Here is a 72,089-nt window from a genome sequence, read left to right as displayed (position 1 = left end):
TGATGCTGCCTTCGCTGAATGTTTTGCTATGGAGTCTGCTTTTTTTTTTGGTTATCAAATTTGAGGCTGACTTGGGTTAACATGTGGGATGTTAAGGCACTGCTTGTAAAGGTTGCTGTTAACTATGAGATTTGTTAGGAATTTCATGCAAAACAGAGATGTTAGAAAGTTAGAATAGGGATACTCTTCTTGCTGTGGAGTGTGGACCTGTGATGATGACTTGCCTCAATAGGTATGCAAATTATAGGATGTTATGTAGGTTGCTGCCCTATGCCCTTCAGGAGCGGAATATGCAAACAACAATAGAGGAATGAATTTAACGTTGTAGCCAAATTAATTGTAAAAATATATGGAAGGATCTTAGGGTTAAGGCACGTGAGAGGAGGAAAGTTCAAAATCCGTGCAATGACGTGGGTAATGGAAAGTAATTAATAGACCATTAGCTACACAAACAATTTACATGGAACATTAAATGCATTGTCAAGAGCCTTATAGCTCAACTAGTTGACATCTCCTAATGTTTCTAAGGGAGACATTCAGGGTTCAAATCCCCCCTCCCCCATTGTAACTATTGATTTATCCAATAAATAAATAAAATTGGAACATTACATTCATCATCCAATTTTACAAAAATTGGGAAGACCTGCATTCAGATGCTACCAAATCCTGATTATTTTTCCTCCCACTTCCTGGCCAAAATTTTTGCTGAAATTCAAAATGAAATTGTGCACATATACTTCTAAGCATTTTGGTGGTGCTGTTGAAATTACTTCAAAATATACTATTAAAGTGTGCAAAATATATTGCTTGATGGCATTTTGTCCATTTAGGGTTGTCCGTGAAGAAAAAGAACGTCGTAGGAAATGGGCCCAAAACTTAACACCAAGACCATCTCGAAAAGGTGAAAGTGCTAAAGATGCAAAGGAAGCTGAAACACAGGAGTCTATAGGCAATGATGGGATGCTTCCAAATGATATTGTTAATGTGCTTGCAGCTCGTGAAAAGTAAGATGTGTCTCTTCTCTCTGTGTTCATGCGTCTGTGAGTTTGTTTCAAGATTCTAACAAAAATGATGTAATCTCTCTGCAGAAAAGTTTTCTTATCAGACTCAGATGATGAGAAGGCCGAGGTGAAGCCCACTAAAAGAAAGAAAAAATCCAAAACCTCGGGGTGAGGGAGCTCTTCCTTTTGAATTGGTGGAAAAGATTTCCTTTTGAGGTCCACATTACTTTAAAAATAGAATAATCATTTTCTTGCATTGTGATTTGCAGGATAGAAACAGTTATTTTGAAGGACATAGGTCCTCCTCAATGCTTGCAGAGTTCCTTAGAGTTCTTGAAGCAAAGGAAAATGCAAGTTTCAAGGTCATCATCGGTTTTGAACAATTCCAACCAAGCTTTACGTCTTCTTTCTACTTCTGGTGTGATAAGTAAGAAATGACAAATTCTTATGTCAATTTGTTATTATTAGTCTTTTGTACACTTAGTACTGATGCTATAGTTGTGTCATCAATTGCTGAGCTTGAGTGCAAGGTTCTTAAAAACAATCCAGAGGCCATTGTGAACTAATATCAAATTGTGGCGAATTGCAATTCTGCCTTCTTATTTATACATCTTTTTCCTAATTGGAGTTTTGAGATAGAATGAAGAGTGACATGTCTATCAAAAGGTACTGTGTGTAGGCCTAATGCATTCCAATACTGTCTCCTACTCACCTAAATCTCATTGGTGATGTTATCTCAGACGCACATCTCTCTCTCTCTCTCTCTCTCTTCTTCTTCTTCTTTTCTTTTTTTTTTTTTCTTTTTTTTTTTCCTTCTAAATGGGGGATATAAATTTATAATTACATTAAAAAGTGGTGGCACTCAGCTATTCATTAAAAAAAAAGAAAAAGATATGAGTACACTTTGTTTTCTAAACGTGGGATATAATTGGATAATTAATCTCGTTGAAATCCCACTCAGCACTCACCTCTGGGCTTTAAAAAAGAAATGTGTGTGTTCTCTTCTACATTTTATATTGGCTTTACCTCTTAAGTCTTAACCACCAGAGTGTTATATAATTATACAATTGTAATGCTTAGTGGAAAGTTAACAAACCAGAGATTATTCAAGATCCGAAAACTTATTGTTTCAAACTACTCGATGTACACTTTTGATATAAAATGTTTACACTTTCACATAGGTGTTTATATTCTGGGTAAATTTCAATAAACTACTCTGAAATTTGGGCTAATACCAACTAAGTCCAAGACTTTTAAAAAATGATCAATATGGTCTTAGAACCTAATTTAGTCCTTAAATGCCCTTTATCCAATTACTTATTCTCACCTTCTCTCTCTCTCAGAAGTTAGACTCTTCTCTTCTCCCTCTCTTAGACCTCTTTGGCTTTCTCTTCTCACACTCCCTCTCTTATGGTTGAAACCCATGTTTTGCCACTACCATCTTGCACTCTCTCTTTGAATAAGTGCTATGGAGACAGTTATTGTTCCTTAGCCATGGAAGAGACTTTTTTTTTTTGTTTTTGGGTTTGGGTCTCTGTTTGTGTTTGGGTTTGTGTGCCAAATGTCAAGGGAACGTTTGGTGGAGACCCACGAGCTCCGCCACTATTGGTGGCCGGCAATGTTTCTCCTCTTTCTCTATTATTTTATTTTATATTTTCTTTATTTCTCTTTTGTTTTGGTTCTTCTTGGTTTTGGTCTTGGTCAATTTATGGATTGGGTTTTCTTATGGTGATAAGGATTTGGTGATTTTTTATTTGAGTTTGAAAGGTGGGGTTTATGTATGGTCATTTGTAGATTTGTGGGTATTTTTTGATTTGGGGTTTGTCTCAAAATGGGTCTAATATGGTGTTTTTGTTGGTTTATGCATATGAATCTATGTGCATGTTTGGTAAGTTGGGATGTTTGGGGGTTTCAAGTTTTAGAATTTGTATGGTTATATGTGTATGTTTGTGTTTCGTGATATGGTGCAGCTGTGTAGTGTGATTTGTGCTCAAAATGCACATATCAGTGTAATCACAGTGAATAGAATTCAAAGAAGAGAAAAGAAAATATGAGTGTGGTGGGCCTTTTGTGTTGTTGGCTTAGGTTTCTCCTGTTGCACCACGGCCCATGATTCTGGGGTAGGAGAGTTGAGACCGGCCTAAGTGAAACACACCTTAGGCTAGCTTGCACACAAGCTAGGCCATCCCAGTATAGATGCATCTTGGTAGAAGTCTTGAATGTACATTGTGCTCATGGCAGGAATAACTGTTATAGATATTATGGCAGGAATACACTACGGCAAGATAACTAAAACATTTTTACGAATATCACTAACGCCTAAATAACAACAAAGGAAGAATAACAAGGTTGTGGCAGAGTAATACAACCATGAATATCAAGATTACGGCAAACAATTCAGCAATAAGGTAACAAATTAATTATTCATCAACCAAAAAGTAGAGCTCGTTTGCCCAAAGATATGGGCTTAGCTTTTCAGCAAACACAAGTCCAAGAGGACTTAGATATTCGTGAGTAACCTTAGGGAAGGCTCCTGCTATAGAGATTACACACTTTGAAAAAAGGACCTAGATGGCTTAAACTCTAATTCTTAACTTCTCAAAGAGTGAGTCTGTTAAGAAGGAGAGAAATGAGTAATCTATTTATGCATGCCTCTATTCCTTTCACTCATGTTATTCTTGGATTTATATGTTTTTCTTTTCTCTCTTTCTTCTTTCTTGCTCTATCTCTATTTCTTGCCGTCGTTCTTCCCCCTTTCACTATTCACAACAATTCCCTTTTATACTGCCTGCTATGACAAAATTTACCATTTTTACCCCTCAATTGCTTTTGGCTTGTTGTGGGTGTCCTTTCAAGACTGCCTACTAGCTTGTCAGCTACCTAGCCACTACCCTTACACTGTGCTGGCTGTGCCACGCCTTATTCCCAGACAAGTGGCTTGTTTTGTCTCTTACCTCCCTTTTTTCTCACTAATCTCATTTGGATAAGGGCTAAACCTCTCCCTCACCTATCTCTATGGCATGCATCTAGTGGTTCTAGCTCATACTAACTTCTTTTGGGTGAGATGCCATCCCAGTAGGACATTTCTCCCCAAAGAAATTTGAGCAGAAACCCCAAAATAGACCCTCCCTTTCTTCCCACCGTCAGACCACACCTTTTCATACCTTTGACTTGTGGCCCACCTTCCATGTATTGGCTGGGTACAAGTACGTGGTGCCTGTGCCCTATGTGTATGCTCCACTTTCGCCAGAATCCATTACTCTTCTGGCCTTCATGCCTTTGCTATTGCTACCATGCTTGTCTAATTTTGACGTACGTTCTGGTAAGTGTTTAACTCTTGCGGCGTGAAATGTACATGGGCCTTTGGGTTCACGTTTTCTACTTTCCATCTCTTCTTTGGACTAGATATTGCTTAGGTGCAGGCCCTTTTCTTCCTGCCTAGCCTAGCTTCCTTTTTGTGTTCATGGGCCTCTCGGTTGGGGATTCTGCCATGATGCTGGATTGTTTTTGCCATACCATTACCTTTCTCTTATTCCTTTGTTACCTATGGGCTTTTGGGCAGATGCTCTTGCCAATCCACTTTCTACGCCTTTACCTCTTTTGGGCTTTTCTAGCCAGCATTCCTCCTGTGCTAGCCAATTTCTCACATCCTTACCTCTTTTGGGTTTTATTGGCCAACATTCTTGTTGTTATTAAGTACAAAAACCAAAGAGTTTAGAATAAATGGATCATAAAAAAAAAAGTTCTTCACAATATATATATTTTTTAAATGGACAATTTACATTTTATACCTAATAATATCCTTACAAATTTTTTTAAAGAGTTAACACAATATAAATATGACTATCAATAATATTTAAATTATATATATAGGAATTATGTTATGCATCTTATTGTATATCTTTAAGTGTATTCATGCATATGCACGGGAGTGCATGAGGTCCTGCCAAGTTGTGCTCAAATTTTACATATAAGTATAACATTTTTTTTACCTCTTTCATTAAGTTTTTTTTACTATTACCCAAAAATTTACATTAACTTATTTTACTGTTATCTCATTAATTGCCTAAACTTACATCACACCTCCCACTAATTTAGTATTTTAAAAAAAAGCAAAAAATAAAATAAAATAAGAAAGGACTAATAATAATAACTAACCAAATAAGGCATAGGAGAGAGATAGAGAGACACAAAAATGTTGTGGATTGTTAAATAAAACACACTATTTTACTATATATTACCAAAATAAAAGAACTGAGACTAACATAACATTTGAAAAAGAGAGAAAGAGGAATTTGAGAAGTCACCACCTCCATCATACTAGCCTCCCACCACCATTAAGACGGCAAAACCACTATAGGTAATTTTTTTATTTTTTATTTTTTAAATTAGGGGCTTAAATATGATTTAGGTTTAGGTAATTTGGTTGGATAGTTTTTGTTTTAAATATATAAGTAGAGAGAATATTTGGTGCTCAATGTAAAGCCATATTAATTCTACCATGTTTTAATTTTAATCATCTATAAGACACATGTATACACACTTGCCCATACCATGTCTTAATGTTGCATTATTGATGAGTGGAAGATGGTTAGAGAGTTGGATATACTTTCATTACATGGTATGAAATATGTGAACACAACACAAATTAGTTAATTTTCATGGTTTTGCTACTCTTTTGCATTTATTTTTGGTTTCATGGTTTAAAAAAAAAAATTAATCTTACCTTAAGAAAGTTACAAATATGTAGTAAAGTTACTAAACTAATTTTTAATATCTCAAAATGTATATGTTTATTTACTTTAATTTAGTTTACTTTTTTTTTTTTATAAATAATATATGTACAACATTATTCAAAAATGTATTTTATAAAATATCACAAAATTATCCATACATTACACAGGTAACTTACTAATATTGTTTTAACAAGTGAAGACATGTTTTGAAAACACAATTTTAACAAAAGTTGGATTCTCATATACCTTATGACATGTTTTAACTTACTAATATTGTTTTAACAAGTGAAGACATGTTTTGAAAACACTAATTTAAATAATAATTATTAAAATAGTGTTATTCTTTTCCAAATTTATCCCTTATGACACCCTCGATGTGGAATACCTTTAAGGGTAAAAAACGGTAAACATCTTTAAGGTTTGGGCTAATTAATGTCAATCTAGTTCAAGATTTTTAAAAATTGACCAATTTAGTTCTTAGTCATAGTAACATAGAGAAGAAAATGAGTAACAGTTTAAGGATCAAGTTAGGTTTAGGGATCAAATTGGTAAATTTTGAAATGTTTTAAATCTGGCTGTCATTAGCCTAAACCTTAGGAGTACTGACTATATTTTACCCTATCTTTAAGCCTAATCCTTAGGAGTGCTGACAGTGTTTTACCTTATCTTTAAAAAGACTGTCATTAGCCTAATCCTGAAGAGCGTTAACTGTACTTTACCCCATCTATAAAAAAGCTGGATTGATACGAGAACTAAGAAAACCATTTCCAGTTATGCATCTTCTTTTTGTAACAAAATCACTAACATTTCCATGAGTTGCGTATAGTAGACAATAAAATTAGGATAAAAGTTGTTATTTGCAGATGGTAGACAATAGATAAGGATAAAAGTTGTTATACATCCTTTTTATATGACAGAAATTGGGAGAGAAATTATGCCTTGTAACAGGCTAATAGCATATGTATAATATTGTGTGTAGCAAACGCTACCAATAAAATAATATCGGCTTTCTCAAAAAAAAAAAAAAAAAAAAAAAAAAAAAAAATATATATATATATATATATATATATATATATATATATATATATATATATATCGGTATTATACCAGAGGAGAATCAATAAAAATTTAACAACTCAATTTTGAGTTACAATTTACAAATGGTAGACAATAAATTAATATCATTGATGGACTAGATGAGAATAACAATTTGATAACTTTTAACTGTGAAAAATATAGCGTACGTAGATTGCTCTTTCTTTCAAGATGTTACAATGGATGCTGAATTGAAAGGATTGCTACTGCAAATATCTAGAATTGAAAGCAACACAACCAAGTAATCAATTATAATTGTGGTCTAATGCATGCTTCTCCTTCATGCTGGCAAAAGTGATGATATAGAAAGTTCTAATTTCAATAATCAAGAAACACTGTACATTAGATTAGCAAGGTAGACATAATTGAACCCGTTTAAACAAAGTAATTAAATAATAGTTGAAGCCCTATGCCTCTCAAAATCCTGCACCAGCTCCATTGCTCTTGGGCTATGTCTCACAAGATCTTTGATAATCAAAAAGAGTGATGATTCCTCCATTTCTTTTATGGGGCAGAGAAAGCATCTTCTGGGTCCTGCCACTTCTGCTCCAGCATTGAAGCTATGTTGGTCTGTTCTGAGCTGCCAGCAACTAGAGATTGTAAAGCACCTCGGACCTTGTTCAAGTTCTTATGGAGTCTGATACGTCTGAGAACAGCTTCTTTGTCTAAGGTCTTAGAGGGGGATTGAGTTGATGATTTTAGATAGAGTTGGCTTGAGATGGGACTAAGTATCTCGGAATCTTTCTCTTCTGAATGATTTATCTTTTCAGGCTGGACTTTGGAAATCATGAAAGCCATTTCTTTCTTTAATGTGGAAGAGTGCGTGTGGACCGGTCTTTTATTTATAGTGAGAGGCTTTGGTGGGACGTGGGAGTGGTATGTTCTTTCTATTTTTGTTTGTTTTCAAAGCGGTTTTGAGGCTTTTAAGGGTTGCCAAAGCCAATGGTTTTTCTATAAAGTTGTGGGTTTTGCTCCTAGTATATGTGGCAATATCCCAGCACGATGCGTTACAAGTAGACAGTTGCAACTATGAAGTGGCAGCTTCGGCTGCAATATGGACTCGTATTAATCTTCTTTGTAAAAACTTTTTTTATTTTTATTTTATTTTTTATGAGCACACAAATTTACCATGCCAATCCTAGTCTAGATCTGCAAAAGGCTCAAAAGGATTAAGACAGGAGCTCGTCAACTTTTCTGATGCATTCTCTCTTTCTAATAACATGTCAGTGACACAAGATATACATACGGGGTCAATTATAAATTCTCAACAGATTGATCTATTTGATCCAAAACCAAATTTTCATGATTTTGGGTCTTAACAGACAAAACAAATACTTATTAAATCAAAGGTTCGCTTTATAATCTTTGGCATCTGTATATGAATGTGTACTAAGCTAGCTGCCAAAATAAAGGCAAACACTAGTGTTATTTGCTGCAGCAGATATGCTTCACTTAATTAACCTAGTCCTTTTGATCCTAATTAACCTAGTCCTAATTGGGAAGATAAGGGAAAAAGATAAGCGACTACCATAATTAGAAAGCCCTCTTCCTTTACTCCACTCCACAAATTTTTTTTTTATTTTTTTTATTTTTTGAGAAACAAACCCACATACATATAAGGGAGAGAAAAAGAAATTTTAACACAAAAGTACACTACAAATGGTAAGCAAGAACTTGATTAATTTCATATAATTGAATTTGCTATATTTTACATAATTTCACCACATGGTTTATTTTACCACAAAAGATTTCTATTTAACTAAGGAGGTTTAAGTAGTAATAATATCATACACAAAAAATATGGTGGATATTTCAAAGTAATCCATAATTAATAATTTTTACTTGTTTAAAAGCTTTGGAGATCGAACCATTGAATTACTAGGCTAGGCCAAAACCAGGAGAAAATACATCATATATCATATGCATGTTTCTTCCCTCTCACATAAAAGTAGACCTCATATATGTGGGGTTTACTTCCATATAAGAGGGAGGCAAGAAACATGCATTTGATGCACGGTATACCATCTTCAAAACCAGGTACTTAATTAGGCGGCTATCTACTGGTACCTGATTTGATGGGACCAACATATATCTTTAAAAAAAAAAAAAAAAACAAATGTCCTTTCTGATCTTCTTTCTAGTATTTGATTCTTAAAAAAAAAAAAATTTCTAGTATTTTCTTTTTGGAGAAGTGATATTTTAAATTACATAAAGGATATAAGATGATTCAGATATAATAAATCTATAGAGGCATATTTTTTTTTAATTACCGTCAAATGTGCAAATTGTTAATAATAAATGATAAAATAATTTTTGTGATAGATTAAGATGAATATCAATAATTTATTATCTTAACCAGCTATGAAAAAATACTGAAAAAAAGAGATTATATAAGTGTAACATATAGAGGGATTGAAATTTATATCTCTCAAAGTCAACTTTTTATGAAAAAAAAAATGAACCTCCTAAATTTAAACCCTATCTGATTCCTGAAAAAAAAATGAACCTCCTAAATTAAAAAAAAAAAAAAAACAGTTAAAGTTTAAAAATTAAAAAGGATACACGAGATTCCTTATCTATTTGTAGTGACAAATACAAGCGTTTATTAATTAATATTTTAAGAAATGTGTATGGCATAAGCTAAGTGGCCACAAATTCCGACCATTTAGCAATAAAATAAAATTAAAGAACACAGTACACCACTTTATGGATAGGGCTTAAGGATTGCAACCAACCAGTATTGAGCTCTATCCATTGTGTACAATCCACTCCTGATGGAAGCCAGAGGTAGAGCGTACAGGACAACGTTAGAATATAAATAAAACAAAATTTAGGTATAATAACACTTACATGTAGTACATTAAATTATTGATAATTTGAAAGTTACAATGTAAATATGAGAATTTAAATATTAAATATATTCATTAAAAACATCAATTAAAAAGTGTTAATTGAGCTATTAAACTTTTGATATTCATAAATTAAATTTAAATGGATTGAGTTGGACCATGACTTCGAAGCATGATATTATATAATAATTAGTTTCTGAGCACCCGCTCATGAGTGTGTTCAGATGCTCTTCTATTTTTTTGAATAATAGTTAATATATAATAATTTGCATCTATTATAATTTAGAATTTTTTTTGAAACAAATAACAAGGAAAAAATTTAAAAAAAAACACTAACTATAATTTCTTTTTTGAATGTGAAAGGAAAAAAATCTTAAAATTTAAGTGTTCTCTTTTTAAATTCAAAATAAAATTTGTTATTTAACATTTATGACCTTATTTCTAAATTAAGTTACACAATAAAAATACTTTTAAACCACATAAAAATTTAATTGAAAGGAGAGAATCCTCTTTTATATATATTTAGTATAGATAATAATAATAATAATATTTGTTTTGAAGAAGAAGAAGAAGCGAGTCCATAGATTAAAAAAAGACTATACAACGTTGCAGATTTTCGAGTTTCCTAAAGGACAATGATATAGAATGTGGAAATAGAAGACTTTAGCAACAATATAAATATAAAACTTGATCGAGCCAACAATGAAATTCCAGTCTTTGAATCCAGCTCTCTGTTTAAAAAGCAAACAAAACAAGGACATGTTTGCGGTTTTGTTTAACTTGGGATAGTTTTTTATTTTTTCGTCTAATCAAGATTACTTAAAATGGAAGGAGCAGATGGCATCATCGAACCGACAAGGAAGTGAGGTAGCAGGTTTTGAAAGTGAAAAACAATGGGCAATGCGGTGTCAGCGTCAGTGTCAGTGTTAATTGTTTTCGATATAAACCGAGGGCGGCATATAACTCGATCGGGCCTTTCTTTCACCGCTACTACTGTACTACTTATTTTAATTTTATGTTATAACTAAATAGAAACTTGTCCCTAACGGAGCCCCTTATTTGGGCGTTTGCAATCAGAGTAGTTTAATTCACTTTCACTCGTAAACGTTTCAAAGTAGGTACAAAGATTTTATATTCATCCTCTAAAGTTGCGTTTGGATAGCTTATTTTTTGTCAATTTATTTTGTTATTCATCTTATTTTTGTTACTATTTATGAGTTCACTATACTTTTTGACATTATTCATAAGTTCTACTATAATATTTCAGCTAACTTTAACTTTTATATTTATTTATCATACTTTTAGCAAAAAATTTTTAATTTCAGCAAAATAAATAGATTTCAAACAAATCCTAAGTGTTCAGTTGTAAATAACAGATCTTCGACGACAAGGCAGCCAGAGAGGAGCCTCAAGAAAGAGTGTTCGTGTGAAAGATATAATAGTAATAAAAATAATTAAATAGTTACAATAATATTGGACGGTGAAGTTCAAACTCTACTTCTTCTAGTAAAGGATGGTAGGTTCTGCCACTAAATTTTAAGGCTTTTGACACTTGTTGATGCACAAAATTGCATGATTGATCCAAACTAACACTTCAAAAAATGAGAGGATGGATCAAAGGAACCACTAATGTGAGGCGGTGAGCTCTGATGAAAAAGTCTCTGATATCTTAGAGGGTGTTTGGATTGATAAAAATTGAATTATATAACTCAATTTTCATCACCCAAAACTCAAAAAATGTGAGGCCTATCAAAACTCAACTTATTTGGACTAATTTTTGAGTTGAGTTTTCACAAATTTTTGAGTTTGAGTCATGAAAATTGTAAACACATCGAGGGGTTGTTTGGATTTTGGGTTTTGGGGTTTGTTTCAAAATGGAATTTGATTTGGGTTTGGTGTTTCTAAAGAAAATATTTTTGTTTTGGGTTTTGGGGTTCATCCACAAATGTATAGAAATGAGTTTGTGATGTGGGGTTTATGTATGTTCTATACAGATTTCACAGTTCCCCCCACATATAGATTTCAATTTTAATTGCAAGACTGTTTTATAGATCAAGTAACAGTACTTAAAAGAGAGCTTGAAGGTTTTGGAAAAACTAGTACGATTATAGAGATGATTCCCACACTGCAAAACCAACAGTTGAAACCTCTTGCCAAGATTTGGGCTTGACAGAATGATATTAGGGCAACTTCTACGTGACAGGATGGTGGGTATGTCTCACGGTGACATGTGAGGCACTGGGGTTTATGTATGCTCTAAGCTTTTAGTGTTTGTGAGGAAGTGGGTTGGATGGAGTTGGTATAAATTGTGGGAGGAGGCTGGAGCTTTTTTTTTGGGTTTCTTTGATGGTGGTTATTTATTTATTTATTTCAAACATTGCTGGTAGGTTTCTTTCTTTTGATGGTGAGTTTGAGTTTCTCTAGAAAATCTGTATGAAAATGGAAAGAAAGAAAGTAAAAAAAAAAAAAAATGAAGAAATGAAAGAGGCGTGAAATGAAGAAATGAAAGTGACGGAAGAAAGAGAAAAGGGACGCGGGTAGGCAACTACCGTTTTGACCCAGCACAGTAAATGGGTCCCACCACTTTGTGCAAAATTTTGAGTTATAGAGACCAAGATATGAAGCCAAACAAGTTTTAGTTTGAGTGAGTGAAAAAATAGAGTTAGAGAAATGAGTTATGAAAATTGAGTTTGAGTTATGAGAATTGAATAATGAGTTATGAGTTATAGATGATGCTCAATCCAAACAAGCCCTAAATGTTTTTGAGTTTTGAGTTATTGGTTTCAATGACACTCTTGTATATAATTAGCCTTGGTGGGGCCCACGGTAGTGTATGGTCAATTCACTTTGTGTGAGTTATAGAGAAGAGATATAGGCCCCACCACTTTAAGTAAAAATTTGAGTTATAAAGAAGTGATATGCAACAAGATATGAAACCAAACAAGGTCACATTGGGATGGAGGAAAAACCAAGGATATCACAAAAAGATTCCCTGCTATCTCTATCCACATTAGGGGAAAAATAAACCTTGGACTTAGCTTCACTCACCGTCTGACCAGATAGGCTACAAAACTCATCAATGGTATTTCTTATGGCAATGCAGTTAGCAACATCTGCTTTGACAAAGAGGACAAGGTCATCCACATGTTTTTGTGGACGTGTTGGATTCCTTAAGGGAAAACATTAATGGCATGCATTTTAACAAGCTTTGTCCTGAATGAGTTGTTGTTGGTTAGTTTGTTTAATGAATCACTCTTTTAACAAAAAAAAAAAAAAAAAAAGAAACCAAACAAGTTATTTATGGCATAAGTGAAAAAATAGAGTTAGAGAAATGAGTTATGAGAATTGAGTTTGAGTTATAGGTGATGCTCAGTCTATAATCTTTTTCATGAAGACAATATTCTTTCTTAGGATTTTATTCCATGCTTGTTTATGGTATGGATCTCTATCTATATATAGGGCACAGACACACATAGTGTCGTAGTTATTTTCCTTAACTTATTATACACCCTTACGATACGAAACTTTTTATACATGATACGATACATATTGCTTATTGTGACAACTATGATTGTGACCATGATGGCCTATGATAAGGGGCATAATTGCCTCCTTCATGGGCATAATTTTAGATTCCCTCATTTGTGAGAGATATTAGGCAAATTCACCATTATCCCTAATGATGAGGAGTTGGGTTGGGTTTTCTAGTGTACATCAACACTCATTAAGCTATTATTAGAGTTACTTTTGTCACAGGTCATATGGTGGAAGCCACTTTAGACCTTGGTGACCTGACTCCTCTATGGCTTAGTTGGTGACGCGGAATAAATTAAAGCTTGAGATAGAAGAATCATATGCGGTTCAACCGGGGTCCGGGTATGATTGAAATTTTCTCTTATGGCTATGCAGAAATACTGAGCAAAACAAAAATAATCTATTTGATAAGTCGTGATACATATTGGTTGATCAAACTTTTATATTTTAGGGTATAGTTCAAAAAACAGCCTATAATTTTATCCTTGTGACAAATTAAATCTCATATTTTTAGATGTACCTCTTCAAACCTCATACTTTCATTATTGGGCCAAACACCCCACTTATGGTCACAAGTGTTTCATAATTTCAGGTGTTCGGCTCAATAATGCTAGTGTAAGGTTTGAAAAAACACGTTTGACGGTATGGGGTTGGATAAAATTAAACTATAGGTTTTTACCTAAAATAAATAAATTCCCCCATATTTTAAGTTGTTATTGCTAAATTTCATGTCTTTTTAGTGTTTTCTTAGTCAAATTAGAGTCCACATTGTAAGGTATGAGCTAGGATCTCTTTAAAATATTTTTTTACTTGATAATAACGTTATGGTGTCTTTATATAGATCTACAGCACCATAACGAAAATGATATTTTTTGTTGTTGAATTTTAATAAAATATTTGAGAGAAAGTTTCTATTTTCCCTTGCCCGGCTAGTAGCTGCTAGGCTAAAGTTCTTATATATCTTGGTAAGAGAGTTGTGATATTCATGTGTTTCAGATCCAGGTTTTACACACTTATACCGCACCAGTTGGTATCATAGCAAATCCAAGTTCTTAACAGACTACAAATGAGAGCACATGGAAGAAGGTATGCTATCGTAGACGGAAAATTCTTTGGTATTCTCGGAGTATAGAAAAATAGTATTCTCTCTTCTTGGATTCATGATGGACCCTACCATGAATTTAATGAGTGGATCTCACCATGAATATGAGAGGAGGGAGTATCATTCTTCTTGCTCCGAAAGTATCTAAGAATTATTCATTGCAGACTATATGTATGAATACATTCAATACAACGAGGTTGCATGTGAATGCAATGCCATCTAGAGGTGCACTTCGGAGAATTTATTCAATCACATAATTTAGGCTCCTAAAATATGGGGCCATTGGGGCTTTCGATTTGATTGTATCAAAATGCTTGATGAATTGAGATTTTCCTTTTGGGCTTAGTCATTTGGAGGCAAGCAAATCATTTTTGTTGAAGAATCAATGTAAGAAAATATTTTTATCTGATAACATAAGATCTAGTTTAATCAAAATGTAAATGTATTAGAATGAAAAGAACTATTCAGAATTCATCGAAGTTTAGTAGATGAAGGTAGCAGCTCCCTATCTTAGTTGTTGTCAATTAACCTTGATATTACCATATGAATCTGCATAATGTAGAGGAAGAGGAGAATTTGGGTGTCAATTAACCTTGAAATTACCATATGAATCTTCATTTGTTAATTTGGATTCACCATCAATCTACGATGAGTATTCCAACGATGATGAATATATGTTGTAGAAAAGTTCTTTGTATAATTTAGGAACCATACGTGAGGGTTATGTACAGTAAGTGTTTGATGGAAATCTTAAAGTGTTCTCATAGATGTGAAAAGTTCACATAAACATGTCAAGTTGAATAACCTCGTTTTTTTTAGTGAAGTTCCAAAGAGAACAATTTTGGTGAGGGTGGACGATTTCATTTGAACATATGTGATTTTAAATAGTTCCTCAATTGGCATAACATCGAATCATGAGGAATTTATTTTTGTAACAATGAAGGCAAGATTTGATCGTGTTTGGGAAGAATTTGTAGAGAAAGACTCAATTTGGAAAGATTCAAGAGATGAAAGGATGAGTGAGCTCTTTTCTAGAACAAAGTTGTATGAGTGGTCGTAATTATTCTCTGTGACATGTTCATATTAAGGATTGAAGAAGTAGTAATTCTTCTTTGTGACATTTTCATATTAAGAATTGAAGAAGAGTTATCAGCTCTGTTATGCAGAAGTTTTTATTGGCAAATTAAGGCTTAGGAGCTATTTCTTGGTGCACGTAAGGCAATAATGCAGGAACTGGTGGAGAAAATTAATTGAGGTCCCAATAGATTATGGAAGATTGCTACCAAAACTTAAAGACAAGTTTTTCCTGACCAGAGGAGAATGATGCAAATTAATTGATTGAGCAGATGATAATTTTTTATATTATGTAATTCTTCAGAATTTTAGATGGTAGGTTGTGGGTGTTTTTATTGCTTTCCTTGTCAAATCTGAGTCCACATATAATTGGCTAGGTATTGGAACAGATTAGAATGTAAACCTAAAATTCTTGTAGAACTAGATTTGTAGAAGAGTTGTGTTATCCATGTATTTCATATTTAGCTTCGACACTAAATTGCATTAGAGCGAATTGCTGGGATTCACAAGAAAAAGTTTAAGGATAAGGAAGCCGTGTACAAAGCATTGGAACAAATGCTACATTTCAGATTAATCCTTGGGAAGATTAGTGTACACGTTCAATAGGCTATTCCTCACAATATTCTGCTTTTAGCATGTGCTTATCTTAATTTAGTTTTGCTTTATTTTAGCATCAATTAATAAAAAAAAAAAAAAACAAAGAGAAGACCAAGGAAAACACAATATTGGGCAAAAGGAAGAGCATGTGCAGCAAGCTTTTGTGTGTCAGCCATATAAAAGCTTGAATATATACATTCAGGGTACAAAGATATACACAAATAGATCATTCTTTGCTATTGTTGTCAAGAAAACTCAACAAAAATCCACTCACAATCCGTCGTGCTACTGGATTAGGTATGCTACGACATAACCTTCCATCAACATATGCCACAATGCCTGACAATACAAACTTGCCAATCCCCCATTTCCAGATAAATTTTAACCTGTGTTTGTCCGCTTTGGGCTTTGCAAGGACAACTGCTTTTTGATTATCATCATCTGATTCTCTCTTCCACTTGATGTTGGCTATATACTTATTAGCTTGCTTTCTCAGTGCACGGATTGCAAAACTCACAAATAGGTGTTCACACAATGTCAGCACCGTTGGTCCAATTTTCCATTCCTGCGGTAAAAAATTCCATTGCTGAATTATTTCAAATTGATTTAGAGGTGAACTTGTGTGTACATTGATCACCAACATGTTGAATAATATTTCAGTTCTAATCACAAATTTAAAATCTACAGGCACACAAAAGAAGTAAGATATAAGGTGATCAACATATACATAGACACAGGTCACCAACAGAACAGTTGATGTCCAAAGTGCAATAACCATAATGGGTTACACTACATTTTCTCTTCTATGTCAGAAATTTAGCCACTAAAGAGACATTTGAAAAAATACCAACAAATCTAACTCAAAATGATTCATAATACAATGACTATTAAAAAAAAAAATTGTTTATATAAAAAAGTTTTTGCTACTAGACCCATCACATGACCTATACATTTAAAAAGGTATTGTCACACAACTTGATGCAGGATTTTTTTTTGGGATAATTCCATTGTTACAACAATTTGAGGAAATGGGATTCAAACCCTATTTCTCCCTATATCTCCTTATTAAGTGTTGGGAATTTAAATGAATTCCCAGATCTGTGAGAGGCGAGGCGAAAATGAATAGAAAAATAACACAACACACAAGGCAATCACACAACACAATAAATTACGTGGTTCAGCAATTTGCCTATGTTTACAGAGTTGCAGTGGTTTCACTATTTTTAGTAAAAAATACAATATGTAATAGTACAGTTTTTCTCTCTCAAATAAATCAACAAACCCTAATTTGAAACAATGGTATTAAGGAGTCTCCATGGGCTATGCCTTAGAAAATCTCCCATCAAAACCCACACTTTTATATTAGGTTGGGTCATAATCCAAATTAAGGCTCCACATAGCCCAACATTAAAGAGACCTCATGTGGGAGAGCATGAGTTTAGCTTAATCAAAGTTTAGCTTCTATAACATTCTTTTCTTTAGGCTTCCACTTCATCAAAGTTTAGCTTTTAAGTTAAAGTATTAATTAGCAAATACAATTATTTCAATGTATTCATAAGTTTCAAAGAATTTGTAGCCTCTCTCCATCACACACACACACACACACACATACATATATATGCAAAAATACAATTTACACCCTATAAGTTTGGTGAATTTTCATTTTAGTCCACTATGCTTAAAGATTGTTATCTTAATCCCTCTAATAAGGTTATACCATGTGATGCAGTCTTAGAGAATAAAACAAATTTTAAGATCCAACAAAAACAATTTAACACAATCAAGAATATAAAAAGAATAATTATGTTCTTCAGTTAGAAAAGTAATTAAATATTTGACAATTTGCGCAAACAATATTACAATATGTTCCTATTCTAAATTATATTAGTTTTGAAAATTTTCATTTTTCCATTTTCTAATGACATGTAAGTTATTTATTTATTCATTTTGATAATGGTTAGAAATACTATTACTAGCTATGATGCCCATAGGTTGAACCCTAGCCCCAAGAACTTTGTGCTAAGAGAGGTACCAACTCGTTTAAGAAGTGCGGTGGTATGACATGTAAATAATTGAAGCTTATTCCTCAAATATTATAATACTTAATGAGTATTATAAAATTGGTCATAAAAATATTTTTTTTTATCAAATCTTTCAAAATAAACTTATAGCATACACACGCATTGTGCGGAACATCAACTAGACCTTATGTGATAAAAAATGAGATTCAGCCATCTGGTGCATTCTATGAGAAAATTTTTATCTATCCTTTAATCTCATCTTTAAATTAGTGCCACGTGTCACTCTTCTTTAAAAGAGAGATGGTACTATTCATTTGACATTCCACCTAAGCAAGTGTATTAATGAATTGGTTCATTTAACCTTCCATTTAAGCAAAGAATTAAATGAATTATTTATTTATATTCCACAATAAATAATTTTATTTCCTTAGTATTTAAATTTTAATAAAAGTTTTGGGCAACCACCTAGCAGGATACACATCTTACATAGCAAAAAAAATCTCAAAATAATCATATTGTACACAATAAATGGCTTGCCATTTGCCAACGTGTAAATATCAAGTATGTAAAATAATGTGTTGGTTGATAAATCTTCAAAATAAAAATATTTTATTATATATTATGCAAAGTTCCCAACTAATATTTTTGTTCCACGCATTTTATTCCAAGCTGCAACAACCTAAGGTTTTGCCATCTAATGCATTCTTTAAGAAGCAAATAAAATACTCTTTGTTTAGCCTTCCACCTTCAGCAAAGCTTTTAATCATTTGTTTAAATATTTTTAGTATTCTTTTCTATTGAACAAAAAATATTAGTTTTTTTTAATGATAAAATATTAATTTATTGCAATGTGTAATGAGGTACATGCATTCATTTTCAAGTGCTAATTTTATTGGTGTTGCATTAATTATTAATATAAAAGGAGAATTTATATTGTTATTTTTTTTTTCTTTGTTTGCTCACAATAAGTTGAAAGGGAGGATTTAAATTTGGGACCTTTTAGGCAATGCCACTAATATACAAGGATCTTTGTAATTTATATGGTAATTTTTCTAAGATTTATATTACCAAAAAAAAAAAAAACTGATTTGAAATATGAAATTTCTGCTCAAGTTTAGTTGTTTTAGCAATAATTAAAACAAAACCTAGCAAAACACAAAAGCAAATTTAATAATACATGCAATCAAAATATAGAAAATAAATATGCATTTAACTTTACCAAAATAATAAAATATTTATCAATTCATTCAAACAATATATTCTTATATTAAATTATATCAATCACAATAATTCACATATTCTCTCTTTTAATAACATGTAATATAACCAATTTTCAAATATAAAAATACCTAATGAAGTATTATGCATGAACAATAAAGATAATTCTTTTACAAAATATTTTGATATGAACTAGTGATGTGCTCGATCATCATTAGTTATCATAAGAAATTCATTTCTGAAATAACATTCCTACTCATGAAACACACAATAAATTTACAAAAAGTGGAAAGGAAAAGAGACACACTAAATGAATGGACACACTTACCTTTTCTCCTCGAAGATGACGCAAGGGTCGAGAAGTTGTAGAAGAATCTCCCTTTAACAATGCCTTGCTAATAAGGAATGCCTTCACATGATCAATGATCTCCTCAATGAGAGAACTATTTGGAGGTAGGTTTTTTAGGAAAACCTAAACAAATAAATGTGATATTCTTAGAAACTATAAATAGTGATACAGGAGTATCTAGGCCAAAACAAAGAAGGTCCATTAGTCCATGTTGTCTAGCCCGCCAACTATTACAAGAATAGTCTTTGTTAGTCTATGTTATGTTTTGTTTATTATTATGTCTTTAGCTTTTTAGAGCATTCCCACCGGTATGCGTTTCATAAAAAATGTTTCAAATTTACACATTTAAGCCCAAAAACTGCTCACATCAGTTCAGTTAAAATTGTGTAAATATCTATTGTTGCTGCAGTAATTGTGTATATTTACACGGTTACTATTCATTTGTATTGTATATTGTATTCTTATTTCTCTCACCTCAAATCTGGTCTCTCTCTCTCACTCTCACTCTCACTCTCACTCTCACTCTCTTCCCCTTACTCTCCTCTCTGTACCTCATCTCTCCAAACATATAAATAGTATTTTAATGAAATGTAGTATAAAATAAATAATCTAATGTAAGGTGTTTTGAAAAGTGGTTGTGTAAAATAGAAAAAGTAAGTTTTTATGCTAAAATAGACAAAAAAATTTGCACCAACTAGTGCGAATGCTCTTAGAAAGTCTTTTTTGATAAGTAATAAGTTTTATTGATATAAAAAAGGGACGCCCTAGTACACAGGCAGTGTACAAGGGGTCAAGAAATCAAATTCAAAAATTGCAAGAGTCTAGGAAATCAATAAAAGAAGGGAATGATTGTTTTTGCAAAGCGAACAACCAATCCACTAAAGTTCTAAAAAAGAATAGCTTAAGGTCCGGAATAGATTGCTCAATATCTTCAAAACATATACTATTTCTCTCCCTCCAAAGACACCACATTAAGCAACAAGGAACGATGGACCAAATATAACCATTTCGATGACGACCAAAACTGCCTTGCCAACACCCTAATAGCCCCAAAACAGTACGTGGCATAACCCAAGTTACTCCAAATAAACCCAGAACCATAGACCATAGATCCATAGCAATAGGACAATGAAGGAAGAGATGGTCAACCAATTCACCATTTCTCTTGCACATGTAACACCAATCCAAAATCCACACTTTCTTTTTTCGTAAATTATCAATCATCAAGCATTTCCCTAAGGCAACAGTTCAAACAAAGAAAGTTACTTTAGAGGGAATCTTCTACTTCCAAATACCTTTCCAAAGAAAATCATAGATAGTATTGCCAACTAAAATTCTATAATAATCATTAACCATGAACCCCTTATCTTTGCTAGGTATCCAACACATTTTATCCTCACCAAACCCCCTTATTGAAGAACCATATATGGTTTCCATGAAGTTTGGCATAGCCTCTAATTCCCGAGTATGCACACCCTTAAAGAATCTCACATCCCAAAAAAGGACACCATTGGAGGACTTCATAGGCTCAGCCACACTGACCTTCTTATTCTTGCAAAATCTCTCTATCACTTGTCTCCAAAGGGCATCCTTCTCAATCCCAAATCTCTATAGCCACTTCCCAAGTAAAGTTTCATTGAAAAGTCTTATCTTCCTTATCCCTAAGCCACCCAAAGAAATAGGAGCACAAAAAATAGCCCATTTAACCAAATGAATTTTAGGTTCATCTCCAAAACTGCCCCATAAGAAATTCCACTGAAGCCTCTGAATTCGGTTAGCCACACTAGCAGGTATAAGAAATAAAGATAGAATATAAGTGGGTAAATTAGATAGGGTGCTTTTGATTAGGGTGGCTCTACCTCCCTTGGATACATATAAGCGTTTCCAACCTACCAATCTCCTCTCCATTTTCTCCAGAATTAGATTCCATATAGTCTTATCCTTGAATTTAGCCCCCAAAGGAAGACCTAGATATTTCATTGGAAGAGAACCCTGCTCGCAACCAAGAACAATCAGCAATAGGTCAATATTATGGACTACCCCAGCCAGAACCAATTCTAACTTGCCCAGGTTTATCTTTAGACCCGACACCGCCTCAAACCATATAAGAATCATACGAAGCATCAAAATCTGTTCTAGACCAGCCTCACAAAAAATTAGAGTGTCATCTGCAAAAAGGAGATGAGACACCGCCAAGGATCTTCCCTCCAAGTTACCCGCACTAAATCCTGACATGCATCCTTCATGAACTGCTTTATCCAACATTCTTCCAAGAGCCTCCATCACCAAAACAAACAACAATGGAGATAACGGGTCACCTTATCTCAAACCTCTGGAACTACCAAAAAATCCACAAGGAGAGCCATTATCAAGATGGAGAAACAGACTGTAGATAGACAAAAGAAGATCCATTGTCTCCATTTGGCAGAGAACCCACTTCTTTCTAACATCTGCAAAAGAAAACACCAGTTTACATGGTCAAGAGCCTTCTAAACATCCAGCTTACAAATCAGCCCCAGCACCCCAGACTTCAATCTACTGTCAAGACATTCATTAGCAACAAGAACAAGGTCAAGGATCTGTTTGTCCCTTACAAAAGCATTTTGAGATGCTGAGATTATATCCCCTGTAATCGTGCGGAGTCGGTTAGCCAAGACTTTAGCAATAATTTTATAAACCCCCCCAACCAGACTAATGGGCCGAAAATCCTTAATCTCACTTGCTACATGCTTTTTATGGATGAGAGTAATAAAAGTTGCATTTAAACTCTTCTCAAACTGACCCTTCACAAAAAAAATGATGAAATACGGCCATAAGATCAGCTTTAATAATCCCCCAGCAAGCTTGGAAAAAAGCCATTGGGAAGCCATCTGGTCCAAGAGATTTGTCACCATGAAAACTCTGAACAACATCAAAAATTTCTGCCTCTTCAAAAGGTCTCTCTAGCCAATCCGCATTATCGCCAAATATCATTGAAAAAACCAACACATCTGGAAATGGTAGCTCAACCTGCTGCTCAGAGTACAAATTCATGAAAAAATAAGCAATGTAGTCTGCAATTATACCCTGATCCGACGACAAGGTACCATTCACCATTAGGCTTTCAATACCATTATTTTTTCTTTTAGAATTAACCATTCTATGAAAGAATCTGGTATTGGCGTTCCCTTCCTTCAAGAACAACACCCTAGACTTTGTCTCCAACTAATCTCGTCCAAAAGAGTCAACTTTTCAATATCTATACGAAGATTAGCTTGTTCTAACTTCTCAACTGATAAGCTATGTGTCTCCTCTTTAGCATCCAAAACATTCACTTTGCTGCAAAGGTCCTGTTTTTTATATGTGACATTGCCAAACTCCGTCTCATTCCACTTTTTTAAATCCAACTTCAAGGCAGCCAACTTCTTAGCTAGTACAAAACTTGGGGTTGCTTGGAACAAATAGGATGCCCACCACTTCTTCACTTTGTCAACAAAATTTTCCACCCTCAACCATATATTTTCAAAACAAAAAGGAATTCTACCTCTTCGTTGACTCCCACCCTCCAACAAAATAGGAAAATGGTCTAAAGTACTCTAGACATCCTTTTTGTGTAAACTTGTGAAGTGACTAGACATCCTCTTAGAAAGTCATGTGACTAGAATGCGACTTTTAATGAAATTTGATGATTAAGATTTAATTGTTATAAGGAAGATGAAGGGTGAGGAATTTAGGGTTACTAACAGCTATTATAAATATTCAATATAATTTTTCTGCAACCTGGTCAATAAATTACCTGATTGTCAATGACTTTGACTCTAAGATATTCTTGTCTATACAAGGTATCCAACATAGCTTGCAGGTATCCTTCTATGTATAGCTGCAGTAATTAAAGCAACAATTAGTAATTGATTTCAGCAATAGACTTATAAAAAATGCAAAGGATAATGAGCTGCCTGTAGATATAGAACATACATACACAAAAAATAATTCTCAATTGTGTTGCATGATGTGGCAAAAGATGTGTCTTAATGTTTTATAATAATCGGGCTGCCTTCTTGTCTTGGGTTTGATGATAGGGTTCCCATGGTCTTTCCCCAGAAATATCGTTAATAATTCCCTAGGTTGAGTGCCATTTTTAAAGAAAATAAAGAATATCCATCAATTCAGTCAAAAAACACAAGCCACAATGTCAAACATGTCCCAAGCTTTCAATGGTGCAACATGTTAATCGCAAAGAAAGAATATGTCAATGATATTTAGCACTAAAGGCATCAATGCGGTAAGAAAGCAACTTCATCTCAATTCATACAATTACACAAAATATATAAATAACCAAATCAAGAAATTAAAACAATATAAAATAAAATAAAAAGAAAAGAAAAATTCAATCATCTACAGTAATGAAAAATGGAGCAATGGCACATTAATTCTCTCATCAGAGTAAATATATCAGATTTTACCTCGTCCGCCCCAGGGCTGTTATCAAGTTTGATCTTTCGATCTGGACCACCTTCCATCAAGGCAGTTCCCAACAAGGATGGCTCCATAGCCAGTTTCAAAATTCCCTGGTGAAAGCCACCTACCTTCAAAATAGGCAAAAAAATATTAATGCTAAAAATTCCAGTAATAGCTATAGAAATCAAAACACCGAAAAATGCACTAGTGGTACCAAAAGTTGAGAAGTTATTTGTACCATTCCATTAAAACCACTTGCTTCTGCTCCCTTCAGAACAGAGTCTGATATTTCAGTGAGAGCAGCAAAGAGTACATTAGATCCTGCTGTTCTCAACTACAAAGCCACCAATTTTATAGTTTTAGTGAGTGCAGAAGCACAGAAGCAAACATATCCACAAACTAAATAATACAAGACTTACAGTTTTTTCAAGATCACCAAAGTATCGTTTTGTCCCAGAGAATCCTTTCCCATCAATACATTTACTTATGAATTTAAATGTACCTGCCCTCAAAAGCCAAAGCAGCAAACAGATATTACAACTAGGCCTTCACAATTAAAACGGAAGAGAAAGCATTAAGGGAGCCTTAGTGTCTGACAGGGATATCTGAAACACTACAAGCAATTATATGGCATTTCATGTTTAAGTACACATGTACAAAACAGAAAGTCAAAACGGCCATGTATTTTTGAGTTGCTTGCAGAACTATTCACTTTATCTCAGCCAACGGATAGTACAATAATAACCTATGAAGCACGGGTGCGTTTCGGGATTCGGGTGCGGGTGCGGGACTCGGCAATTTTTGAAAAAGTAGAGTGCGGGTGCGGCGGGGTGCGGCGATTAAAAAATTATTAAAAATATTTTTATTTATATTTTTAATATATTGCTAAACATACTTTTTTCACATTATATAAATATATACCAAATTTAAGAGCAATGGTAAATAATAACTAGAATACAAAGAATAGGAGAGAGCCTAGCTGAAGAGTGAAGGTAGAGAGTGGAAGAGAGGCTCAAGAAAAATGAAGAGGGAGAGGGTTGGGTCTTGGTTTTTTTCCAAACGGTGCGTTTGCACCTTTTTTTTTTTTTTTTTTTTTTTTTTTTCAGCCATACACACCTGTTTTTGTTTTTTTTTTTTTTTTTTTTTGAATTTCGGCCGGTATCGGCCGATATCGGCCGATTTCGGCCGGACCGATTTCACCCGATTCGGGCCGAATCGGCGCCGTATTGGCGCGAATCGCGCCGAAAAAAATTATTTTTTATTGCTGGACGCGGCACGGACGCGCAGGCAGCGGCGTCGCCTGCGCGTCGCCGCGTCCGACGCGGGTGCGGCGGCCCAAACGCCGCACCCGTGCTTCATAGATAATAACTAAAATCAATATATATATATATATATATATATATATATGTATAAAAGCAAAGACCTCATATGGAAAAGTCTAAGGTTTTGCCAAGTAGCGCATTTTTTGCAAAAAGAATTGAAATATTCTCAAGTACCACATCAAAAATAAGAACAAATTAAATATTGTTTCATTTGGTTCAATGTTTCAAAACTTTTCTAATTAAAAAATAAATATTTTTTGTATCCTTCTGTTCAATGTTTCAAGACTTTTCATCCCTCATACATATAGACAAAACTCTTTGCATTTTAATTCACCATTTTCACCTCTTGCACTTTTACCCCTTTATATATACCTACCCATAGTCCTTCATGTCATCCCATGTTAAATACACAAACCAAAAACGATGTCATTTACCTTCAATCTTTCGACAACACCTACCTAGCTCTAACTTTATTTTTTCATCTAATCCTAACCCGTATGAGTTGGCTACAACCAAAAAAGGGGAGCTTACATTTTATATTGAGTGACAACGGCAGTTACGATTTTGATGTTAAAGTCGGACGTTGTGGATTTAAGGGTTTTGTAAATGATGTGATTGATTATGGGTGTTTAAGATGTTTATTTTGTTTTAGTATTAAGGAGAAAGAATAAGACACATTCTATATCAACTTTTATTCTATAATATTCCTCCAAAATTGTTTTTTTTTTCTTTTTCCCATAATTATAATGGATATGTGTGCAATTTATAATTGTTGTTTTTTATAATGAACTCATTACTAATAAAGTTCTATAACAATTATGTTATAATGCATATACAACATTCTCCAAAACCATCTTATAAAAACAATACAACATTATCCATGCATCGCACGAGTAACTTACTAGTTACTCAAAAAGCTAGGAAAGAAATTCATAACTGGATGTTAGCATGACTAATCTATTACACCATATAAGTAAATATTTTTAACAATGTTGGCATTTTCAATAAGAAATTTATTAGATTATCCCTGTTGTACGTATCTTACTTTTGGCAAACTTGTTGCAGTGAATTTTTTTTGTCTTCATGCTTCGTAGCAGGTCAGAATATTGGAGCTAGAAAATATTGTTTCCAATATACTGACTCATGGCCTTTTATTTATTATCACTCAGACTCTCAACAGAAAACAATTCAAGTTCCTGACATAATATTTACAAAAAGAAAATAAAGACTCCCTGCACTGCAAAACCCAGATAAAGCACCACTTTAGTGAGCACCACTCAACAAATCCCAAAAACATCCACAAGCTTCTTGCAGGTGAGACAAAGTGAGAACAATCTGTACTTTACCTAACAATCAGGTCCAAATTCTCAACTCTTCTTTAGTGGGCTAATCGTTGACCCTAGAACATGTCCTCACCCCCACCCCCTGCACCTTTACTTCTCGCCCAGTGTCCCACTACACACACACTCACAACAATTGCCACCAAACAGTTGGACCAAAGCAGACATGCAAACACCAAAGAAAATAATGATGAATTATAGTATTAAATTTCATTTAAAAGTGCCTATAAAGTTCAAATAATTATCTGGGATCTTATTAATTCACCACAATGATGAAAGGAACAAGTACAAAAGGGGAACTTAAACAATACCCTACCCGAAAAAAAAATAAAAAAAGGATCAGTAAATTAACATAAAGCAGAGAAAGAGTACCTAAAGTCAGACCTGGAAGATTCCTCAACCCACGGGAAGGATCAAAAAAAATATCAAGAGAGGATGAAGCCAAGTCATCAAACATAGACACAAAATCTGGTGGAAGCAATGAGCTTCCTTTTGCAATATAGATGGCCCTCATGCCATACCTGGACAATCATATCAATTTATGGCTTAATATGTGAATCAAAAAAGAAAAGAAAAAAATAAAGATAAATGATAGGCTTACCATGAATAATGTCGTGCACATCTAATACATAATTCACGCATTGTTATCAGAGCATGCGTAACCAGGACTCCATTGAGCTCTACAACCTTATTCTTTAGGGAAGGGACCTACAGAATTTTAAAAATGAGGAAAAACAGATGAGTTTAAGAATGAACTTATAAAATGACCGTGTAGATACCGTATCAAACATTTAAGCATGAAAAATATCAAGCCTTTTAAAAGCATGCCTGACATACCTTTACCACGCTATGCAGTAAAGACCTTAGAGTCTCCTGAGCTGAGCTATAACTTGAGTATGATTCCCCAAGAATAAAAGTTGCAAAAATCTATAGAAACAGATACAAATACAGGTCATATTTCTATTAATTTAAGGTGGGTGAAGTCTATTATAATGTCAGAGAGGTGGAGAGAACAAGAAAAGGCATCAAACCTTTATTGGGTGGATCTCAAAATGATCAAAGTAAAACTGCCGACTCTGAGATTTAGAGTCACTGAGAGATTTTCTCCAAAATGGCGCAATTCTCATTAATGTCTCCTCATCAAGGTTCAAATCAACTGGCTGTGTGACACCAACAAAGAAAATCAGAGGCTAGCACAGTCAATTACACATGGATATTGTGCTATCAAATCTATTCCATAACATTGGTTATGAGAGTTTCTCACACGCTTATAACTAATTGTCAAAGAATCCAAGTGCAAATAGAAAAAAGAAAAAAGAAAAAAAAAAGCAACAGATAAGCTTTATGAAATACAGGGAAAAGATTAGCATCCACTTCCTGATTTTTACCTGCAAAACTATAGATGAGTATTTCACTTGCGTAACATTGGAACTGGAAGAAAGCAGGACAAAGACTATTTTGAGTACACAATCATTTGGCTCACTATAGTCCTTCAGATGTCTACGAAGCATTGCTGCAAAAGGAGCTCCTACCCACTTCTCCTCCAAATTCAAGGACTGGATTAAATACAACAAAGGCACTATAAGTAACAAAATCTGATGGAAATAATTACCCAAGAATTCTTGTAACACTTAACACAATCTGGAAAGAATAGACTGATGGATCAATGACTCTTTTGAAGGCATCAAGCATATGGAATCATTACCTGTAAACTGATCTGGTTATATTTATGCTGATCAGTAAATACAGAATCCATATTGATTTTCCCAAGCCTCATAATTAAGATTGGTGAATTAACTGACGTCTCACTCTCATCTCCATCCTTCAGAAGATTATAACATATTAGATAAAGACCATAAATTGAAAGCTGTCCATCAAAATGAAATTATGTCATTGTAGCATGTACTCTGCACAACAGAGCACACTGTTCAAAATATAATACTGTAGCTGCTATGGCTTTGAAGTGATATGATAAAATTATTGAGCAACTTTGGATACAATTGCATGAGCAGGGGGACATCATTCCCAATTGTCAAGTGCTATCCACTTAGTCATTCATGCTACAAAAATTTTCGACAGAAGTATCATCCTCTCAGCAGTATTTTCTATATAGATGTTTTTTATTTGTTTTTGGTGAAATATATAGATGTGGTTAAAACCATACCATATATATTCAGAATTTTATAGTAAAGAAGATGCATCAAGAATCCTTATTCCCTTTTGATTGGCTGGACATGAGGACAAGAAGTGGAGGTGACATATGACAAGTTGTGCATGTATTTAAATTTTTATTACTAAAAGAAATAAATATCTAATAATAAATGAGTCCCTTGAATATTGCAAACAATATAAGCTTGAGTTTACAATATCAATCACAGGGAAATGGACTGACCTGTTTTCTACATTCAAGTAGGTGGATTGCCAAATGGGAAATTCTTAGTTGAATCTTTGAATGTGATTTAAGCACCGTGTCTCCCTTGTGACTACTGGATATCTCAAAAATTCGTAAAACCCGTGTGAGACCATCTGCATATACTTCAAACCCCACCTTTACCATCTTCATGCCAGTAACTTCACCATTATTAATTCTCTGATCTCCAGAATTAGATGCCAATCCTCTGTGTTGCCACAGTTTGTGGAAAGACTTCCATGCACGCACCTTATCCAAGTTAATCTCACGTAATTGAAGACTACCTACAAGAAAAACCAGAATATCCAGTTATGCTAATCTACTTTTACAATCCAAATTACGATGCAATTATTGAACCTGAATCTGACTATAAATAATACATGCCTATATTATTTGGACAATTCTAAATGTGTTGCACCCATCTCAAACAACGGCATGGGAAGTATCACAAACAACAACATCATGATTCATCAACATCTCAAACAAAAGGAAGGAAGAGACATCTTCCTTGTTAGTCAGGAATTCCAAAGCTCAAGTACTATACATTGTGCATTACATGTACAGTCTAAGAGAAGTCAGACCTTGGTGTAATGGCAAGTTCCCTCCACGCAAGTGAGGTGTCATGTGTTGAATTCTAGGAAGCAGGCTCTCCAAAATTTGGGGTAAGGTTAACTGTCAACCACCCCTCACAGACAGGAGCCTTGTGCACTGTGTATGACCTTTATTTATGTATTCTTAAAACTAGTGTGGTAGCATGCCATGCTACCTCAATACTTCATGTAACCACAAGGTATAAAAGAGGAAATTAGAGACTTTTGACAATCTATAAATATTTTCAGGTCTTCATATTGAAAGGCTAGATGAACCTAACCCCTATACACATACCTACGCTCAAGTGGCATACCTAGGTCCACATGATATAGGTAGAACCATGACAAGTGATCAAATCTTGATCCATTTAATGCAAAAAAAAAAAAAAAAAAACAAAAAGAAGAAGAAGAAGAAGAAGAAGAGGCATTATACTCCAATATAATTGTCTCTAGAGAATCGTTAACTGGTCAGCTTTGCAAGAACATCACACACATTTATCCAAATAGATTTCCTAAACATATATCCAAGAACATTACACACACACAAACACACACACTGTTTAATTTTTAAGTTCCATGAAATTTTATTTCCAAAGTGAATGGCATTTGAAAAGTGTGGAAAAGCCTGATTTAGGTTGTCTTTTAATAGAAAAACCTACATAGACGTGTAAATGGTGGTAAATTGCATGGGCCCACTGAACAAGTAGCCAGAACTCACAGACTATGGTAGTAAGCTTTGAATGATTACATAAGATTTATCATCCAACAGATATGAAACTCTATAAGCTTTATCACATTGTTGAACACTAAAAGAAATTGCAAATAATCAGATTGAGGTGTTAATAGATTCTCAAGCATTATCAATCAAAGAAGAGAGCTGTTCTTCAGCTTCCTTTCTTTCTTATTCCACAACAGAAACATCAATACAGATTTGTCATAAATTATTAATATTATTGCAATTTAAGATAAACAAAGAGAACTCTGAGTTTCCTATGTCTACTATAGCAGACCATAGTTCCCCTGTTCTGAGCCAACTCCATATATGAAACCAAAGAGGATATACATGCATATAGACATACACACACTACAATTTTTGTGTGTTTGAGCATCTATATATGCATGCATAGTGTTCAAAAGGTAAGGTTGCTCTCCACCATGTTGATTGAGAACAGAAAATACCAAAGAAGCTTTCTAACATTCATTTTGAACTGAATTGCTATGCAAAAAGTTAAATTAAACAATCCAACAAGGGATCAGTGAGTACCACCGATTAGGACAACCAGTTTATGCGGTAGAGTCAAATCATCCCAAACATAATCCACACTACACCCAGATTCTAGAACCTCTTGCTCTGATGACCCCTGTCAAATTCTCAGGTGATTATTGAAAAAGAAAAAAGGAAAAAGGAAAAAGAAAATAAACTTACAGAAGAAAATTCCAATTTGAAGATGACTAGGGAAAATGGAATAATAGCTTGCCTGTTGGTAGAAAGTTATAGCTACATCCCGCAAGTCATTTTCAATCCGATATGGTAGACTGATGTCTGGCGGTTTCTGGAAGTGCAGAACAAGAGAAGACCCTTTTTCTACTACATAGACAGCGGCAAATTCTGTAATATGTGTGTCTGCAGCTGTTGTTTGATTTGATTTTTGTTTCCTGAACTTCACAAAAAAGCGCCCCAAGGAAGCAATACTTACTGGTCCTGACCAACTGAGTTCAGGCTCATCCAGTTGAAACCGGATATATTTTAATGAGTCAAGATTAGCATTTCTGTGCTTTCTAATAAAATTCTCAAATATATTGAACTCTCTCCCCTTGCTAATTCCATTCTGCAGCAGTAGTGTTATTTCCTGCTTACTGCTAATGCGGATGCCTTCCATGTCATCCTTCAAAGAGAAAAAAGGGGAGGCGGGGAGGTTAACAGACATCATACAAATTTACAGAGATATGAGCCAAAAGAGAAGTAAACTTATTGTTAATAAATGTAGAGTACACCTGTAAATAACATTGACGGACAATGATACTTTCCTCTGATTCATTTCGAACAATGTAACGTGGGACCATAGTCACTATTTGAGATGGCAAAACTACTTCATGTGAAAGCGGCCCCACAGACACCCCAAGCTTTGTAATAGATATGACTCCAGATCCTTCATTTACTTCCAAGCTTATCTCTGTAAGGCCTGATAATGAATCCAAGTCTAGCAATAGCTCTGATGCAGAATCTTTTAACAATTTGACCTGCACCTTGTTAGATCTGGCAACACAGAGTACATAAGATGCCTATTACATGAAATTGGGATACCTATAAAATCAGGCAAATTTTAGCATCATATGGGGAAAGATGGAATTCAAAAATTCATATTGTTGTTGAATAAAGAAAAGATCTTACTTTAAGAACCATGATCCAATCTTCTTTGGATGCAAAAGTAATCCTAATTCCGGAGAGATGCTGGAACTAAAATTCTCTGCTTCATCCCTGCATATATTTACAGCTATCAAAATTTCAGAGTTCTAGAGCAATGCTCAAAAAGTTTAACTAATCTCAGATGAAGTGACTACCTTGACAGAGGCTTCTTATTAGGTGGAAATAAATAAAGGGAAAAATCAGTATCATTCTTCAGGGAATATGATGTAAAAATAGCAGCCTGCAAATAAATATCAGCATTAGATTTCCAGCAAGATGTTAAACCAAGCCAATTAAGAAAGTTGAAATAATTAGCAAATATTTCTGTTTTAACTTATATAGTCTGTAAAACTGCAAACAACTAGAAGGTAGCATTCCCACTTATGGTTTATGCACTTTTGACTCTAAAAATATCAAATAAATACTAAAAGCTAATATGGCTAGAGCATAGAAACCTCTAATATGCCCCTGTCCCCGCGAGACAGTCTTAAGGAAGCAAAATACTTTCCACCACCAAAATCCAGATCAATATCCAGATAATGGACAGCACTTTTCTTCTTTAATAACTTCTTGATCCAATCACCACTATTCACTGGTTTGCAGCTTGTATTAAAATCAGTTAAAGTAATAGTAAAGAATATAATGGCAGGATTAACATAAAAATCAACTGTTGAACAATTCGATATGGTTGCTTGGCTCCCAATGTTATAGCCATTAGTTGTACATACATCTGCACAAGATTACAAAAAAAAAAAAGTTTAGAGTCAAGTAACTTGTGAACTAAAAAATATTGCCATCCCATGAAATTTCTGTTCTTACCCCTTTCACTCAAAAGTACATGTATCTCTGAGTGCAATAAATTGGACACCTTTATGGTAGGAAGAAGAAAAATTTCCTTTTGCTCTTGTAACGCAACTGGTGAATCACTATTTCTAAGATGATCCCTTGATTTATCAGGTTGTATAACAGGCACATCTCTTCCAATGCTCTGAATCAGAAAATACATGCTTGAAACATGTGCACCATTAGATTTGAGAATACAACATGCTGTGCTGAAGGAACATTTCATGGATCCAACAAATAAAGCCTTTTGGACTCTATAGCTTAATTGATCGAGAATTCCAGAGAGACGAACTGCCTTTCCACCTTTAAAATCATCTGACCACTCCACTGAAAGTGAATTCTTAGAATTTATTGAGCCATCTGAAAATTTAGGTCTTAATGAAAATAAGAAGTTACCTGCAACACATCAATCACTAATCGCATTAATTGCAGGTACAGCAAATAATTTAATGTTCATTGTTCACTAAGAAAATCACCATTCTTACACTAAGGTAACTTCCATGAAGAAAAAAAGAAAAAAGCCTGAGATAAGAAGATCTACTTTCAAGCTTGAAGAATAGTAATATTATTCAGCACAATCCAAACTCTAGACCAGACACCAACCTCACAGATGCATTACATCCTTTGCCACTGTGCTAGTTCAACTTTGGTGTGTATAATATCTGTTCATTATTTTCCACAATCCATGATTAATTCCTATTATCAAAATCATATATAAAGTTCATATATGACTTTTTCCATTTCAGACCATTAAGGTGGATAACAAGTTCAAACTTTCCCACATAATTATGAAAAATTTTCCACTCAAAAAACATATTTTGTGGGAGCCACCACTTAAGGTATCCCTCTCCCTAATTAAAGAATTCTTGTCTTAGACAATGTAGTGTGATGATCATGTTTTTCTCAAAGGCTTTCTTACCTCACAATAATATCCATAAATGACTTGTTTTTTGTAAAAGATGGACATTAGTTTATGTAAATTCAGGAACATGTAAAGATCAATACACCAATTTCTTCTCCCACTTAGTCACATTCTATACCTTCACTGTCAATAATGCCATACAAATTTATATAACCTAGAAAAGCAGGCCACCCATGATGTGTACTTGTGGGACGAGCCAAATTCTCAATGTTGTTTTCCACGCTAGTAAATAAGAGACAACATCTGATTTACGGAAAGTGATTTTTCACAGCACTCTCTTCAAAATAAACAAGCAAACATATTACTTTATAGCAGTCATATTTCCCCCTTCAGTTTTTCAGATATTTTAGGATCACACAATAATCTAGATGCACTTCTCCAATACAGTCAAGGAGTAACAACAGCATCATCTATGTAGCAGTACCCAATGAAATTAAATGATCACATTCATGCAAACAAACACTCTAGCCTCAAATCTGATCCCCACTTGAAATCTGTGCTTCTTAAGTGATAAAACACATTTATATAAGATTCTGAGTAATAAGTATCATACATCTCCACATCATAGCTTGTTAAAGAAGCTTACACATATTAATGATAATGATGATGAAGATGATGATAATGACAATAATAGAAAGAAGAGGTTAAGGAAAAGAATAATGGAAAGAAATATAGATAACACTTAAACAAGTGGGGGATTTGATGAACTGAAGTTGACAATGCATACCAACACTTAAAGACGTCAATGCCTTCTCTAATTCACCAGACAAATTGACAGCATCAAACATGGCGATGGAATCATCAATTGTTTCTCCTGTTTTAAGCATCACAGAAGCATAGTCATCTTCATGTTGTTGCGGTTGTCGAAACCGTAGCTCCATAGAGAATCTAGTTTCATTGTGTATTCTTATTAAAGGAGAAACTACAACTGTCAAACCATCCTACAAGGATAAAAATTAATATAATGTGAAACTTTTATGAACTTAATGAAATTAAAGAGTGGAGCCATAATTGAGCAAATACCTCAGATTTTCTTGAAATGTCTACTACAACAAAAGGCCCAGGGTAAGTGTTTGAATCTGTTGAAGGAAATAAAGGGACGAGCTAAGCCCAAATAGAAGTTACACAATCAAATTCTGAAATTAATTGTACAAATTAGAAAACTAGCATATAAAAATCAGGTGATTAAAATATCAAGATTAAGAAGTCAAGGAAGCTTAACTCAATCGTCTCAAGCTGATAAAAAGATACTAAGTGTCTTATAAACATACATGCTTCAAGTTCATGAAAAGTTCCGCATAAAATTTCTCACAAAGCATTAAAATTCATGGTTGAAATTTAAACAGCCAACGAGTCTCATGTGGTACATGATATCCTCACAAAGAATACAATTAACCTTACATGCTACACAAAGGGTAGCACCATGTATTATATAAGCACCACAAACTTTCACATATTATAGTAACTTAAAATTTTTTTTAAAAAAAGCCACCTGATCACTGCTGCTGCTACTTTTCCAACCCACCCCCTCCTCTCTCCCTCTTATCTCAAATTTCAGAGCCATATATAAAGTAAATCACAAAATAGGAACCAATCCTTTATAGTTAATATTTAAGTAGGCAATTTCCTTGTCAAAGTGTTTACATAATAAAACCCATATCTGCTATATAGAGTTAAATACAGATAGTGATCCTCAAGTTTACAAGTTACATGGTACTAACTTTGGTTAACCCCATGGTGCAGCTAAACACTTTGTGGCTTTGCTATAAGATCAGAAAGATTTGAATTTAGGGGAAAAAATTAGTATAAAAATCACAAACCACCTTTAAGAATTTCTACCACATATAAATTCAATTTTTTTTTCTCATAGTACCTTTTTTTTTTAATATAAGTAATAAAAATTTTATTTAAACATTAAGAAGAGAGCTACTCAATTATACATCACATATACAGCTAGGGATCAATTCGATCACAAACACAAATTCAATCATCCATCAAACCATAAATTGAAGAGATAACATAACTTTCTACGATAGGCATCCAATCTACCCCATAGTAACTTTTAAAAGACCCAAAACCAATGGGAAAGAAACCAATGATTTTTAATTAGACTGAAGTGATGAGATGTTCACCAGTAAAAAGAGTGAATTGATCCAAATTGAGGGAATGAAAAAAAAGGTAAAGGAAGACCAAAAATAACATTAGTAGAAATAATAAAAAAGGTAAATTTTAGAAATAATAGAGAGTATAACTTCAGATAGAATAGAATGAAGGAAAAGAACTAATCTGTTGAGGATCCATAGCCGACCCAATATTTTGGGACTAAGGCTTTGTTGTTATTGTTGATGAGAAGTTCACCTAATGGCATATGACCAATAGTAAAAAACAAAGATATTCAATGATGTTGTAAAAAGAAGAAAGACTGTTTGGAAGCCTAAGGTCCCTTCTAGAGTTGCTTTTTTTGTCTAAACTGCAGCTTTGGGGAATATTTGACTGCTGAAAATCTTTGGAAATGGAAGATTTTGATTTTGGATTGGTGTTGTATGTGTAAAAGAAATGGGGAGTCAATAGACCATCTCCTTATCCATTGCCCTCTTATTTCTGATTTGTGGTCTATGGTCTTTACTTTGTTTGGCATTCACTGGGTTATGCCGAAGACAGTGGTGAAGCTATTGGCTTGTTGGCAAGGAAAGTTTAGGCAGCATAGGAATGGCGCTATTTGGATGGTTGTCCCCCATTGTTTGATGTAGTACATTTGACGGGAGCGGAATAACTAGCATTTTGAGGATTTAGAGAAATCAGTTTCAGATCTTAAACTCTTCTTTCTTAAGACTTCTAGACTGGGTTGTAGTGTTAGGCTCTCGTTCTTTCTTTTTTTCAGTCCATGATTTCATGGACTTTTGTACTTTATGCATTTGAGTTGTATTTTTGTCCCTGATGTATACTTCTTGTATACTCAGGTGACACCCTTCATCTTTCTATAATATATTTTTATTACTTATCAAAAAAAAAAAAAAACAATAAGAAGAAAGTGGTTGAAAATACCTTGGACTGACATTATTTGTGTTCCCCAGGCAAGTGCTTGAGCTTCTAAAAGAGAAAGATGTAGCGAAGAAGTTGTTAGGGATCCAGGAATGGCAACTTGGACTGAAACAACTGGTGCAATTTCTGGAGATTGGTTTGCTGTATCTGATTTCCTTGCAATCGTGTAATGAGAAGACCAATCAATCAATATATTATATATCGATTCATATGAACATAAACATGCATGCATGCATGCAAGGCTGTGTAAAAGCACAAACATATGATAATTTAGTAATCACCAATAATACACACACACACACACATCTTTAATGAACCAACTCAATTAAATTGGTACTTAAAAACTGTACTTTGTTCTGGCTGATAATTGTTTTGAATATCTGACATTTTTAAAGTTTAGAAAGACAAAACAACACATTATGTTTGCATCCTCGCATGCATGAATGTATTTATGCTTGCATATACGTAAGCATGTAGGTAACAAGATGAAACATTGAGAGACTATAGTTCAAATCATATTTTCCAGCTGCAACATGTCCTTAGCCATCAATATTTCTCAAAATTTTTAAATAAATATGTTAGAAAAATATTAAAATGATTAAATCCATTTCCTAATAGCTTAAACTTTTGAGACAAATGTTAGTTTATCATGGTATTAGAACATGTAGTTTTGAGTTCGAACTTCATTCTCTAGTATAGGTGACATTTAAAAAGTTAAAAAATCCCACATGTTGGCCTCACATAGTAAAAGAGAGTTTGAGCACATTAAAGGAAAGTGTTAGAAAAATGGTTAAATGATTATATTTACCATTTTCTTATTGCCTAGTGTTTGGGTTAAGTGGTAGTATACTAAGTAGGATCAATGGATTATGGATTAGACATTATGAGCTAGCCACCTCACCAACAGGTAACCAGATAAGGCATTATTTAATAAAAGCTAGTGAACAGCCATAACCCAGCCACTTCTTCTTCATTCTTAAGAGGTCATAAAATTAATTCATCATAAAAAGATAAAAGCAGAAAATATTCAACCTTTTTCTTTTTCTAATTTTTCTTTAAGAGATGTGACCTATCAATTGGATGGCTGTTGACATATTACAAATATGCTAATCAGCATGCATGATGGGCATGGGTAGGACACTTGATCCAATCTGTGACCACGGAAAGCCAGAAATTATTGCAACATTTTGCTAGTGAACACCACAAAGCTTGATAGCATGGCTTGGTTTACAGGCCTACTGATGCAGTTGTTGACCTAGTTCTTGCCTTGAATCAGTCCAGCAGAGCATGTGCAGGCTGCTGATACATAGTGTGCAAGCAGGCAGCATTCAAGGCCTTTGGAGATCCAAACATTGTTGGCCTGGGCTACTGTGCACGTGTACAGGAGGTAGGGTCAGCTTTGTAAGAATGTGGTTAGCGATTAGGCTCTTGTAACTGAATGTAGTTCCCATGTGTGCAATGCTTTAGAGCATGTGCTGCAATTAGGACTGTTAGAAAGTTAGGAACAGTAACCTGCCAGGTTGGCAGGTTGTTACAGAGTTAATTAGAGTGATGCACAGGCAAATGGCTTTGTTATGCTTGTATTAAAAGGGCTGTTGCTCATGCACTCAAATTATGCTGAACATAATGCAAGTTTTCCCTTCTCAACCCCTCAATTCTCTCTAAAATTCCCCCTCTGCTCTCTAAGAAGGCCTGGTTCTGTCGAAGTAACCATTCCCCCATTCCCTAAGTTCTTAGGGATCACAAGGTCCTTAAAAGTGGAAGAATAACAAATGTTACACCTATCTCAATTTGAGCTTGCCTAATGTACATGGAAATGGATGATCATTATATTTTGAGGAGGTACCTTAAAAATACAGAAGCAGACTGATTTCTGGCTATAGTTAAACTTTGCTTGTTGGAGAAGTGACAAAGAAGGCTTAAGCCTATCTGGTTCTCCACCTGTCATGGTAAAGAATAATAAAAAAATTAGTTAAACCAGGTTCAAGATTTATCAACAAAAAAAAAAAAAATGTATGTATGTGAACACTGAACAGAGAAGAGGGTAAAAAGAGAATGAAGTGCTGAAAAATCCAACCTAACTAGATCAGTCAGTGATCAAAATTTTATCGAAAAAAGAGAGGGGGAGGGAGGAAGCAATAGCAATTATTATTATTTTTTTTTTTAGGTAAAAAATTTTATTGAAAAGAGACTATTTCATGCAAAAAAGACATGAAGTAGCCTAAAGAATTACAAAACTTTATGTACAAAAAGATAAAGATTAAAAAACAATAGAATGGAATCTCTATTTGCGAGTCCCCAAGTGCAACTCCAACCAAACAAAGTACCAACAAAATAAGCAAGAAGTTGGTCCCTTGTTCTCTCTGTATCCTCAAGCATTCTCTTATTCCACTCTCGCCAAATAATCCAAATCAAACATAGCAGACCAAATTCCAAATATCACACATAGTGAAACCAAATTTCAAATATCCAACGAGTGTTTTCTCAACTAATTCCTCCAACAAATAAAAGATCTCTATAAGACCCAAGAAATACCAAAAGATTTTAAAGCAGAACTCCACAAATGATAAGCATCTATGAAATGAATCAAAGGTGATCCACCCCCTCCCCACTACACTGGCACATGTAACACCAATCCACTATAGTATATCCTCTCCTTCAAAGGTTGTCACAAGTAAGAATCTTCCCCAAGCTGCTGTCCAAACAAAGAAAGACACTCGATGTAGGGCCTTCACACCCGATATACCCTTCCAAGGGATAAGGACAAGAGGACCCTCAACACACCATAAAAAAAATGGTAAATTGCAAATTACACTCCTAAAGTTTGGAGGTGTTTGGATTTTAAATACTGAAGTTTCAGAATTTGGATTTTACCCCCTGAAGTTTTGGGGTGTTAAGATTTTACATCCTGATGTTTTAGATTTTGGATTTTACCCCCTAAATTTTAGGGGTGTTAGGATTTTACACCCTGAAGTTTCATAATTTGTGCTAGCTATAGAAGTGTTTTCTAGTTTGATGTCCAAGATGGCAGCCAACGAAGATGCAAGAAAGTGGCTTTGTCTCACATATGTTTTTCAGATGACTTGATGATTTTTTCTGGAGCTGATACAAGGTCAATAAGGGCTATTTCCTAAGTTCTTAAGGACTTTAAGAAATTATCTGGGCTGAAAATTAATCCTTCCAAGAGTGAGATATTCTTCTCTGCGGTTCCTTTACCATTGAAGCAGCAAATTCTTGATATTTTATAATTTAAGGAAGGATCACTTCCTGTCAAGTATCTTGGATTACCTCTTATCCCTGGAAAGCTATCCTCTAAAGACTAAGATGTTACTAGAAAAGCTAGCTACAAGGATCAATTCTTGGGCTGCCAAGAAACTTTCCATTCCTGGAACAATCTGGCTTATTCAATCTGTGTTGTACTGTTGTTTGGGATTCAGGTTTATTGGACAAGTTCCTCTATTCTCCCTGTAAAGGAAGTTAAGGATCTTGAAAATCCCTTTAATTCATACTTGTGGAGTGGTTCTGATCAAGCTGTTCATAAGGCCAAGGTTTCTTGGAAACAAGTTTGTCTGCCAAAATCAGGAGGTTTGGGGTTAAAAGGAATCAGAGATTGGAACTGCAGTAACAAGGCCATATGGAATTTACTAATTCAAGCGGGATCTTTATGGGTGGCCTGGGTTCATAAATACCTACTAAAAGGGAAAAACTTTTGGGAGGTTAAAATACCCCAGAATTGTTCATGGGTTTGGAGGCAGATTCTGAAACTCAGAGGGGCTGTAAGAGGTCTTTTCAAGTGGAGAGTTGGTGATGGTAGCAAAATTTATCTCTGGTATGACAACTGGCATCCTCAAGGGGTGCTTAGCTATAAATTTGATGCTCAAGCTATTTTTGCAGCAGGTAGTTATCCTTCTGCTAAGATATCAAGTGTCTTAGTAGATGGGCAGTGCACTGGAGACCTCCTAGAACTCTTGATCAAAGGATTTTGCAACTAGATTATCAGCTTGTTCAGATTTGTGAGGAAGACACCATGGTATGGATCCCTGCAGCCAATGGTTGCTTTTCTTGTAAATCTGCCAGGGAAGCTATTAGATATAGGTGTGCTGTGGTTAATTGGTACAAGGTGGTCTGGGATGCCGCTATTATGCCTAAGCATGCTTTCTTTTTTTGGCTAGCCATGCAAGATAGACTCTCTACTTGTGACAGATTAGCAAAAAGGGTTGGCACGGTGATTTGTTATGTGTTTTCTGCAGAAATCAGTGTGAAAGAAGGGATCATCTATTCTTTTGAATGTTTTTTCCCTAGTAGGATCTGGAAGAGAGTGGTATGGGATTGTCCTAGGCAGCAAGTGAGTGTCCACTGGCATAAGGTAATGGAATGGGATCAATAGCTAGGAGGAAAAAATTGTCCGATCTAGAGTCAGTAAAATGTTAATTGCTGCTGTTGTATATCATTTATGGAGAGAAAGAAACAATGTTAGATTTTTGAACTCAGTTGACTGAAGACCAAATGGAAAAAGGCATTGAGAATGAGATAAAATGGAGAATTGAAGGGAATATTCCAAAGAAAAACCCTTCAGAGCTTTAGTGCTATCTTAGTCTTTGTTGAGTTGTAGTTCGTTTACAGCATGGTTTGTTTGTAGTGTTACTAATAGTTTTCAATTGTGAATTGTTTGTGTAGGCAGGTCTGGGTGTGCAGCTGGTTGCTGCTGGTTTATGTGGTCTGAACTTGTGTACTCTATTCTTCTTTGGTTAATAATAGTATGTTATTCATAAATGAATAAATAAAGACATGCATCACTATTTTAAAATCAGAGGTTCTGGGATAAATTCTCGATTTCAGAGCTCTCTATCATATTTGAATTCGTTAAAGGAAAATCACTAACAGAATCACTTTAGATCTGTCTTTTATTTTATTTTTTTGGTCTCTTTCTTCTGCTCCTAGATAAGAGACCATGGTGAATGCCCAATAGACAATTGCTACTTATCATATGATAAACCTCCTGAAATAAAAATCTTTGAGGACGCTAGTAGCAACTGTATCATTATGAAATCTTTCAAAGTTGCATAATCAACAGTACTGTAATTATAATGGAAATACATACAAAATACTATCTCTCCATTAAACTTATGGTTAAGTTATTAAATTCACCATTTCCTAAAAGCTCAAGCTTTTGAGACAATCGGTAATTTAACATGGTATCAGAGCAGGAGATCTTGAGTTCGGTCTCTGTCTTCACTCTACCTCCCATTTAAAATGTTAAATTCCCACTTGTTGAGCCCCCACTTATTAAGGGGAAGTTTAGACCCACAAGTGAGGGGGAGTGTTAGACTTATGGTTAAGTGATTAAATTTACCATTTCCTAAAAGCTTAAACTTTTGGGACAATCGGTAATTTAACAATCTCTAAAGCCGTGGAAAGTAACATGCCATATTTGCCTAAGAGTAACAACAGACATTATGACTACATCAATTCTCTAGATTGCAAACAGGGAGAAAAAAATATTTTGTCAGATAGGATCAATTATTGTTGTCTGATAAATTATCTAACTTCTGCATAAATATGCACCAGCTTTTTTTCTTTCTTTCTTTCTTTCTTTCTTTTTTCCCTACTATCCAACAACTCCATAGAGAAGGGAATTTTTTTTTCTTTTTTGATGCATTACACATTACAACATTGATAAACTAAGAGTCCACTCCTACAATATCAATTTTACATAAACTGCACAAGCAAATGCATGCCTGCTAATGCAGTGACACATACAAACATTATAAAGAAATGTTTATATATGTGTGTGTGTGCGCGCGCGTGTGTGTTGATGCTTCATAGTTCATATATATCAATAACATAGCAGAGTAGCAGACCTTGCAGCAATTTTCCAAAATCATGGAGTTTCTCACTGAAAAAGGACCAGCCAAATTTAGTTTCCCAAGTACAAAGAGAAGCTTGTCCAGTGAAAGCTCAGTCAGGGATATGTTTAACTGCTAAGTGCCACAATACAGATTGTTAAAAATGATGTAATTAAGAAAAGGGTCCTCAATCAACAATATTGTTAAGCAATCATGTTCTTAACCTCTCCAACTCTGCAATAGATATGAACAGGAACCCCATGTGAAACGGTTTCTGAACCCTGAATCTGGAATCTGGAACGGTAGAATATGCATATTGCAACTGGGCAAAGAAATTCTGACCTACAATTTAGAACCAAAATGGAAGACTTATAAAAAGATAGAGGGGAAATCATTTTCAAAGAAAGGAAAGTGGTAAGAAAGTAAAGTAGCTGGACTAAATACTCACCATGAGCCTGTTTGGGCATCAAAGTAATACATTGCAGTACTTGATGTGCTTATAACCTGGGTTTTGGTCGATAGAACATGTAGAATAATTTGAATATTACTGATGCGACCACAAAGGAGAGGAAAGATGTCCTTTGTATCCAAGAGTTCATGACCAATGGTGAGAGAAATTTCTTCAATTGTGATATCAATGAAAGGGAGAATTCTACCCAGTAAAGAAGTGCTATCTTCACCCATGTGTGCATTATGTTGCAGACTTGTTTCAGAAGCTTCCATGGGGTGGCTATCACGAACAGTGAATACTTTCAACTTGAATGGATTTCCTGGCTTCCTAACGAACTCTGGAACTCCATTAACAAAAGCAACAGCACAATCATTCTTCTTATTCACAAGGTAAAAGGTCCCTCTGACCAACAGATTGTAAGGCTCCCACTTGATATCTCCATCATAACTTTCAGGCTTACAAGAAAGTGCTCTCCAAAGCACCCACCCATTGTCATTAGTGCCAGAGATGTCAACAAAATCCGATCCTGGCCTACAGTTCAACTGCAATGGCTCCCCTGAGTCATTCTTGGCATGCAATGATATCAAGGAGAACCAAAAAACTCGTGATTTCCAACTTCTTTGATTTTGGTACTTGACCTGTATAATAAGTTTTAACAGACATCATACGGCACATCATGATGGTATCTGAAAGACTACAAGGAACAATCAATGATTCCCACTAGAGAAATGAGGGAATGATGAGTTGTTGGATCACTACTTGTTGCAATAATTTATAAATCAGACTTCTTTACTGATGATTCTATGTGTACTCCAAAAGTAGCATTAAAGCAAATGCTCTGTGAACACTACTAATACATAACCACTTTTTCATGGGAGGTGGTTTTTTTTTTTTTTTGTTGGTTGGAGGGATGGGGGAAGGGAAGAGACACAAGAGAGGAGCAGGAGAAGAGAAACAACCTAAGAATTCAAAAAGGAAATGGAAAGTAAAAACATTCACTATTCAAATATCTCAAAAGCTCAAAAGGCAACATCTTGTACAAACTAATTCTATCACTGCCTGTGCGACATTCCTCACCCCATTATGGCCCCTTCAACTAACACTAACTCACAACTTCTCCATGCTACAATATGATATCTTTGTTAATACTACTCAACCAACTTGAAACGGCTCTATATCAGTATAATGAGGTTTCCCAACAAAAACAACTCATAGTTTCAGATCCCACATGGCAAGACTCATACTTGATCTCCCACACATCAAGCAAAAGGGAGCAGAAAACAAATAAGCTATATAGCCACATACTTTTGAAATTGACACCACAATCCTTTTGCATCCAGCTTTGCTACAAGGTGACAGTGCCACCCAACTGTGCTGCAATGCTAGAGCACCATGTAACTATACTGACTCAAAGAAGCTGACTTATCAGGAAAAAAAATAGTGACCCATAAAACCTGAAGTTCAAAAATTAACAAATAGATCAAGTCTGATCAAGGCAATTTTTTTCTGAAACAAGCAGTAAGATTTATTGTACAATCCAACCATGATCCTTGGGTGATCACCTAAGCCAACCTAGCACTTAGGTTTCTCACAGCGACCTATCGGATATACTAGAGCTTTGTAGAGAATCTCACCAAAATATGCAGTTTTAAAATCTGCAGCCCATGCATGCCAAAAAATAAAACCCACAACAAATGTGATGGAGGAAAAATGGTGAAAAGGAAAGATGTTTTTGAAAGCTAAGTTGCTTAGAGAAAAAAAAAAGAATGAACTAGCTCTTCAAGAGACACACTCTTGGAATAATACCTCATAGGTAGATTTCTTGGGTTCAAATTCAACTAGTTACAATGAGGGCAGCCTCACTTATTTATGTATACATAGGCAAGCCACTGATTAGCTAGAAAGTTAGTTACAAGAACCTACCATGTGGCTGTGAAGTGATTGGCCAAAGCCTAACAAACATCTCTAACTAACTAATAGGCTATTGCACTTATCACTAACAATCTATCAACTAACTAGCTTTCTGTTACAAGTGAAAGGATCTACTTATCATACAACATAAGCACTAGTAAACGACTAGCTTTAAAAATGAACTGCATCGAGACTGTGCCTCTTTGGAACACACTTGTTCTCAAGTGTGGCTAGTTGTAAGATGATTTGGTGCATGGCAGGGTAGCAAGTGATGCACATTTAAACCATTGGAGATATGCATATAATCTGGTAGTTCCATTGATCTACATTCTCATTAGTTGTTGTCTTAAGCTGCTGCATCGTGCTAGAGATTAAGGTCTGTTGCTGCTTTGTGTCAAGACTGTAAGTGTAAGTAGCCATGTAGATGCTCTTGCAGCCAACCTTCTTCATTTTGACCATTGGTTTGGGACTAGCTTTCCCCTTCTTTGGTTGCAAGGTGTAACGACCTCCTTTCTTTTCTTTTCTTTTTCTTTTTTTTGATAGGTAATCAGAAAACTATTATTAATGAGAAAAAAAGGAAAAGTACAAATTGTTGATGATGATGAACAGCAAGAAAAAATAGAACAAACAGCACAACAAAAAGAGTAATTAGGAAGCTAAGCTAAGGGAGAGCATAAACTCAAAGAGAGAAGAACAAACAGTAAAACCCCAACAACGAGACCACTCCAAAAGACTACGTTGGCATAAAACCTTTAACTCATCCAACGTCTTCTCATTATCCTCAAAGAAACGATGATTTTGTTCCAACCAAGCAATCCACATTAAGCACCCTGGAACCAAATTCCAAATGTCCAAATTATATTTCCCAAGCCACTGATGCCAACAAGATAACAAACCTGCCACTGAACCTAGCATAACCCAATGAATACCAAAAATCTGAAGCATAAAAATCCATAGGGAATGAGTAACAGGACAATGAAGAAGAAGGTGGTCTACCGGGCTCCCCATCGCAACAACACATACAACACCAAGTAGCCAACAAGCGACCTCTAAGCATTAGATTATCCAAAGTGAGGATCCGACCATGTGCAGCTGTCCACAAAAAATGCCACTCGCCTAGAAATCTTTGGTTTCCAAACACCTTTTCAAGGAAACAAAAAATTTGAAGCACCTCGAATCGCATGGTAATAAGACCGGATGTCAAACTTACCATCCACTTTTAGCCGCCAACCAAGAGTATCACTCCTATCACCCTGAGGAATACAAGTTTGGATAAGTTGGAGTAGAGAATAAGATGCAACTAGCTCCCAATCTCACTTTACATGGGACACGTCGGAATGTTAAGAGCTCTATTTGGTTGGACGTAGGGGATTGGAGTGGATACTTACTTGTCTCAAAGATATACAAGATTGGGTGCCTGGCCATGTTTTTCTTTGTAAGAGATTCAAGGAAAATGGGAAGTTGTTAGAGTTCTGTGGGAGATCTAACAAAGCTGGTCTGTTTGTTGTTATTGCAGTATATTTTGGAGGGTCTAGGAGAGATTGTATAATGATACCAACAAGCTCTAATAGAGATGGCTGGTCTTTGTTTCGGAAAGAGCTTAGGAATTTTTGCTCTGGTGCTAAACCAATATCTCTGGCCAAAGTTTCTTTAAATAATGGTGGTGGAGGTGGTAAGGTTGCTAGTGGTGGCCGGAGTTGGAAGAGTATGTCTGATTATGGTAATCAGCAGAAGATTAGGAATTTTGAAAAAAATGGATCTAAATGGGGGCAGAACGTGATTCATGGAGTTTCTTTTGAACATGGTTCAGCTATAAATGGCAATGTTTCAACTTTTTATGGCAGACCCACGCGGGCTTTCAAGTTTAAGTTGACTCCTGCTTTTTTGGCTTTGAGGGTGTGCAAGCCTGAGGGAGGGAGGCGTGTTGTGACTTGTCTGGATGCTAAGGAGATCAGCTGGCCCAAGGATTTAAGTGTTGGGCTAGAAGTCACAAAACAAACAGGTGGGCTGGATGAAGCCCAACCCGTGGTGCAAGTGCCTTCACTTAAGAAGGGCAGTTAGGTCAAGCCCAGTTTTTTACAAGTGAAGTCTGATGCTCAGTCAACGTAGGTCTTAGGCGAGAGCTCGAGAGGAAATTTGAGTGGAGATTCCAAGTCACCGAAGAGCGCAGCGGTGCCGGATCTGGAACTCAATGCCTCTGCCCTCAACGTCGACTCGGTCCATGGTGCCTCGGTGGTCTCACCGTCAATCTGTTTGGAGGGAGCTAATCCCGTTGCAGCGGTAAGTGCGACGGTGGCCTAACCCGTGGCAGATTCTAAAGGTAAGGATAAAGGGCTTTTAGCCCATTTTTATGAGCTGGAGTTTGATGGGTGCACACCGATGGTAGACTCCGGTGCACCGGGGGCTGAAACAGGCATGGAGAATGGGCATCACCTCTCCGTGTTGGATCCTGACTCCGGCAAGGTGGGTTCTTCAGACATGTTGGATCAGTGGGTGAAACATAATCGTTTTTCCCCTTTGTCTGAGCTGGGTAACGAGATGGGTACTTAGTTTGGGGAAGGGGAAGATCGAGATGAGGTTTTTAGTGACTACCACGAAGTGGTGGTACAGCCGAGGTCAGTGGCTTCTGTTGGTCTTAGTGATAATGATTCTAGGCTTCTTTTCCTGCCGTGGGACATGAGTGGAGCTGATAACTGTGGTGGTGGTAGTGGGGCGAAAGATAACTGTCGTTTGGAGTGTAATCCTTTGACTCAGTGGGACCCCAATACACTTGGTGAGGTGGTGATGGTTCAGGATGATGTAGGAGGGGCTCAAGTGGCAGAAACTTAACCAAATTCAAGTTGGGTGTCCCAACTGATGAAAGATTTTTGTAAATTGGTGGGTTTTCCTATTGTGAAACATGAAGCTCATTGTTTGGCTTTGTTTCACCTTCTTGAACAAGAATGTCTCAAGGTAATCGATGTTAGGGCACCTAAGCAAACTACAAACTCAAGGTCATGGGGTCTTAGGGAGCTTAAGGGGCTTATTTCTAATGTTAATTACGATGGTGTCTCTTCTAGGAGTAGGAGCAGAGCTCCTTCGAATGCTATGGGGGTTGTTGGTAGTTTTAAATGAATTTACGCCTACTTTCTTGGAACGTAAGGGGGATTAACAATCCCCAGAAGAGACAGGTTTGTAAGAATCTTCTAAAAGAGTGGAAATGTGATATTGTTTGTTTTCAAGAAACGAAAGTAGCTTCTATCGACACTGCTTTTGAACGAAGTTTATGGGGAAGTCCTTTCATTGATTGGGATGCTTTGGATTGTCGGGAGGGGTCTTGCTGGTTTGGGACAAGAGGGTTTTTGTTAAGATGGATGTTATTGCTGGACAGTTTTCTGTCAGTGTCTAATTGAGAGGGGTGGTGGATGACTTTGTTTGGGCCTATACAAGTGTATATGGCCCCAATGATGACGAACAGCGGTCTTTTTTGTGGGAGGAGTTATTACGGGTGCGCACCAGGTGGCCCATGGAATGATGTTTAATAGGAGATTTTAATATTATCAAGTACCCAAGTGAAAGACTTGGCTGTGAGTCATTCAGCCCTGCTATGTTTGCCTTCTCGGACTTTATAGAGAGTAATTCTTTAGTTGATCTACCGTTAGAGGGGGCTTCCTTTACATAGTTTAGAGATTCTGGTATCCCCTCTATGTCAAGAATTGACAAGGCTTTGGTTTCTCTAGATTGGGAGGAACATTTTGGGAATATATCCCAACGGATGCTTCTTCGTGTTATTTCAGATCACTGTCCGCTTTAGTTGGAAGCTGGTGTTGTTCGTCAAGGCCGAAGTGCCTTCCACCCGAAATGGTTTGATATGGACATATTCTTTCATGCCCAAGTATTAGATGGCATACATCCATGGTTGTCACATCACAAAGAACATAATCTTGAAAGTCATTAATTAAGAACACTAAGCACTTTCTAGAATCTCTAACTTCACCTCCTTTCTTGGAGCAAGATAGCTTTTGTGGTTGGGGCTGGTCTTGATTCTTCAATTCAAGATTGTTAAAAACTTCTTGTGACACCATATTCTCGTAGCTACTTCTTCTAAGCCACTTGTCATTCTCCATTTCTTTCTTTGGAACTTGTAAGACGTCTGTTACTAATGATAAATCCTCTTCCTCTATATGAGCATCTACTTCTTCCACGTATTGATCATTTACGGGTTCTTGAAAGCATTCCCCTCCTCTATTGTCTTCAATTATCAATTCACTATCACACATTTCTTCTTCTTCTTCATATATTGGAAATTCTTCATCTTCCTGGTCTTCATAACCTTCAATCATCAAAGCTTTACCCTTGCCTTTAGCATTAACTCCCCCTTTCTTGCAATCTGTGGCCTTGTGCCCAGCTTCTCCACACTTGTAGCACTTAAAATGAAAAGCTTTGTGCTGATTTAGGGACTGGTTTGACTGTACCAGAAGTTGAAGGCATGCCTACGCTGTCAATCTTGAAAAGTTGTGCACTATTAGTAGTTGGCCTTCCTCGAGTGCTGACTTGGGTACTTCTACCACCACCAAAAGCTCGGAACTGCACAAAAGCTTTCTTGCAAGTTGCCTCTCAAACATCAAAGCTCTATTTTAAGCTTCAGAAACAAACCACATTTGGTGCAATGATAAGGCATCTTGAATTGATGGTTTAAGACCACTCAAGAACCTTGCAATCATCTGCTCTTTACTCTCATTCAGGTCTACTTAAGCTACCAGTGATAAAATGTCTCTATATACTCTTCCACACTGCCATGTTGCTTCAAATTATGCAGTTGTTTGTACAAGGACTGCATATAATTGAAAGGTAGAAACTAGTTTCTCATTTTCTACTTCATCTTGCACCAATCTTGGATCTTTCTTTTACCCCTCCTAACTCTTTGAACTTGGAGTTGTTCCCACCAGACTGAAGCTCTCCCTCTCAGCTTGATAGAGATCAATTTCACCTTCTTGGAATCTGGTACCTCATGGAAATCAAAGATTCTTTCCACTTGGTTAAGCGAATCCAAGAATTCTTCATGATTCAAGCTACCATAGAATTTAGGTAACTCAATCTTGAAGTTTGATTCCCGTTTTGGTTCTCCCCTTGGAGGACCAAGCACTTGCCTTGGAACACCTCCTCTAGGCTAGCCAATTGGGTTACTAAAGTTGTTGTGACTGTCAGTTTCAGCATTTTCAGTAGGTTCATCATCGTTTCTAGGATGATAACGCTGGTTTCTTCTCACTTCCTCAGTCAAGGCAGCAAGCTTCCCCCTTAGCAGCTCCACAGTCTACTCCAATGTCACTTGGGGTTCTCCTTCTTGGTGTAGTTGCGGCTGCTGCCCAGGATGAACCTCCACCTCAGGTTCATGTGTTGCAAAAGCTTTCTTGTTCCTTCTATTGTAAACTATTGGTGCCATCTTCACAAATTCTTAGGCTCACTAGTAGAGGAAAGAAAATAAAATCAAGATAGGTTCTCGACAATAGGAAATGAAGAAACAAATTGCAAACGAACTTGAATCCTAAGGATCCCAAGCTCTGATACCAAATTATGATGGAGAAAAAATGGTGAAAAGGAAAGATGTTTTAGAAAGCTAAGTTGCTTAGAAAAAAGAAAAAATGAACTAGCTCTTCAAGAAGCACTCTTGGAATAATACCTCATAGGTAGATTCTTGGATTCAAATTCAACTATTTACAATGAGGGCAACCTCACTTATTTATATATACATAGGCAAGCCGCTAATTAGCTAGAAAGTTAGTTACAAGAACCTACCATGTGGCTGCGATGTGATTGGCCAAAGCCTAACAAACATCTCTAACTAACTAGTAGGCTATTGCACTTATCACTAACAATCTTTCAACTAACTAACTCTGTTACAAGTGAAAGGAACTACTTATCATACAACATAAGCACTAGTAAACAACTAGCTTTAAAAATGAACTGCATCAGAATGACAAGACCCAAAACCAGCATTGTACCCAAATAGAGCATATGCACAATAATTACAGAATCACTGTCTCAACGCCATTAATAAACCTAAGAGCATAGCCAAAATCCTATAGCCATCATTAGTGCCGAAACATATATTTTAAATTGAGATTTTAAAACTTTAACAGCAAACCAGAGCATGGATTCGCATATGTATGCTCAGTACCTATATTTGTAATACACTAACACATTATAAACAGATAATCCTTCAATTTTGGAAAGTGGTATTTCTCAGGCCCCTACATTAAACATAAATTAAAGCATTAGAAATTCCATACCCTGAAAAGGGCCCTTTCTCCAACAAGAGAATAATGAACTGCACCAACTAAATTGTACTTATTATCTCTTTCTTCAACGGTAATGTACATGTGTTGGTCAACATCTTGAATTGCAACAATTGCTCCTATAAAGATTATAGATGTGATTAATTGAACTTCCATCCAATTTTCAAGAAACATAATTAAATGTTTAGATAAGCGAAGTACCATTAGGAACCATTAGTTCCATACTATCATCCGATTCCTGACCACTGGCCCAGATCCTTTCATTTGATTTGCTGGTCGCTCCATGGCTAAATAACCCAGAAAAGGTTGAGAATGTAGACAAAATCATCTGAAGCAACAATAGCAGGTAAAAGTCAGTAAGACATGTCTTAATATTTGTAAGAAAGAAGTTTAAGGCATGTATTTTTCTGGACAAAGTATCAGCACAAGAAATAATTATGATGCCTAAGGGGACTCATAACAACTTTATGAAAAAAAAAAAAAAAAAGGAGGAAATAAAGCATTCCTCACCTGTATTTCGGAAAGAGAAATTTTCACATCAAACCCGGAAACTGAACCATGACCTAACCAGACCTGATTTTGGTGCAAAGGACCATTCTCTGGCTTCTCTACTTCCACAAAAGCACCTAACTGTTCCAAGATACACTTCCGATGACTTAAACAGAATTTCTTAGATGCACAATTTTCTACAGTATCCCTCGAGCAACTTGCTTCATTATCAAGATGGATCACATTTCTGTGCTGAAATACTTTAGCGGGAGCCCCAGATGCATAGCAAGACATATTAATTGATGTGACAGATGAAAAATTAGGAATTTGGATTTCATTTTCCACACTTTCATGAAGGACTTGAGAAAAGATTGAAAACCGAGATAGATGAAATATGAGCTTTCTTCTCATTTTTGCCAACTCAAATTTCAATTGGACATCAACCTCGAGCACAAATTCCCGAAAACCACCTGCATTAGTGAAATAATTATTTGGATATATTAGGCATAATTATAACTTATGACCAAAGAAGGGGAGCATACCAGATTCATCTTCAATCACGAGAACAAGAGAAAATTGGGACACATCAATTTTAAAAGCTTCCAGCATTTCCTTTTTGCCATGTTGAGATGCACAGGGCATTTCTTGGCCATTGTCCTTGACAAAATGATCATCCAGTCTACTCACATCCTCCTCATGCTCCGCTTTTTTTATGATTTTATCAGATGATTGAATGACAGATATAAGATTTCTGACACAATGAAGATACAAAGCAAGCCAATGAACGAACATTGCCAAAGCTGTTGTTTCAAGCAAAATAAAACCACCCTGCCCAATATTATCAAGTTTCACTACAGTCAGAAAACTAATGATTTTTTTTTTTTTAAAACCACAGAAACTTAATGATTTAGCTAAGAAGAAACCAACATTCATATGCACGACATTTTAAAAATGCAAAGTCATCTTTAAGCATAAGAAAAAAGTCTCCGACAATAATCATATGAGCAATATATACAGCAAGGGAAGTGTAAAGGAGATTATTGCTCTCCTCCAATCCAGTCTCCACCAAATTATCACCTGTATTTCCCAAGAGATTGTTCGAAATTCACTGCCAACAGAAAGGGATGATTGAAGCTTATTCAACCGATGTGCTCCAACCAGATCATTCTTTAGTGAGCATCTTGCAATAACAACCTCACTCAGTTCAATATTTGTGAATAACCAATGAGTTGGCTTTTCAGAATCAGTCATCAAAGTGGAATTTTCAACAATGTTGCTCGGACTATCAGAATATGATGCATATTCAGGGGGAGCCAACCTTAAAGTAATCATGCAAGTAGAAAGTGACATTTCATATAAGCTACCAAGAGATTGCAGACACAGATCCTTCAGTACAGACTGATCAGTATTTTCTCCTATTTGATTCTGATATCTAAAAATAACAGACTGGATTCCTGACAAATTTATGAGAACTTCCATTTGTTCTTTGCAAGGTATCTCAAAGCTTGTTTGCTGAACAGACGCCCAAATTCCACAATCAGACAAACCACCTTCAGTGAACTTTCTACTAGTTGAAGCATCAAAGATTTTCATGGAACTCTCCACATGTTCGCTCCTCCTAGAAACATGAAGAACCATATCCACTGACTTGAGTTTGAAGGTTCCGTATATTTTAAATAGCACACTAACATAAATCAAGGGATCTCCTTCTACTATTATCTCCTCTTTTTCAGGTTCAGCAAGCGCAGTCTCTTGCATGGTATATTCTTGAGGTACAGGACCACTAGGATCAAAGCAATGGTAAACATGTGATACTGCAGAATATAAACCTCCAACCACCTATCAAAAATAATATTCTTTGGTCAAAATTGGTAAAAAATATAAATAATTTAATCATGTACAAAGAACTCATGGGATTACACACACATGCAAATACAACATAAGGACATGAAAACAACAACAACCACATGATGTCAAAGCTTTTGTTCACCCAATTATCAATCCTTAATTAGAAAGTAACTACAAGAATTACAATGACAATTACAGTACAACAATAACTCCAATGGAAACAGAAGCTGGCATTCTTGAAGTCATTATGTTAACTATCACAACCCATGGTCATCAAGACAATTAAAATTAAAACTCAGAGCATTAAGTCCCAACATATCAGGGTCTCAAACCATTTCTCGCCATTCAGTTCTACTCATGGGCATATCTGCCTTAAAGCTGTAGCCAGCACACTTTTTCTCAGAACTCCACCAAGAATCTTTCCAGCTGTCTACCTTCCTGCCTTGTGGCACCTTCAAAATATACCAAGCCACTTCCAGAAAGCTGAAAGTGCCAAAAGGACAATAAGGCTGAAAAAGGGAAAGGTAGAGAGATAGTGGAAATTTGCAAAATATTTTGTAATGAATATGAGTCCGGATATTAGATACAACTTGTGACAATAAAGGATTTATCAGCTGACTCAAATTATTTGGTCTATGGCCTTTGTTGAGTTAAAAAATAAACAAATAAATAAATTTCATAGGTTAAAAACACATTTTATTGAAAAATCAAACCAAACTGGTCCCCTATTAGAGAGAGTTTTTTTTCCCATACAATTGTAAGTGCATTCTTCAATAATAATAATGATAAGGGAGTTCAGGATGCACCCAGTGCCCACGTAACTAAGGTTCTGCTAACTATACTAACTGTTGATGCGAGACTTAAATGCAAATGATACTGAAATCATTTATCTTTTTTTTCTTTTTCTTGGTGGGGGGGGGGGGGGGGGGTTGGGTTTAGGAATATTTGTTAGTTTCAAGAAAATAACCACACAGACCATACCCATAAACATGCATAAACTTATAAAATGTCAATAGCTTAAGGTTAGTCACAGATCAAAGCCCAGTTACTCTGTAGCACTGAAGTCAACAATATTTGGCACATAGAAATTAACAAAATAAATTTCAGCAGAACATGAACCTTTTGCAGTATAATGGCACTTCTCAAAGACAATTTGTGTGCCATATTAATCCCATAATCTAAAAAACAATTATCCCAAAGGTATGAAACTTTTTTAAAATTTATTCTTTTATTTTAGTTGTAACCTTCAAAAAATAATTATACTAGTACTATGACCATGCAAAGCACTCATTCATAAAAATTAGTACATAAATTAAAAAATATATACCAATAATATCAGTGAAATCAAACAATAAAATAGAATACAAATAAAAGGCTGAGTTTTAACAAAACCAAAAATGATAATAAATCATTAATGTTATTTAAATAAATAGTAAAACTTCTTTTAAATTTCTTGAAATTTTTAAAAATAGTGTTTTAATACTTTAATTATTTTTTAAAAATTTTATCAATAGTGCTTCACCCAAAATAAATTATCTTGATAATTTTAATGTACTTATTACCATATGGTAGAAGTACGCCATATGATGTATAAACCTTACATTGAGCCATATGGCATAAGCATAGCATCTAGGGCCAAAAATTATAACAAACGATTAAAATATAATACAATAACCAAACCTTGGTCACAAAATTTTAGGGTTAGCTAAATCCATTCATAATAGAGTGACTAAATATTGTGTTGGCCACCAACCTACTGCAACCCTCCTTTTTCTAGGCTAGGGACTGACTGTGAACAAAATATATGACATTAAGCACTAACACAAACAAAGTTATCTAATTAAAACATAATAAGTATATATAATAATTCAGTTTAAATTTGTTTTTGAATATTTTGGTAATAGGATTTTAATTAGAGTGGTTTGAACTTTTTCAAATTTCGGTAATAGAATTTATTGAATAATTTTATTAAATGGGGGCAACCCCAATACACAAGCTGTGTACAGAAATAGGAATCCATGAAATCGAGGAATCCCTCTACAGATAATGATAAAAACAACAAAGTCCACTCATATAAAGATTTCAAAAACCAGTATTTCAAATTCATCACACTCAATTCATGACCCTCAAAGCACCGAGCACTTCGTTCTTCCCAGTTATAAATAAGACACAAAGGAACCACTCACCATACCTCCCAGCAAACTTCCCCTTCCAACTTACCAATGACTTTTTCACTGAAAGTTGCATAACCCAAGAAACACCAAACAAACAAAATATCATGGACCACAACTTCCCAACCACAGCACAGTGAAGAAAGAGATGATTCACATCGTCCCCATTTCATTTACACATGAAACCAGTCCACAACAACTAAATCCCTTCTCAAAAAAAAAAATTTATAAGTAAGAAAAGTTTATCAAAAAAACAACTTTATGCAAAAAAAAAAAAGGCATAAAGAAGACAAAAAGTACAAAGAATAAAGGGAAAAAAAAAAACAAAAACAAAAATATGTACAAGTGAGAAAAGAACCAATGAACAGAGAGAGAGAATCACTAGATGTGAGTCCCCAAGCCCAATACCAATCAAACAGTGAACCACTGAAAGCAGCAAGCAACTAGTCTCCTGAAAGATCCACATCCTCAAACGTCCATCTATTACGCTCCCTTCTTAAAATATTTGTTGTCAAAATCCTCCCCAATATCACACACCATGAAAAGAACACAATCAATGGGACACAAACTTTCCAAATACCTTTTCAAGGAAAATCTGCACCACCCTCTCGCAAAGAATTGTAGTAGCTCTTCACTTGAAAGCCTTATTGTGGTGAAGGGGACCACACCAATTTGTCATCCTCCTTATGTTGAATCTTTGAATTGTAAAGATCCTCCCATGTTTGCCACTTCCCAATCCTGCATTGCATGATTAAACGAGAGATTCCAATACAGCTGGTCATGTCCAAACTCTATATGATCTGCCACCATAACATCGCTATCCAGCACTATAAGAAACAGCTCAGGATATGTCTCCTTGAGGCAAATTGCTCCTTGCCACAAATCATGCCAGAATCTAACTTTAGAGCAGTCCCCAATGTCAAATCAAATAAAGCGAGCAAAGCTATCCCATTCTCATCTAATACACGTCCATAAACCCACCCCATATGGGCCCCTAACCACCCCTGAACACCAAATCTAACTTTGGTAATAGAATTTCACCCAAAGTAAACCACCTTAGCAACCTTAATATACTTTTAGTGATCCAAATAGCAAAAACACAGCATACAACAATGACATGTAAAACTTACATTGAGTCTCATGGTGTAATGATACACAAAACCCAATTTTTAGTATACAGTACATCATATGCTAAGAAAAATATATCCGTTAGAGATTGAAAAGTTGTTAACAAAGAGAGACACATTCACTCACTTCGATCAAGGATCATTGGTCAAAAATTACAATTTGTCACTTGTACAACAATGAACCCAACACTGAAAATACATAGTATTTTGAAGTTACCATAATTATTACATTTGGATTAACAACCTGAGACTGAAACAAAGACCATTAAAGACTACTTTCTTCCACAAATATGTTTATAGGATTGTGTCCTTGCAGCAGAGGACATGCTCAAGAAGAACTTCACAAGTAACAGGTGTATAGTGTAGAACATCAGAAACTACTATCATCATTAAGAAGAGGCGAGCCCCACAAATAAAGAAACAGAAAGTTGAAGTTCAATTAAAGATATGTTCAATAAAAAAGAAGGTATGCATTAGTAAACGAGTACATTAAAACAAGTCAATTAAAAATCAAATTTCATTAGGCAATAGAAAATCACAACACCTGAAAGAGAGCATACAACTCATCCATATATGATAAAATGGTGATTCCCATAGCCTTCCCACAAAAGGCTGCTGAGGAAGCTACAACAGCTGTGCTAAATGAATGAAGATAATTCCTGCAATACAAATGCAATTCTTTCACAATCAAGACATGTAACGCAGGACAAACCAAAACAATCCAAAATAAACCAAAAAACAGGAAAACAAAGAAAGGAGAACTAGGTGTCAGCAACTTAGGCAGGCCTGCTTGGATTCAGCACCAAGCAACGGAAACCTCTAAGAGTTAGCACCTGGGGTTGGCTAGAATTGGCACCAGACCATTAAAATAATACTAACAACAATAACAAAACCTTAGTCCCACATTTTTTGAGGTCAAGTGTGGATCCTCAACAGTGTGTGTTAGTGTCAGCCATATGTATTCTTTTCCTCCATTCTATTCTTTTTGAAGCCATAACTTCTCCTACTTCCTAAATTGAAACATCCTTTTTAACTACTTCTACTAATGTTATTATTGGTCTTCCTTTACCTTTTTTTTGTTCCCTCAACTTGAATCATCTCAATCTCTCTTACTCTTACTGATGCATTAATCACTCTCATCTGCACGTGACCAAACCATCTTAAGCAACTTTCCTTCATTTTTTCATCAATAGGTGTCACCCATATCTTTCAAATCCTAACTTCCCATGTATTTCCACTATCCATCTTAACATTCTCATTCTAGTTACACTCATTTTATGAATACGTTGCTTCTTACCAGCCCACCATAAAGCACCATAGAGTATAACTGATCTTATAGCAATCTTATAAAATTGTCTTTAACTTAATAGGAATTTTACAATCACACAGAATTCTAGTGCGCTTTTCCACTTCATCCACCCTACTATTTCTCTCTATTTAATGGACTATTGATCCAAGATCAAAAGCACCCACTCTTTTGTATCTCCCAACCATCAAGTCTTACCAGTCCTTCATCACTGCTTCTAATTTTACAAAACTTACATTCCATGTGCCATGAGCCTTATATAGCTCAATTGGCACTTCCTGGTGTTTGCAATAAAGATGTCCAAGGTTCAAATTCCCGTCCATCAACTATCAAATTATCAAAAAATATAAATGTATATTATATGCACTTTGTTTTAGTCCTAGAGTCCTACTTAATCGAAATCCTTTGGGTTCTAGAACATCCCACCAAATTTCTAACCTAACATTAACTGCACTTCTAGTTCCATCCACTAAAACTATATCATTTGCAAAAGAAAAAACATACACCGAAGGACCTTCTCTTGAATCAATTGGTGAGCTCGTCCATCACTAATATGTAGAGATATGGACTTAATGTTGAACATCGGTGCTTAATAGCAAGCTCCATCCAGAAGGCCACAAATTGGCAATCATCTTCTTTGTACGTCAACACCCATAAATTTGTTTAATTGGAAGCCTATATCTTCTTTGCACGTCTACACCTATAAATTTGTTTAATTGGAAGCCTATATCTTCTTTGCACGTCTACACCTATAAATTTGTATAATTGGAGGCCTATATCTTGTGTCCACACCAATCTTTCATACTATTTTAAGCAGGCTAGAAATATCTTTGTATCAGCTTGAGGGGGAGTGTTGGAATATATAATATAGTTCAATGTATTACTTTTTTATTTTGCCACTCATAAGGGATACATGTATTTACCCATTAATGACTATTTAAGAGTAATAAAATATCCATTAGGGTACATTAGAAACCCCAACAAAGAGAGAGTTTGAATCTTGACATTTTCAACAATTATGCTACCTAATATTAGTAGTACCCAAAAACTTAAATAGAAATAGTTGATTATAAAGAAATTCCACAATTAATGGTTCCACATTCAGAGAATTCCATATAGCATTAAAATGGATGTCAGAAATGTGCATTTAGCCATGTCTACAAATGATGAGAGGTAAGTATAAGTTGATGTCATCAAAACCTAAGAATCCATTCATTACTGTGTAATTAAACTACAATTTTCAATTTAATTTTTCTAAAAATTGCCACATATCAAAATCATACTAAGGAATATCCAATAAAAATAAAAACAAATTTGAAATTAAAAGTTACAGCATTAAGTTTTTTTTTTCTTGATATAAGTACCTAAAGCAAGTTTCATTATGGTTTGAATAATTGTTAAATGATTAAATTAACCACTTTTTAATAAGTTAACCTTTTGAGACAAGTGATACATCATAGTATCAGAGTAAGTTAAACTTTTGAGACAAGTGATATATCATGGTATCAAAGTAAGCGGTCCAAAGTTCAAACAATGTCTCCACTCTACCTCCAAGATATCAAGTTAAAAACTATTATGTTGACCCTCACTTATTAAGGGGGAGTGGGGCCTATACATGAGATGAAGAATTAGAACAATTGTTAAATAATTAAATTCGCTATTTAGTAACAGCTTAAGTTTTAGGTACAAGTGGTAACTTATCAATTATAATATAAAAATAAAATCAATAATGCAAATGAACATGATGTAGAGAAGAAAATAACTAGAAATAACAGATAGGGCATTGCTGAGTTCATCTGAGCAACAATCAAGTAAAGCAAAACTAGATACAAAAATTGTACCTGACAGATGATAAGCGGACTATCATGGGTTTTAATGCCAAAACATCACTTTGTTGCTTCTCTGCTAAGTCCTCCAAATTAACTTCAACTTGACTTTGTTGTTTCTCTGCTAAGTCCTCCACATAAGCATCTAAACCAATAACCCGCAGATATAAGTCAAGTGAAACACACCCTTCAGATACATACTTTTCATTATCTAATTTGGGAATATCAATCATCTGAGGCTCTTTCAACAAGAGATGTTTCTTTTCTGCATCATCAGAACCCAGGGACCCAGTCAATGATACCAGATCAGATCTGGACGTTGGCCAAACAGCAACTTCAATGTTATGAAGATCAAACACAAGGTGAAAATCATCCTGATTAACTACATGATTTATGTCTTTATTCAAACCATCAAACTCTTTTCCCAATGATATATGGATATGAGAACCAGCTATAAATATTCCAAGTTCAATGTGTTTTTCAGGAATTCTAAGCAAGGCTGTCTTCATTCCCCTACCATTGAACTTGTATTTACTATCCTCGCGGATTTCTGGTTGAACATTAACTCCTCTTGGTGAACATGAAAGAACCATTGCTCTCACATTGTCCTTAGTCCTACTAAGAGTGTCTTGTACCTGCCTAAGAAGCAGAGATAATGATAGTAATGATGAAAATCCCAAAGCCAAATTCAACTTTCCTAGTATCAAACTGCATTTCCAAAATCCAGAATCTTGATTCTTGAGGACTGGATATGTCAAAGAGCTTTTGATCTCACAGATAAGGCATGGATTCTCTGAATACTGAATATCACGTTCTTCAAATTCTAAGCAAGCTCTTCTCCATCTCAACCACATTTCCCTCAGAATATTGTTCAGGATCAGTATGCAAGTACCTTCAACATCATCAGCAGCAACGGTATTACTAATTTCTGAAAAGACAAATGATTGTGGTGGCTCACCCCACAAAATAGATTTAAGATCATCAACTCTTTCCATCCTATGCCCTTCCACAGAATTAGGATAACTTTTTGAACTGCTTTCCCCGTCAGAGGCTTCCATAAAAGATGATGATGAGTTAACCTTCAATTGCCCACAGGATAGAAGGACAGAATGTTCACAAGTGTTTTGTACATATACTAATAACAATTTTTCAATTGAAAGACAGAATGAGAGGGAATTGGAATATGAGATCCCAATATGTGATTCTAACCTCTCGTTCACAGAAGGTTGACATTCATTCATTTGACAAATAGTAATTACAAGTCTCCCAAGGTTCAAAACGAAGCAACTGCGTGCATAGGGGTCTTCAAAGACGGTTCCACAATCTCCACCATTTCTTTGATCTTGCGCCAAAACTTTCCTCAAACGTAAGAATTTTTCAATGGCATGGAATACATTGCATATGAGTTTCAAAATACATGCTAGTAGTTCAACAATCTTGCAAAGAAACCTGAAGTGACTAGTGACAACAGATTCCATGCTAGTATCTCTGACACTATGAACATTCAAAGCTGCTCTGTAACGGGCAATTCGCCGCGCCCGTGCAATAGCTTCAGCAGGCAGCTCTTTCTCAGTATCACAGATCACCTTCCAATGGTATTTGATAGAACTCAAGAACGTTTTTCCCTTGGACATCTCAGTACAGGATCTTTCTAAAAAGTGATCAGAAGGATATCCAACCAATGACAAGAAATGCTCATAAGCATTGACATAACGTAGCCAAAGACAAACAACAACAACTAGTTTATGGAATGATATTCTAGGAGCAGAAGACACATGGCCAAATTTTCTTGCAGCTAATTGCCATAGTTGTCTACCATCTCTAGCAGGCTTGGATTCAATAGATGATATTTTACCCATTGCTGAATACATAGAAAGATCAGCTGGTGAAAAAAACAAGCTTAATTTTGGAACCCTAAGATCGAAGTCCACAAGCTGAAGATCATCCAATTTAATATAAGTGAACATATCTGTTGAAAGCAAAACACGGTTTATCCAATCTCCTCTCTTGAAGCTAATCTCAAAACCATTGCCACTGACAGTACAAGAAATCTTTTTCAAAGGTAGAAAAATTGCACCACAAAGCCCTCTAAAAAGACAGCCATGTGTACGATACTGAGATTCTGCATTAAGCTCCTTCATTTCCGATGCACATGTAAACCAATCATTTAAAACAGGGAACTGCACTTGCAGTCTAATATCACACATTTGAAGCCGACAATGTTTGAGTATAAGATTCCAAAAAGATGTTCTAAACTGACTTCTTGAAGAACTGGTGGGAAAGATCCTTTCAAGGGCACCATGCAAAGCACTACCCTGAAGTCAAATAAAAGCATCAGCAGTAATGATCAATGCACACAGCTTTCACCCACATGTTTTATAAATAAATTTTTATTTTTTTTAAATAATTCGATAGTTGGGGGAGGGGAGATTTGAACCTGAACGTCTCTGCACCCACATAGGTGAGTGAAAGAGAAGAATTGCTATATGTTAAGTATACTAGCAAGTATGAAAACTCTCTCAACATTCAATAGCTCATTCTCAAGAACATGACACTAGTTATATTTCTCAAGAAGCTTTAATTACTCACTATAGCTCACTCATTACTTCAATTATTATATATATCATACCAATAGTGTAAATGTAACATATTTTATTCTCTAAAGAATTAAAGAAACATAGCAATGTAATGCAAATACCTCAGGATCAAGCATAGAAAGGCTCTTCTTCATATCCTCTAAAAACGTATCCTTTGCTTTCCCAACCTTTATCGAATACCTTTCTTCATTCAAATCCCTTCAAGTAAAAAAATTCCCAAAATATCATTCACATTTCACACAATTGAAAGCGCGCGCGCGCGCACAGAGAGAGAAAAAAAGTGCAATGACTCACCCGGCTGATAGTGTGACATTGACGCCGCGAACTTCGATTGCGAAGGCGGTTTCAGACCAGCTCGAGAACCGTATGCTGAGCGATTCGACGGTGACGTCTTTGAAACAAAAGCGAGCGGGATCGTCGACGATGAGCTCGTTGAGAACCGAAGTGTTGAACCGCAGGTTCTTGGCGACCGCCTGAGAATTTATGAACCCTAATTTGACTTCCAGTTCCGGCTCGTCTCGCAGCCATGGCAGCAACAGAGCCGCTAGTCTCCGTCGGACTATGCTGTCCAAGAACATTTTCTTGAATAAGAGTCCAATTCAGAAGCTCAGGAAATCAATTCTTTGAGTATGATCATGGTTCTTCAAAGCTGAAACAAACAGGAAAAAGTATTTGAACCCTAACTTTCTTTTTTGCTAAAACGTCAGTGCAATTTATAAGAGTGAGTGAGTGAATCGGCGGGAAAGTGACTGGAGAGAGGAAGGGATATACAACAGTCACCGAATATATATGTCTTGTGGACGGGACAATTGGGCAAGCAATCTTTTATCCTTTAATTTATTCGTGTCCAAACTTTTCAATTTTTTTTTCAATTTGATCCTTTGAGTTTCAAAAATAGCAATTTTTTTAAAGATTTTATCATTTTAATCCTTCAAACCTGTCTTCTTTCCCAATTTAGTACATAGAGTTTTAAAAGTTTGTGAAATGTGACTCTCTCTTTTTTCAATCACAAAAATACAATTTACTTACTATAAGTTTTGTGGATAATCATTTCATTCCACTCAGTTTAAAGTTCGTCATTTTAATTTATTAACTTTGACAACGTTGTTATTTTAATCTTTTTGTCTATTGTTGTTTGAAATACACTAATATCTTTCTCTTTTTATGGTATGAAATAGTTTCATTTTAAGAGTGTTTAAGGCATTTTTCAAATAGCAATTGATAGAATGACTAAGTTGACAGTGACCTCGTTTTAATTAATGTGTAGTTTTCAAATCACATAAACTTTTTTTTTTTTAGTAAATGAGTTCATTCACATGACATTTAGTATCCAAATTAACATTCAAAACAACTTGAATCATTTTACCAACGTTAAGGTTTCGTACTAAGAACACAATAGTGTTAGGGGTTTCTCAAGAGAATTCAACTAGAATTTTGAATATAAAGATTAAGGGAATAGATTTCAAGGGTTATTATTTGGTCTGATTGTGATTGAGTGCAAAAGTGTGAAATATGTGATTTTGGATATATTCGCGAGGAAAAATGGCTTAAAGGATTGATGGTAACGCAATGGGACTTTGGAATGGAAAAGGGAGGGTTAATGGTAGAAGGCATTAAAATGGTTTGAGTGTATGGATGAGAATGGGTTATGACTACTTTGAGAGAGTTGCCATCTCCAATTGAGAATTGAGATATCTTCGAGGAGGTTTCTTCCTCCAAGTAAAAGACAATAAAGTCTAAGAACAATTTGGCACTTCATTCAATGAATAGGAAACATATTACAATTGGTTATTTATATAGAATCATAAACCCCTCTCACATGACCTCATCTCAATAATTCTATTATTTATCATATGCAACTAATAATTTCAGCATATGTTTTTATTATTAACACATATTAACACATGTTCAATGTGATAGGCATGCTAGGGATTTTTAAAGTTTAAGGATATTTTAACCATTTTCAAGATTGTAGGGTAAATCTATAATTTTGGAGGTTTTCAAATGAAATTTTTGTCAATTTGGAGGATTGAAGGTGTTTCAGTTATTTTGTATATTTTAAGGGTGTTTATATTAATTTGGAGGTTTTAGAGATATTTCCTAGTTGAGGAGCCATTAGAATTTAATTTTATATTTATATATACATATTCCAAAAGGAAGATTGATGTGGTACGTATATGTGTGATCGTTATTCACTTAAATATTTTTTTCATACGACCTTGAAAAAAAATCTATATTTTCAAGTAGTCCAAGTCTAGTTCTACACTTAACCATTATGTGTGCGAGCCTAAGTTTTGCATTTTACCTTTATATTAGCGTACCCCAATGATTAAGTAAAATAAAAAACTAACTCCAATGATGTTCTCGAGCCTATTTGCACCAAGCTAAAATAAAGCATAATTAACATCCCGTATAATTTAACTTTGTACACTTAATTCATGTGTCAACACAATATCATATTCATAATTAAATTCATCTATTATTGTTCATGGGAAAGATGTACCATATGCTTTCAAGTTTCAACCCATAATCATAGCATTCAAACCCATAGGTACAGTGATTCGGGACCATGCAGGAGCAGTCATCACAGCCCTCGGTCAGCATATACACCTGCCATTGGGTCCCTTGGAAGCTGAAGCAAAGGCTATGGATGTAGCGGTTTCGTTTGCATGGGATGTTGGCGTACAAGATAGTATTTTTGAAACTGACTCCCACGTGATCTCTACTGCTCTGTTGGGCTCCACCATACCACCTGCTACAGTGAATGATGTCATTGAGAGCATCCAGCACAAGTTGCATGAGTTTAGAAATGTAAGAGTCCAACATGTGGGACGACTGGGAAATAAGTCTGCCCATGCATTGGCACAACATGCAAAGGGTATTCATGGTTTTATCACTTGGATGGAGGAAAGTCCTCCAATAATTGAATCTCTAGTACTTCAAGAAGCAATGTACTTATCCCTTACGTAATAAAAAATTTTCAGTCTTTCCTATCAAAAAAAAAAAAAAAAAAATCCATACAATTACAACAGGTGGAAATTTGACTTCCAGTTCCGGCTCTTCTCGTAGCCATGGCAGCAACAGAGCCGCTAGTCTCCATCAGATTATGTTGTTCAAGAACATTTTCTTGGATAGAGTCCAATTTAGAAGCTTAGGAAATCAATACTTTGTGTATGATCATGGTTCTTGAAAGCTTTCTTGGGAAACAAACAGGAAAAGTATTTTACCCAAAACAAAATTTTTTTGCTAAAACTTTTGTGCAATCTATGTGAGTGAGTGAGTGAGTGAATCGGCAAGAGTAACTAGAGAGAGGAAGGGATATGCAATAGTCACCGAATATATATAAGTCCTGTGATTTGGACAATTGGGCAAGTAATCTTTTATCCTTTAATCTATTCATGTCCAAACTTTTAGATTTTTTTCAATTTGATCCTTTGAGTTTCAAAAATAGCAATTAAATTTTAAAGATTTTATCATTTTAATCCTTCAAATTTGTCTTCTTTTCCCATAGAGTTTTAAAAGTTTGTGAAATGTGACTTTTTTTTTCGATTACAAAAATACAATTTACTCCCTATAAGTTTGGTGAATAATCATTTTATTCCACTCAGTTTAAAGTTCGTCATTTTAATTCATTAACTTTGATAACATTGTCATTTTAATCTTTCTATCTATTGTTGTTTGAAATACACCAGTAACTTTTTCTTTTTATAGTATGAAATAGTTTTGTTTTAAGAGTGCTAAAGGTGTTTTTCAAATGCCAATGGATGGAATGACTTAAAACAACAGCAACGTCATTATAATGTGTAATTTTCAAGCCATATAAACTTTTTTATTGCAAATGAGTTCCTTCACATGACATTTATAGTATCCAAATTAACATTCAAACCAACTTGAATAATTTTACCAGCGTTAAGGATTCGTGTTAAGAACACAATAATGTTTGGGGTTTCTCAAGGGAATCCAACTAGAATTTTGAATTTAAAGATTAAGGGAATATGGTTTCAAGGGTTATTTAGTATGATTGTGATTGAGTGCAAAAGTGTGAAATATGTGATTTTGGATAGATTTGTGAGGAAAAATGGCTTAAGGATTGAAGGTAATGCAATGGGATTTTGGAATGGAAAATGGAGGGTTAATGGTAGAAGGAATTAAAATGGTTTGAGTGTATGCATATGGATGAATTCAAAGATGGAATGGGTTGTGACTACTTTGAGAGAGTTGCCTTCTCCAATTGAGAATTGAGATATCTTCGAGAAGGTTTCTTCCTCCAAGTAAAAGACAATCAAGTCTAAGGACAATTTAGCACTTATTCAATGAATAGGAAACATGTTACAATTGGTTATTTATAGAACCATAGATCCTTTTGGCTCAAATGACCACATCTCAGTAATTCTATTATTTATCATGTGCAACTAATAATTCCAAGATGTGTTTTTATTATTAACACACATCTTCAATGTGATAGGCATGCTAGAGATTTTTTTAAGTTCGAAGATATTTTAGTCATTTTCAAGATTGTAGGGTAAATCTATAATTTTGGAGGTTTTTCAAATGATATTTTGGTCAATTTAGGGGATTGAATTTGCTTCAGTTATTTTGTATATTTTCAGGGGTATTTATATTAATTTGGAGGTTTTAGAGATATTTTCTATAGGAGCCATTTGAATTCAATTATATATATATATACACACACACACACTCCAAAAGGAAGATTGATTTGGTATCTATGTGATAGTTTATTGACTTAAATATTTTTCATATGACCTTAAAAAAAAGCTATATTTTCAAGTAATCCTAATTTTTTTTTTTTTTTTTTTTTGAGAAGAAAGTAACACGAATCTTTTTTTTTTTTTTTTTGGCTAAAGAAAGTAATCCGATTTTAGTTCTAAACTTAAACATTATGTGTATGAGCCTAAGTTTTGCATTTTACATCTATATTAGCATACCCCAATGATTAAGTAAAATAAAAAATTAACCCCAATGATGTTCTCGAGCCTATTTGCACCAAGCTAAAATCAAGCATAATTAACATCCCATATAATTTAACTATGTACACTTAATTCATGTGTCAATACAATATCATATTCATAATTAAATTCTTGTTCATGGGAAAGATGTACCATATACTTTCAAGTTAACCCATAATCATAGCTATCAAACTCATACAATTACAAAAGGTGGAAATTTGATTATGTAATGTTTGAGATCGATTGATTATAACCCAAAGGCACAACTTGAGAAACTAGCTTTAGTCAAACTATTTTGGTGCAACTCATATTATACTTTTACCCTAACTAACCAAATAATGAAGATTAGATAAACATCCGAGAGGAAAGTCATGAGTTTTAGGTCCACTTTAAAATAATTACAAATCATATAGCTTGACCATCACCCACTGCATCTATTAAATTTGTTAATACAATATCTAATTAGCAAATGGATTGATCCTATAGTTGGATTGGCAACTCTTATTGATATAATCAAAGCCAAGGGTGTTTTAGCGATTAGCAATCCATAATGTTCCATTTTAGAAATCAATGCATCAAACAAATAAACAAATTACACATTGACCTTAGTTTTTCTTTGATTTAGATATTCCGTACCCCATATTCATTGGATATTAGATTGAATTGACTGATTTGGTGTTGTGTGGGTGTCTATTGAATGTCACGTAAGAGAGAGAGAGAGAGAGAGAGAGAGAGAGAGAGAGAGAGAGAGAGAGAGAGAGAGAGAGAGAGAGAGAGAGAGAGAGAGAGATATATATATATATATATATATATATATATATATTCAAATTATATTTGTAAGGACAAGATTTGGTTTATAAGTCAATTAAGACCCAAAGAGCCCAATACAATAAATTTGTAGAGAATGGGTCGAAAACTAGGCTCTAGTAGAATGAACAATGTTCAATATGAACTAAAAATGATATGAAAACAGAGAAAAGTAAGCTTTTTGCAAAAGAATCCTTCCTCGGCCAAGTCTGAGGTGAACGGGTCTTGAATATATATCTTTTAGACTTGATTACAATTTCAACTCTCGTTGTTACAATATTTTTTCTACAGATTCTTAGATAGATCCCCTTATAAAAGGCTTCTTTCTCTCTTATATTGTCTTCCTCTTTTCATCTCCACCCTCCACATGTAGGTCAAGTTGCTGAGTTTGATCCTTGTCTCATCAGCACCTTCCTGAAATCTTTGGGAGTAGTTGTAAGGCTGAATATCACTGTTCAAGTATCACTTCCACATTAATGTGACTAGAGAGTTAGTTGCAGAGCATTCAATGTGGTGGTAACAACTTTCTCTTAGATATTTTTTAGTTTCTCTTTGTCCTATGTTTTCATGATGTTTATCCTTATCAATAGAATCCTCTGGAGTGTTGCTCTTGATGGCAGACCACACCTTCTGATCTCTACTTTGATTAGCCGAGGAGGCATTCCTCCTTGGACTACCTTCCCAGATTCTTATAGTCATAAAATTTTCATAACCCACTAATTCATACCCCTTCACCAACGTCTATTTGTCCTCAGACTACTAAGTGTCCTCGGACAAGGCCCACTACACATTTCTGGACCTTTTATCCCGACAATATTCTCTCTCTCTCTCTCTTTTATTTTTTTATTTTAATTTTTTTGGATATACACATTAATTTACTCTTTATTTCTTTTTTCTTTTTTCTTTATTGGGTTTTTAATGATTTATTTATATCAGACTTTTTGTCTTTTACATGTCATTAACTCACTTAGAACCAAAAAAAAAAAAAAAAAACCTAAATAGGACACGTGGCAAAAATTAGACAACAATTGAAATCCAATTTAGAACCTAATTGGTTTTTCTATTAACTTTTCCTACTAATATATATGTGTGTATGTGTGTGTTAGTATGTAGAAGTTGTGCTATTGATATTAGCATGGGCTATTAAACATATAGGACATTAGTTTGACCAGATTATTTAGAGGTACTAAAATAATTTTTTCTTGTAATTTTCATGATATATATATATATATATATATATATATATATATATTAGTTATGTAAAGTTTCTCATTATATTGTTATTATGTATATAATTTTGAAAATCATTATTGGATATTGCATATACAATATTAATTCACAATCATTGCACATGAATTCCTATTGATTACAACACAAAATTAAAAGAATAGATTAGTCCGATAGTATCTTCTAAATCGAATGGGGATGGGTGCATGAGATTGTTTAGCTCAATTACAATTTTTAAGGTTCAAGATCTTCACATACAAAATATATGAAAAATATGCTCATTAGTTTAGAGAAAAAAACAACAGCAAAAGTCTAAACAATTTAATTTGTATGGAAAGCTAACAAAAGGAAAATCCAATTTTGATTTTGATTTAACTTTCTCTAAGTTTTGGTTATATATATATTACCTAGTTAGTAATGGACCACACATAGTCATTGTATATTACATAAATTAATATGTAATCTCATACATATATACGGGTATAATTAAAAATAATCATAATTACATGGTTTAAATTATACATTTTTTTAAAGAAAATGTTGAAATTATGCATTGTATTGGGTTACACCATTTTTAAACCATAGATTTCTAAAATATGTAATAGTTTCTCATTATATATATATAATCATAATTTATAATTTAATTGGATTTAGTTTTTTTGGTTTTTGCACCCAATAATTCATTTGCCACAAATTTTTTAAAAAAAAATTAGATGGCCACGTGGCGTAAAATTGGACTCCAATTGAAATTCAATTTAGAATCTAATTGGATTTGAACTCTTTAATTTTTACACTCAATAATTCACTTTGTACAAAAAAATAAAATAAATAAATAGGATACACGGCGCACAATTAGACTCCAATTGAGATTCTAATTTGAATTTCTCTGATCTTAGAGGTGACAATTAGTATTCGCGTGTTGGGCTAATGTTGTGTTAACTCATGAGTATCCGACTATATGAGTCAACATTAACCCAACATATTTATTAAACAGGTTAAGATTTCTCAACCCTAACACGACCTATTTATTAAATTGGTCAGTTTTGTCGACTAGTTTATTAGATTTTCTTAAAATAAAAAAAAAAACAAAAAAAAACAAATTTTAGCATTAACCAAATTGAAATGAATTATAAAAAACCAAAACAAATAAATATTTTTAATATAAAATTCCTAATGAATAACTGCATAACAAATAATCATTCAAAACTAAAGCATATCCCAATATCACAAATAATCAATCATAATATGTCAAAGAAAATAAATTACAACAACTAATAAGTTTATATACCCAGGATTTGAAGGTGTGGGGACTAAAATGACCTAAGTAAGTATTTGGGCATCGGGCTTTGTTGATGGGCGCTAGTTTGTTTTAGACTAAAAGTCTCTTAGAACTGTAGCTCGGCCCATGAGTCGAGAGTCCGAGGATTCGTCCGAGGACGAACATCTCCTCGGACAGACCCACGATGACCCTGGGATTCGCCAAAAAAATCAAGGCAGAGTTCCGGAAAAACCGTTAGTTAAGAGGGGGATTTAAGCACCCTCCAGACGCAACGGTGCGGGGGAAATATCTTAGAAAAAGGCTGCTACCTCCACATTAAAGACCCTGCACCTACCTCCCTGGCCGCATTAATGGGGGAGTGACCCCTGAATAGTAGAAGTCAGCATTCTTGCTATAATTTAAAGACTTCCAAAGGGTGGTGGATGGGACAGGTGTCTAATAGGGTGATTTGTGTGACACATGAATAAAGAAGGAAGAAGAAGAAGTATTTAAGGAGGAAAGAGGGCAAAGAAAGGAGAGAGACAAATATTAAGAACTGTGACCTTTGAGGAAAAAAAGAGAAATAATATATAATTTGTCCTTGGCTTACGTCCGAGGAAGTTTATTTTGTCTCGTTTGTTTTTTATTTGCAAACACTGTAATATTTTAGCCTGTTCATCAAGTTTCAAATATCACTAAACTAGATTGCGAGCCCACACTCTACAAATTTCATTGTTTAAGGCTCATTGGGCCTGAACCCACGTGTGTTTTTGGGTCCAGACGCAATTGTGCACTTACAGAAGGGTATATTGATAAAATGTCATTTAATTAAACAAATCAAACGGGTTCCATGAATTGAACACTAACCCAACCCATTTATTAAACGGGTCAGTCGTGCCAACTCGAATATAATACTAACCCTTTAAGTTTCAACCCATAACTTACTAATTTCATGTCGTGTTGGGTTCATTGATCGTGTCCAATTTTGCCACCCCTATTTTAGCTTTGCCTATTAAAAATAATATATATAAAACTTACACATTTGAATAATTTTTAGTTACACCAAAATATGGCACATAAATATAAAATCATTC

The 72,089-nt window shown here is 34.9% G+C and overlaps 2 protein-coding genes across 3 annotated transcripts in view; one reads left to right on the top strand and one right to left on the bottom strand.

Annotated features, from left to right (window-relative positions):
- LOC142623717 (uncharacterized) overlaps positions 1 to 1,666 on the top strand; it is a 2,373-nt gene extending 707 nt beyond the window's left edge. The window contains exons 3-5 of the mRNA XM_075797168.1: positions 831 to 1,004; positions 1,089 to 1,169; positions 1,271 to 1,666. Coding sequence (XP_075653283.1) covers positions 831 to 1,004; positions 1,089 to 1,169; positions 1,271 to 1,439 — 424 coding nt within the window. The 3' untranslated portion in view covers positions 1,440 to 1,666. The remainder of the gene's footprint in view (positions 1 to 830; positions 1,005 to 1,088; positions 1,170 to 1,270) is intronic.
- A 14,436-nt stretch (positions 1,667 to 16,102) lies between these two features.
- LOC142623737 (uncharacterized) lies at positions 16,103 to 63,505 on the bottom strand. Of its 2 annotated transcripts, none has more exons than XM_075797196.1 (36): positions 63,031 to 63,505; positions 62,838 to 62,934; positions 60,155 to 62,454; positions 57,552 to 57,666; positions 52,939 to 53,700; positions 52,404 to 52,689; positions 51,883 to 52,331; positions 51,574 to 51,700; positions 51,367 to 51,491; positions 43,184 to 43,824; positions 42,960 to 43,077; positions 42,751 to 42,867; positions 38,736 to 38,830; positions 36,893 to 37,044; positions 34,871 to 34,926; positions 34,575 to 34,788; positions 32,902 to 33,321; positions 32,538 to 32,812; positions 32,238 to 32,323; positions 32,068 to 32,154; positions 31,671 to 31,932; positions 31,154 to 31,561; positions 30,940 to 31,036; positions 29,068 to 29,369; positions 28,381 to 28,497; positions 28,064 to 28,231; positions 27,707 to 27,835; positions 27,513 to 27,602; positions 27,277 to 27,383; positions 27,048 to 27,196; positions 24,433 to 24,515; positions 24,252 to 24,347; positions 24,019 to 24,141; positions 23,352 to 23,435; positions 19,556 to 19,699; positions 16,103 to 16,553 (listed from the first exon to the last, which is right to left on the bottom strand). In XM_075797196.1, exons 1-36 carry the CDS (start codon positions 63,312 to 63,314, stop codon positions 16,215 to 16,217), a joined length of 9,504 nt encoding a protein of 3,167 aa, XP_075653311.1. In that variant the 5' UTR covers positions 63,315 to 63,505; the 3' UTR covers positions 16,103 to 16,214. The 2 variants fall into 2 exon arrangements, with proteins under 2 accessions (XP_075653311.1, XP_075653312.1); XM_075797197.1 differs by having other exon boundaries at positions 27,060 to 27,196.
- Positions 63,506 to 72,089: the final 8,584 nt, after the last annotated feature.

This window comes from Castanea sativa, chromosome 2, assembly GCF_040712315.1.
Source record: "Castanea sativa cultivar Marrone di Chiusa Pesio chromosome 2, ASM4071231v1".
In the NCBI taxonomy this organism is placed as follows: domain Eukaryota; kingdom Viridiplantae; phylum Streptophyta; class Magnoliopsida; order Fagales; family Fagaceae; genus Castanea; species Castanea sativa.
Note: the sequence above shows the minus strand (reverse complement) of the source record. Positions and strands in the feature narration are given on the sequence as shown.

Excerpts from the sequence above, each read along its gene's own strand:
- LOC142623737 (XM_075797196.1), bottom strand. The coding sequence starts at position 63,314 with ATGTTCTTGGACAGCATAGTCCGACGGAGACTAGCGGCTCTGTTGCTG. Across the intron at positions 53,701-57,551 it reads AGTTGTATGCTCTCTTTCAG|GTGGTTGGAGGTTTATATTC; the intron begins GTGTTGTGATTT and ends TATTTTTGATAG. Across the intron at positions 42,868-42,959 it reads TCTATTGCAGAGTTGGAGAG|TTAAACATATCCCTGACTGA; the intron begins GTTAAGAACATG and ends GGCACTTAGCAG.